This window comes from Eretmochelys imbricata, chromosome 17 (genome assembly GCF_965152235.1).
Source record: "Eretmochelys imbricata isolate rEreImb1 chromosome 17, rEreImb1.hap1, whole genome shotgun sequence".
In the NCBI taxonomy this organism is placed as follows: Eukaryota; Metazoa; Chordata; order Testudines; family Cheloniidae; genus Eretmochelys; species Eretmochelys imbricata.
This window is the reverse complement of record NC_135588.1, coordinates 25,862,064-25,933,919: the sequence shown is the minus strand read 5'-3', so window position 1 is coordinate 25,933,919 and position 71,856 is coordinate 25,862,064. Positions and strand designations below refer to the sequence as shown.

Sequence of the window (71,856 nt, the reverse complement as noted above, 5' to 3'; positions counted from 1 at the left end):
AGGGGTGGGAGGCTAAGGGTTCTCATCAAATAGCCCAAAGAATGGCCCTGGTCACCACCGAGGGGAGGGGGGTGAGGGAGTGAGAGAACCTGGATTTGTGCAGGAAATGGCCTAACTTGATTATCATGCACATTGTGTAAAGAGTTGTCACTTTGGATGGGCTATCACCAGCAGGAGAGTGAATTTGTGTGGGGGGGTGGAGGGTGAGAAAACCTGGATTTGTGCTGGAAATGGCCTAACCTGATGATTACTTTAGATAAGCTATTACCAGCAGGACAGTGGGGTGGGAGGAGGTATTGTTTCATATTCTCTGTGTATATATAAAGTCTGCTGCAGTTTCCACGGTATGCATCTGATGAAGTGAGCTGTAGCTCACGAAAGCTCATGCTCAAATAAATTGGTTAGTCTCTAAGGTGCCACAAGTACTCCTTTTCTTTTTGCGAATACAGACTAACACGGCTGTTACTCTGAAACTCTCGGAGCACTAGTCCAGTCTCACCTCTCTGTGAGGGCCTCCCATAATCCCCCCCTCGGCCCCCGCGCCACCCACAGAGCTCCTGGTGGTGGGAGGAGAGCAGAGGAAAAGGAAAAAGGAAGCAAGAAGAGAAAGGTAGGAGGGACAGAGGAAAAGGGAAAACAAAAAGGAGAAACCCCAATGTCCCCAGTAATTCTAGGTCGGAAATAAAATGCTGCCCCCACAATCTAGTGTTTTCCTTTCCTAAAAATCAGCCAGCACCTGATGGATCAGACTGAACAGGTTCCAAACCTCTCCAAGGCTCTTACCTTCTATACAGGGACGTCTCTTTTCGAGCAAAACCACTAAAAGAAAAGGAGAAAACTCCAAAGAGGGTCCTCCTTGCGCTCACGTACGTGAAAGTGAATTCTCTCTCAGTCCTCCAGGAGAGACCTCGAGAAGGAGACGTGCTGAAGCAAAGCCACAGGGATCTCCGAGGTTGCCCCTGTCCTGCACCCCTGTCCTGCCTGGCTGATGTCAAGATCTCTCTGTGAGATCATCGCCTCCCCATCACCTTTGTCCAATAGGCTGAGGTCCTGCCAAAGGCCCTTGTGATGTCACTTCCACGCCCACCCCTCCCCTGTAGTGCTGATGTCATGTCCCTGTCCAGCCACATTGGGTGTTTCAGCCGCTTCCCCTGGGTCACCCCACGCAATGAGCGTTCATTGTGGGCTCAAGCCGAACACAGTTAAACATCAGAGGCTTCTCCCCATGCTATGCTCAGTTTTTCATCAATTAGCAGACTTTATGGACAGAAGAGACAATTAGAGCATGTCATCTGACCCCCTGCATATCACATGCTTTCTGTAGAGCATAGGAGCTAGTTTTTGACTACACACGTTCCAGAGAGCCATCTAGTCTTCATTAGAAGACATTAAGAGGTGGGCAATTCCCACCAGTTCCCTTTCTAGTTTGTTCCTTTGATGATTCATCCTCACGGTTGAATATGTGTACCCTCTTTCGAATACGAATTGGTCTCTTTTGAGTTTCCAGCCACTGGGTCTTGTTATGCTTTTCTCTGCTAAATTAATGATCCCTTTCGTACCCGATATTTTCTCTCCATGAAGTCACTTCAACACTTCAATGACGTCACCTCCCGATCTTTTTTATCATCTAAACAGGCTGAGCTCTTTCAATAACTCACTAGCAGGCATTTTTCTCCAGCCCTCAAAATGTTTCATTGCTTTTTGCTGCCCCATCTCCAAGATTTCAACATCTTTTTTCAAAGGTGGATGCCAAAACTGGATGCAGTATTCCATGATCAGTCTTCCTCATGGTGTGTCACCTCCCTATGCTCCTCACTGCTCTTTTCATACATCTAATGATGGCTTTAGCCCTGTTCACCACAGCATCACCCTGGGTGCTCATTTTGAATGGCTTGCCTAGCATGGCCCCTAAATCCTCTTCACAGTCAGCGCTTTCCTGGATACACTTCCCCATTCTGTAGGTGTGGCCTGCATGCTTTGTTGCTAGCTATAGGACCTTTCGTTTGGTTCTTTTCCAACTCTTTTTCTTTGAATGGGTCAAGCTTATCAAGGGATCCGATTGCTCTGGGTCACTGCCCTGTCCTCATCATCAATTACCACTCTGTTACCATTTTATCACCCACCAATGTTAGCAGCAGTGATTTTTTATTTGGGTTGCAGTTCATTGATATTTATTTTCAAGAATTAGTCCCCGACAGCCTCTTCATATCCCTAGTTCTCAGAACCTGCTCCACACAGCACAGCGAGAAAAGGCCACCCAGCCCAGCTGTGCCAGAGGGGCTAAGCACAGAACAAACTTCGGAGCTTGTGTCATCCATAGCTTCTGAACAACGTGTCGGGGGGGTCATCAGCTTACAAATACACTCTAGACCGGTAGCGTAGACAGGCCCCAAATGTATCTAAGTGTCCCGCCTTGAAAAACAGGAGAGAAAAAAACAGAACCTTGAGTAGCTTTATTTTACAGTCATGGAAACTGAGGCTCACAGAAGCAAAGAGATTCGCTCATGGTCAAAAAGCCAGGAATAGAAAATGGCAGATCTGCTGATAGTCAGGCCTGGGCCCTAGCCGTGTTTGTCCTGGCCTCTCTGCTTCAGCTCCAGTAACAACCCGAGTCAAGGTTTTCTTCTTCTCCGTGTCCTTTAACTTCATGTCACTGCAGAAGAAAGATTGTTTCTGACCAGCTCGCTCTAATGCATGGAGATGTCTTTCCAGAAGACATGCTCTGGCTTAGTCATATGTCGTAGGTTTTCTGGAGGAAGCACTCGGTGCCGTTCTAGGGCCTGTGTTACGCAGAAGATGGACAGAATGGTCCTTTCTGACCTTAATTTTTTTCTTTTGCTAGGAGGATAACGCTGGACATTTTTTCTCATTCACTTTCCTTTGGAATAATTTCAATCCAGTCCAAAGGATTTCCTCTTCCATTGTGTCTTCAGCACCTTTCCTAGCAAACAGTTACTGTTTGAGAACAGGTTTCCAGTTTCAGGCTGTCCCAGGGTGAGATGGCCATGAAAGGGGTAGTAGCTCAACTGAGCCTATCTCCCGGGGAAGGGAGTAAGCGCAGGGGTCACATGAGAAGGAGCAGCATGCAACTAGGATCCAGGCCTGTTGGGCAATATAAGAACAGCCTGTGCTCAGCCAGGAGAGAGACCCGCAATGGGAGCAGGCCTGGGCGGGGCTTGGATAGTCCTTTCAAGGCAGTTTCGGTACACAGTAGGGGATGGAACAGCCAAGCTGCTAGGGTTGGGAGCTGGGCCTCCTGGCAGTATCCAGGAACGAAAGCACAGCACCTGCCAGGAAGGGAGTCCCCACAGAGGGACACCGTAATCTCCCAGGGAGGGAAAAGGCTCTCACTGCCGTTTCTTAACCTCATGGGGTGTTCTCCTGCTCCGCCAACCCCACCCCTATTTCAGCATCTCCAGGTGCCTGAGGGAGCAGGCACCGGAGGCCATCCTGAAGCTGGGACAGAGATGGAGGTTGATGACCTTCCTGTCCGTGGTGACCGTGGTGCAGGACAGCCCTCAGGACATGCGAATGCAGCTCCAGATCTGGGAGCAGCTTCCCTTTGCTGGCACGAGACCTTGCAGGTTGTGGGGGGTGAGACAGGCACTAACTTTTGGTAACCCTCAGTGGGATCAGAGGGTAATGGTTTGTAGAAAGTGGTGTTGGAGAGCTTTACAAAAACTAGGCAAGCCATTTACAACACACACTTTGCTTCTCTACAAAAGAAAAAGGACACTGGCTCTGTAGACTCCCTCCTCAGGCCCTAAGCTACCAGCACTCCCAGCTATCTTCGAGACACCACTGACTTCCTGAGGAAACTACAATCCATCGGTGATCTTCCTGAAAACACCATCCTGGCCACTATGGATGTAGAAGCCCTCTACACCAACATTCCAAACAAAGATGGACTACAAGCTGTCAGGAACAGTATCCCCGATAATGTCATGGCAAACCTGGTGGCTGAACTTTGTGACTTTGTCCTCACCCATAAGCCTGGACCAGTCCACACAAGAGATCCACTTCCTGGACACTACAGTTCTAATAAGCGATGGTCACATAAACACCACCCTATACTGGAAACCTACTGACCGCTATTCCTACCTACATGCCTCCAGCTTTCACCCAGACCACACCACATGATCCATTGTCTACAGCCAAGCTCTACGATACAACTGCATTTGCTCCAACCCCTCAGATAGAGACAAACACTTACAAGATCTCTATCAAGCATTCTTACAACTACAATACCCACCTGCTGAAGTGAAGAAACAGATTGACAGAGCCAGAAAAGTACCCAGAAGTCACCTACTACAGGACAGGTCCAACAAAGAAAATATCAGAATGCCACTTGCCATCACCTTCAGCCCCCAACTAAAACCTCTCCAACGCATCATCAAGGATCTACAGCCTGTCTTGAAGGATGACCCATCACTCTCACAAATCTTGGGAGACAGGCCAGTCCTTGCCTATAGACAGCCCCCCAACCTGAAGCAAATACTCACCAGCAACCACACACCACACAACAGAACCACTAACCCAGGAACCTGTCCTTGCAACAAAGCCCGTTGCCAACTGTGTCCACATATCTATTCAGGGGACACCATCAAAGGGCCTAATCACATCAGCCACACTATCAGAGGCTCGTTCACCTGCACATCTACCAATGTGATCTATGCCATCATGTGCCAGCAATGCCCCTCTGCCATGTACATTGGTCAAACTGGACAGTCTCTACGTAAAAGAATAAATGGACACAAATCAGATGTCAAGAATTATAACATTCATAAACCAGTTGGAGAACACGTCAATCTCTCTGGTCACTCGATCTCTGACCTAAAAGTCGCAATATTACAACAAAAAGACTTCAGAAACAGACCCCAAGGAGAGACTGCTGAATTGGAATTAATTTGCAATGGGCTTTAAAAAAGACAATGTACAATCTTGAGTAATTTTGTATCATCTCCTGTGAGAGCTACATCTCAGTCACTGTAGTGTTATGTTTAAGAGCCTTCTGGAAAGTAACTAGCCAACTCTTATGATTTCATCATGAGTCTCATGATAATGATTGTTTTCCTTAAAGCCCCAGCTCCTGGAGTCAAGTGGATATGTGAAGATTTCAGCCTTCATTCTTAAACAAAAATGAAGTTTCTCGCCCCCATGGATATGGAGATAGCTTCAAAATGTTACCCCAGTGCACCCTAAAGGCTCAAAAAGCAGACAGCAAATAAAAAGAACTCCAAAGCTGTTATTTTTATATAATCTCATGATTTCAAAGCCAATCTCATGATTTTTGGTGGGCCTGATTCATGATTTTTGAACATTTGGGGTCAGCAATACTGTAAAAGTTACTTGAAAGGGTCAGTTTCACTCCTTTTTAAGGTCAATTTCTATTTTATTATTTGCAGTGGGGTAACACCCCTAGAGCCCGAGGCAGTACAGTATAAACTCAGAGGGCCTTGCCCTCGAAGAATGTTTCCAAAGGTTAAATGATTTGTTCCATGCTTGGTGAACTACAAAAAGGTGATAGAAAGTAATCTAGATTTTTCTACAGTTGTTTTAGTTGTTGTAATCAAGAGTTAATAACAAAGTCAGAATATACATTAAAATTTTAAACCTAACCAATGTCCCTTAAGTGAATTGACACAAGATGTGAGAACATTACTATGAGAGCCGAGCGAGTGTAATATTTATTTAATTCTCTTTTTTTATATTGGAATTAGACACAGTGCTCCTGTCAGCTAATTTCTAAGTAGCCCCTGGAATCATGGTTAAAATTGCGCCCCCACCCTCCACCAAAATCTGAAATGGCGCCCCTGTGTTCCTGGGAAAAAAAAGCGGGCGGGCAGGGGGGTGTAATTCACCAGGCAGAAAATAACTTTATTTTAAACTGTGATTCATAGGAAATAAGCAGGATTTGAATACCTTGCGAGGGATCATTTAATAATCAGAACAGAAACCAGCAACAAAATTTGTACAAACTTTTTCAAGGCACTGAAATGGCTAAATTTCTCCAGGACTAAAACATTAAAGGAATGAATTCTCTAAACAACAAATGACACCATCACTTTCAATGCAATCTACAAATCTCACTGTCAAACAGCTTAGTCATGTAAGACCAGTTCCTCAAAGGTTTTTAGGTGCCTCACTCCCATGGATTTAAATGGGAATTAGGTGCATAAATATGTCTGATTATCTGGGCCTTTTTCCTTCTCACTTCTATTCATTTTTTCCCCTTCAATTCCCAGGTTCCCCACTCCAGTCCCCATTGTCTTCTACCCGCTATTGCCTCAGAGTTCAAAAACGGTGAGCCAGGCCACCAGAAATCATGGGATTGCCCTAAAATTCAGGAGTATTTTAAAATATATATATTTTTAAAAAATCCTGGCTTGGGTCAAATGTTTGATTTTTTTACCTATTTCCTCCCCTGCCAAATGTTCCAGAGATCATTTCAGTTTGAAAATATGATGAAGAAATACTCATATTAAAGAAATTAATATAATAAATACTAATGCATAATATAATCAATAAAATACATATATTTGGCCCATCATGTATTAATATGTATAACGATCACAGTAATTAATGATCATTAATTCAATACTCCACCAATATCCCCAGCCCTCCCCTCTCCCTTTTGAGACCAGCTTTCTGAGATCTCCCTTCACCTGTCTCCCACTTCTCCCAGCCCCCTTTCCTCCGTAGCCCTGCTTCCTGGAAGCTGTCTCTAACTTTAGATTTTGGATAACCTAAGAAATGATTAATAAGAGTAATAACTTGGGATTTTAATTACAGATTAATTTGATAGCAAGTTGCCTATCACGGCTATTGATGTAACTGCATCTCTGAGCTCTGTAAAGCCTCCATTGTATGAAACAATAAAACAAATATTGTTTTAGAAAATTGATTTGGAAAAATGTCTAAAGAATTCTTTTTAAAAAAGAAAGAACAACACATACAAAGAAATATATGTACAACAGAAATAAACTTTATTTACGAATGTGGAACGAATGTGGGAGGGGGAAAGCGCATTCATTTGCCTTTTAAAAACACATACACTGATCTTGTCTGTCACAGATCAGTGTATATGTGACTGTGATGTCTGTACTCTCCCGCAGGGTGGAGTGGCAGTGATAGGGCACCAGCCCCTGACACCATGTGCAGTGTGTGGGGGGACTGCCGCATCATGCTGGAATGCAGTTCTGAATGGGTTGCAGAGGGAGGCGAGCTCAAATGTGTTGCACTTGAAGGTCAGCCAGGCTCTTCAGCATGTCTGTTTGCTCCTTCAGAAGTGCTGTCATCTCCTGCTGCGTGTCACGCTCATTCTGCTGAGCTTTTCTCCTGTCCTCAATGTCCCTGTCCATTTTGTGCGAGACCATGACCTCCATGCCCTCTGCTCAATGTTCGCTGCTCCAGAGGCTTGCGTGATCTCTGCAAACATGTCATCCCGCATTCTCTTCCTTCACCTCCTTATCTGGTTCAGCTTCTCCACTGGTGTGGAGGGAGAGATGAAGGTTGCATTTTCAGCTGCAAAAGAAACAATGTACAGAGGCACTATTGTGAGTGCATAGTGAAGCTATAAGGCTATATTGAAATCACTCCCCTGAATCCATGCAAGTTTAAAGAAGTACCATCTCACTTTGGCCAGGTATTCATGAACAGCGCTGGCTTCCCAGCCATGGTGAGTAGAGCCCAGGCGGGGGAGGGGAGAGGGAGTAGGGGATGAGCTGGCACAAGACGGAAGCGGGGGGGCATACAGGCAGCAGTGTTTGCGGTTTGGGCAACTGAACTAAGTACAGGCATCGTTTCCCACAGGCAGCGGTGACTTTAGCTGATATCTCACTCCTGAGGGTAGCAGAGGTGGAAAGGGAACAGCTGCTGCACAGTCCTGGTCCGTATGGTGCTAGCCTGGGTGCTGCAATAATGCCTTCTGAATTAATAGATGAATGGCGTAGGAAATTGTCCTACTGTGGCAGAAGAAATAAGGCAGCCCTTCCCAGAAACCTTCGGCAACAGACTGCAGATTACCGCCAGGAAAGTTTCCTTGAGATCTCTATGGAGGATTCACAGGACATCCCAGTGTGCATAACCAACTGGTTTGCAGGGTCCCCTTTGCCTAGCTGTGCCTGGCAATGAGAAGCAGACAGCCACTCTACCTCAACTGGGTATTTCACTATCTCTTGTAACACAACTAAAGAATAGTGAATGAGAAGATATGTTCCCACAATATCAATGCAAACTGCTTACTTACCAGACGTTCATTCCCTGATATTACGGTTGCCCATGCTGGACTGCTCCAGGGTTACAAACAGCTCCTGGCTCGGCGTGACAATGGGTCGCTTGTTCGCCTGTGCCCCTTTCTCCTCCTCCTCTTTCTTGTCCAATACCTCATCCTCAGGGTTGCCTGCAGTGGCCACTGACTCCATCTCCTCCGATGTATCCAGGGAGCCCTTGGCGGGGAAGTTGGGTCATCGCAGAGGACAGTATGCAGACCTTTGTAAAAGTGGCGTGTCTGCGGCGCTGCACGAGAGCAACTGGTTGCCTCCCTTGCCTTCCGGGATGTCTGCCGCAGCTCCTTGGCTGGGTGTCTCTCTCGTAGTCCTTCTCCCCCGTTCCCCGAGCGATCTGCTCATTGATGTCCACATTTCTATGGCTGGATAGGAACTGTGTCTATACAGCCTCTTCCCCCCACAGACCCAGGAGATCCACCGTCTCCTACACTTAGCCCAGACAGGAGCACATTTGGACTGTGTAGCCAGCACGCTCAGCTGGGCAGTTTCTACGTGAGCTCTCCAGGCCAAGCAAACAGGAAATGGAATTTCAAAAATTTCTGGTTCTTTAACGGGGAGGGGCTTGTTCCAGTGCACCTGGAAACTGGGCAGCACAGTTCAAAATGGTGACCAGAGTGATCACAGTGGGGCATTGTGGGACACCTCCTGGAGGCCACTTAAGTCAACATAAGCAATGCAGTGTCTACAGTGTTGTCCTAACTACATCAGTTTAAGCACTACGTCTCTCACAGAGGTAGAGTTATTAAGTCAATGTAGCAGGTGAGTTACATCAGAGAGAGAAACTCTGGAGTGTAAACGCTGACATTATTAGGTCAACGTAAGCTTGTGACACACTATACCTTGGGGGAGAGCCCTGTAAGCCCCATATTCCTCATTTACATATAATTATGATATTTCATATAAAGCATGCCATGTGAGGTATTGTGGGAAAGGTTATGATCTGCTGAAACCCACTCTTCCATCTAAATATGTGTACCATTAATGTATATAAAATTATAAGAATAGTGTTGTGTTAGGGGGCTTATTCCTTCACCCACTTACTTCCCTGGTCCTTCTCTCATGAACAGAGCGCAACAATACCCAAAGTCCAAAGGTGCAAACAATTCAATGTTTATTGGGGTGAACTTCTAGCAAGCATGATTCCAGTTTCCTTCCTTAGTGTCCCCCTTCCCAGCTCTGATACCACAGAGCCTTACACGTGTGTCCCTGTTCCCATTTCCCCCTTTAGCAAAACATGATTCCAATTTCCCCACCCCCATTCCCTGTTCCCATTTCCCCCTTTAGCAAAACATGACTCCAATTTCCCCACCCCCATTCCCTGTTCCCATTTTCCCCACACATACACACCCACTCACTTCCTGATTGACTGCAGACTATATAGTAAAACCTGAGTTCTGCTTAGCTATACCTTAACCAATCATTTTCCTGAAATTTAACTAACCAATCCTCACATTGTAACATGATTATGTAAACAATTATATCCCACCACCTTAATTAGTTTACACCCAGCAAAATTAATTATACAGCAGGCAGAAACAATCACAGAACCAGACAGAGATTATACAGACAAACAATAGCAAAGTGGGAACTATAATGACAAAACAATACAGAAGTGAGGATTTCACATCCCAGCTATTGATAAGTGAGTTCTTGCCAGACAGGATGCTATCAAACTAAGTTTCCTTTTACATTTTCTAGGCACTTCCCTTTCTCTGGAGGTGATAGGCACTATCAGGACAGGATTGTATTCCTAACAGCGCAATAGCACCTTATTTCAATGTGACTAGTTTGGAATGTGAGGATGTGACCATTCACTTCCCAGCTTATGGCTGCCTCTGTTGCTTAGCCAAAGGCCTTAGCCTAAGCACAGGGCCTCAGACGGTCACAGTAAGAGAAGACCCTTACACCGGCAGACAGTGATTTTGATTCTTTCTTTTATACCTCTATCACTAGCCAAGTGATAAGAATACACCTAAATTCTTAGAGTCTAGGCCTTTACAGACAGGCCTGAATATCTATATCCTAACACTCCACCCCTTTTTTTTTCCTTTTTCTGTTGGGATCCTCCTGCCCAGGTATCCCTGGAAAAGCATAGGACATATGGCGACACATTTCCTGATAGGGCCAGGCATCAAGGTGGAAGGTGTCGATATTCCATTTGTCCCACTGCCCCTTGTGTAGTATCGTGCCCTACACCTTCTCTTATACGGGCATACCACACCTATTCCAATTAGTGTTCCAGACTTCCCATTAGAGTGGGCCCGAGAAGGTTGGGTCTGGGTTGTCTAGTTCACTGCAGGGTTTGGAGGGCTTATTACATTACTTATAGGTTATCTCCATATGCAACGTAACACAAGTACAGTTAACAATACAAAATCCACAGCAACACCGAGTCCTGACCACCGCAGTATGGTCCAACATCCGAGACACCCCCAAAACACTGCCTCTCCTCCTTCGATGGGGTCACGATCTTATGTGTCCAGTTGCTGGCAGTTGCAACAAGCTGCCCCTGCAGGTTTTCCTGCTTTTGTCCACATCGTAAGTCCATTGAATGTTCACAGAGAAATGGGATATTGTCGAAACCAGCTCGACCACTTGGTATGGAATCAGGCAGTAGGCCCTAGTTTGATTATTCACAGCAATAAGATTCACAGATCCATTTGTGCACCAAAGTCCAGATAGCAGCATGTGGATGTGTGTAATTTTGTTATGGGCTGGTGTAACTGTGCCCCCAGTAATATGTATGTAAGCAGTGTCAGGATGAGCTCCACCCTGACATCTGGTGGTGAGGCGTGGCAAGTTGTGGAAAAGAACTTCAGGGGCTGATCTCATTTGCATAGGCACACCCAGCCCGCCTAGAATGAGGCCATAGCTGCCCAAATGGTCACTTTGGCTGCTGTGGGATCCCCAGTGTCTCTGTTATTGGGGCAGGAAGAATAAATTGTTATTACCCTGATTATGGGAACTGTGCTTGGAACTGTACGTGGCCTTTTGTTATGCTGGAGGGACTCACCATCAACTAAGTAGTACTCGCTAGGCAAGGGTCATGGGTTTTAAAACTCTGTGAATTGAGAGAGGCTGGGGCCAAGTATTAATACTTGGTGGCATGGGCTTCTTGGTGAGGGTCTTATGTGCTAATTGTGCTTCCTCTTCTCTCCACTGTGGAATATCTAGAGCTAATTTTGATTCTATTAGGAATCTAGTTACAGGCTGCTGAGTTCACTTTGGGCTAATGGTGCACCAGCATAGAGGCTCCCCTGCTACAAGCTGAATTCACCAAAGAGCTGAAATCACTGAGCATTGTGTTAAGTAGTGGGGGAGCCTGAAGATATATTGTGGAGCAATTTGGGGGAGGGCTAGAGTGCCTTGTGGACAGGCTGGTGGAGCAGTTCGTAGGACAGCAGTAGCTGCTGGTGGGATGCGGAGCAGTTTGTGGACTGGCTGGTGGAGCAGTTCGTGGGACGGTGGGAGCTGCTGGTGGGCCGTGGAGCAGAGCTGAGCGAAGGAGTTCGTGGGGCGGCTGGGGGAGCGAAGCGAAGGCCTATGGAGCTGTGGGGCGGTCAGCTTCAGATCATGTCAGGTGCCTCTTACCCCCGTCCCATCTCCACCCAGGTTGGGAGGTAAAGCTCCGCAGATAAACTTTTGAACTCTGGGGCTACCCTGACCAGGGACAGAGACTTCTGGTGCATTGGACTTTTGGGACTTTGGGTGATTTGGGGTTGCTGGACTCAAGAACCAAAGGGAAAGGGGCATGCCCCAATTTGCTTGGGGTGGGTTTTTTTGCTCATGGGTTGTGTTATGAATCCTGTTGGTGGTGTTTCCCCAACATAATGCCACATTGTTTCTCTCTGTTATTAAAAGGCTTTTTGCTACACTCAGACTATGTGCTTGCGAGAGGGGAAGTATTGCCTCTTGGAGGCACCCAGCGGGGGTGGTATATATTTGTCCCAGGTCACTGGGTGGGGGCTTGAGCCGGTTTGCATTGTGTTATTGGAATGGATCCCTTAGATATTGAACCCGGCCCTTGTTGCTGCCAACTCTGACGGGCAGAAGGGTTACACTAATTTACAACCTTTCAGCAGCTCTTGCTGAAGCAGCACCAAACTTGAAAGATTACAGGCAGCTTCCCATAATGCTGCCCTTATTTCAAACCTCTCACAAGCAGACTGAAGTGCCTCCTTTCCCTGGAAGGCATTCAGTCCCCATGGGCAGGGACCTTCTTCCACTACCCATATACCAAGGAGGGTGGGCTCCTCATCCACCCCCCATCCCTCTGGGTCCCCTAACACTTCCTCCGTTTCCTTTTTAATCTCATCCCAGGTTGACCTCTGCACCTGGGATGGGCCCTGGTTCTTCCTTATCCATTTATTCAAAAAATCCTTTACCCTGGCTTGCCAGAACCCCCAACTACCATCACGAGAGTTTGCGATACCCCCTCAAAGCAGCTGCGCGGACTGTTGGGGAGGGGGACTTACAGGCTGCCACTCACCTATCCAATGCGATGCATCCGAGTCAGTCACCGGCACCAAGACGTTAGGGGGCTTATTCCTTCACCCATTTACTTCCCTGGTCCTTCTCGCATGAACAGAGCGCAACAATACCCAAAGTCCAAAGGTGCAAACAATTCGATGTTTATTGGGGTGAACTTCCAGCAAGCATGATTCCAGTTTCCTTCCTTAGTGTCCCCCTTCCCAGCTCTGACACCACAGAGCCTTACACGTGTGTCCCTGTTCCCATTCCTGCCCTTAGCCAAACATGATTCCAATTTTCTTACCCCCATTCCCTGTTCCCACTTCCCCCTTTAGCAAAACATGATTCCAATTTCCCCACCCCCATTCCCTGTTCCCATTTTCCCCCCACACCCACACCCACACCCACTCACTTCCTGATTGACTGCAGACTATACAGTAAAACTTGAGTTCTACTTAGCTATACTTTAACCAATCATTTTCCTGAAATTTAACTAACCAATCCTAACATATTGTAACATGATTATGTAAACAATTATATCCCACCACCTTAATTAGTTTACACCCAGCAAAATTAATTATACAGCAGGCAGAAACAATCACAGACAGAGATTATACAGACAAACAATAGCAAAGTGGGAACTATAATGACAAAACAATACAGAAGTGAGGATTTCACATCCCAGCTATTGATAAGTGAGTTCTTGCCAGACAGGATGCTATCAAACTAAGTTTCCTTTTACATTTTCTAGGCACTTCCCTTTCTCTGGAGGTGATAGGCACTATCAGGACGGGATTGTATTCCTAACAGCGCAATAGCACCTTATTTCAATGTGACTAGTTTGGAATGTGAGGATGTGACCATTCACTTCCCAGCTTATGGCTGCCTCTGTTGCTTAGCCAAAGGCCTTAGCCTAAGCACAGGGCCTCAGACGGTCACAGTAAGAGAAGGCCCTTACACCGGCAGACAGTGATTTTGATTCTTTCTTTTATACCTCTATAACTAGCCAAGTGATAAGAATACACCTAAATTCTTAGAGTCTAGGCCTTTACAGACAGGCCTGAATATCTGCTGAAACCCACTGTTCCATCTAAATATGTGTACCATTAATGTGTATAAAATTATAAGAATTGTGTTGTATGGTTTTCACTAAAATATGCTGTGGTTTTGGGAAGAGCCCAGATATTAGCTCTCTAGAGATAATGACAAGGGAGGTAACTAACCCCAGGGTGGGTGCTGAACAGACATCACCAGCACAGGAGTTACAATTCAATGACTCACTCACAGGTGACATACCTCACCCTGTGACTCAGCAATGTCCACCAGACATGCCTGGACTTGTGTTCTCCAAGCACATGGACTAAGGATATAAAACAGAACACAGTGGCCCCATGCTTGGCCTTTTATCCTCCACCAACCTGTGCTGCAAGCAATAAGGACATTCAGAAGATTGTTAGAGTCTTCAGAGGAGATTGGCCCAGATTTCAAGAGTGAAACCTATGTACTATGAACTGCAATATTCAGTGGGGTGAGAAAAACGGCTTAATCTAGATGTTGCCCAGTCTAATTGGATTGAGAGTTTAGACTGCATACTTATATTTTATTTTATTTTATTTTGGTAGCCACTCTGACGTTTTGCCTATCACTTATAATCACTTAAAATCTATCTTTTCTAATCAATACACTTATTTTACTTTTCATCTTTACCAGTGAGTTTAAATGAAGTGCGTGGCAAATCTGCTCAGGTTTACAAAGGCTGGTTTATATCCACTTTCCATTGATGAAGTGGTGAACCAATTATGAACTTGCACAGCTCGTCTTGAGAAGTGCAAGATGGTATATTACTGAGGTATAAGGCTGGGAGCAGGGGGGATTCGGCTTGTGCCTTTCTCTGTGTGATTCATGAGTGGCTTTGGGAGCATTCATGCAATCTAGTTGCCCGGGGGGGCTCCACGTGTGGTTGTGCTGAGTGATAACAGTGCCTGCAGAGGTTTGCTGCTTTTCACTAGCAAAGCATTGTGAGAGACAGCCCAGGATGGAGAGATAAGAGGGCACAGTGGTCCCATGGCCCCAGGGTGCTCCCCGGGGATCCCGTCAGAAAGCTGCCTTATGATGACCTAACTCTGTAATGTGGAACAGACCTTAGTGTGCTTTACTCTCCCCCTCTCTCCCCACCCTCGCATCCAGTTTCAGTGACACAGTCTGACCCATGATTTCCAGAGTCCTCCCAGATCGTAGCAAATAGTGATAAAGGGGCTGCACAATGCCTGGGACAATGGGATTGGCTTCTCCATCTTGATCACCCCCTGCTCTCTATGGTTTGACAGTCCAGACCCCATGGAACTTCCAAAGTCAAAGAAATTGCACAGAAGAAAGTCTGCATAGAGACTGGTGCATCTGAGACTAGACAGGCTGATTTCAGGGTCCTCAGTGGGGTGTTCCCTCCATGTCTTAGTAACACAGTCTGAGCTGGGATCTGGCCCCCACCCAGAGACAGGGGTGGATTTTCTCTCCAGGGAAAGAGGCTGGCGGGAAAGTGAAGAGCGGGGCCTCATTATCAGCATCAAAAAATGTCACCTGGCCCCTTTCATAGTCCAGACAACCCCGGATCCTGCTGGGGACATGACTCAGGGTCAGGGGAGTCTCGGGGGAGGTGAGAGCTTGATACCAATCCACCCACCACATCACAGCCCAGATCCCCCCCTCAGGATTACGTCTGATCCCTCCCTTCCTCCTCACAGACTCTCTGGCCACCCCCACAGCCCAGCACATCCCATCTTCCAGCTCCACCTCCCAGCAATGTCTCCCTGAGGTGAATCCTCATGTAGCTGGAGTGGGGATTCCTTCACCTGTCTCATTAAACTGTCAGAAACTGCTCAGCAGGGGCACAGTCTTTGGGGAGTTCCCAGCTCCCCCTTCCTTAGAGTCAAGCCAGAAGCTTTATCGTGCAGTACATATTTCAAGTTTCCTTCTAAGGCATAAATATTTTCCCCAACTCTTTGATGTTCCTCAAATCTTAAAGACATTTGAACAATTTTAATGAGCATTTAATGTGCCCCCTCTACTGCAGTCACAGAGGTTGAATGTGACAGTGAATGAGCAAAGCAGGACTTCAGTAAACTCATTGTTTGTGGTATTAAAAAATAACAGCTCTCTCTAAAGAAACACAAAGAACTGTGACAATCTATGCGAGGTCTCAGGGCCTGGTAGTGGCCTGGCTACTACTTCTGTTCTCCTGCCAGTGTCCCCACTTCCAGCAAGGTCCCGGCCCTCTTTGGAGCTCCTGCACAGCGCACGGGCTTGGCAAAATAGAGAACGGCAAAGTCCTCAGGCCACTGGTTTACCCCAGCTGCAGAAGGGGGATCAGGGGCCAGACTGAGGGGGCCTGTGAGAGTCTGGGGCACGGCCACCTGGGACCAGGAAAGGGGAGTCAACCATGAAGGGAAGGAAGCACTGGCAGGAGATGCTTTTGGGGATGCAGGCAGTTGCACAGGTTGCTCTGTAACTGGCTATAATAAGAGGCTACTTCTTCAAGCTGCACCAGCTCGCTGAGATCCATTGAAGCCAGGGAACACACTCAGTGCCCCAGCTGAGAAACTGGCTCAGCGTCACTGCTGTTTCATCACACTGGCCATATTGTTGCAGCTGAGTAATGTGACCTACCCGTGTTGTTGTAAATTAGCTTCCCAGGCCCTGATGCTCCCTGGCAGCCATATGCAGTGTGCTAGCTATTTCATTAAGGAACAGATGGAAAACAAATTCTCAGCTCTGACAGCAAGGTGGGGGGAAGGGGGAGCTCAAACTTTTGCAAAGTTTGGACCCCATCTCAAAGTGACTGTCTCTAGCAGCAGCTCCCCTCCCCTTAACACACTGTGGCCACCACAGCAAATGCTGGTGAGGAAAAGAAATGTGAACAACACATGCCTTATATTTTAGTTGCCTTTGAATGTAAGTTACCTACTGGAAAGAAGAAGGAAGATCAGCACCATATGATGGGCAGAGCTCCCAAGTTACTAGATTGGTGTGTAACCTTTCTGCCAGGCTGAGTTGATAGCAGCAAGGGCCGGGTTCAGTACATAGGGGTTCCCTCTCAACAACGCAATGCAAAACTGGCTCGAGCCCCCACCCAGTGACCTGGGAAAATCTTACACACACCCCTGGGTGCCTCAAAGAGGCAATACTTCCCCTCTCACAAGCACAGAGTCTCGGTGTAGCAGAAAATCTTTAATAACATGAGGTAAACGACATCAGCATTAAATAGGGAAACCACCACAACTGGGGTCCATAAACCAAACCATGAGCAAAGACTCACCCCAGCAAATTGGGCCATGTCCTTTCCCTTTGGTTCTTGAGTCCAGCAATCCAAAAATCACCCAAAGTCCCACAAGTCAAAAGTCTCTGTCCCTGGTCAGTGCAGCCCCAGAGTTCAAAAGTTTATCTGCAAAGTTTTCCCCCCAGTTTGGGTAGAAATGCAGGTGGGGTGGTTAAGAGGCACCTTACATGGTCAGAGGCCAACTGCCCCACCTCTCTGTCAGGTTCTGCTATAGCCTTCACTGCGAGCCATCCTGCAAACTGCGCTGCTCTGCCATCCATTCTGCAATGTATCTTCAGCCCCCCCAACACAGCACTCGTAATTCCAGCTCTTTATTGACTTCAGCTTGTAATAGGAGAGCCTCAATGCTAGAGCACCATTGGCCCAAAGTGAATCCAGCTCAGCAGTCTGTAATTAGATTCCTAATAGAATCAAAAATACCTCTGATAGCCTACAGTGACAAGAAGGTGTAATTAGTAGTTCAGACCCCTAAAAACAGACCCACACCACCTAGCACAAATATCCAGCCCCAACCTCTTTCAAGCTACTGGCTTTTGGAATCCATGTCCCTTGTCTAGCGAGTGCTACTTAGTTGATGGTGAGTCCCTCCATCATAAAATAGTTCCACTGTCCTTGATTCATATAATCAGGGTAACAACACTTTATTCTTTCTGCCCCAATAATAGAGAAACTGGGGATCCCAGAGCAGCCAAAGTGACCATTTGGGCTGTTGTGGGCTCATGCTAGGCGAGATGGGTGTGCCTATGCAAACAGAAAAGGAGTACTTGTGGCACCTTAGAGACTAACCAATTTATTTGAGCATAAGCTTTCGTGAGCTATAGCTCACTTCATCGGATGCAACTCACGAAAAGCTTATGCTCAAATAAATTGTTTAGTCTCTAAGGTGCCACAAGTACTCCTTTTCTTTTTGCGAATACAGACTAACACGCCGGTTACTCTGAAACCTATGCAAACAAGATCAGCGCCTGAAGTTCTTTTCCACAACTTGCCACAATTCACCACCAGATGTCAGGGTAGAGCTTCGCCTGACTCTGCTTACAGATGGAATGTTCATCAGTTGTGCTGATTTTGGCTGCTTGTTCTGTTGCTCCAAAGAAGATAGCAGCCTGTCACAGACGCAAGGGAAAGAGAGACATTTGTCCAGTAGCTGATGGCAAAGTGCAGCAAACTAAGAGCTAGCAACCAATGAGTTCAAATATCACCTCTCCTTTTTGTTGTTTGCATTTCCATGCACATCACAACCCATATCCCTAATGACACACCACATCCCCTACCCTGGAAAGCAGGCAAGTATTAGACACTTTCTCCCTCAATTTACTGAGAGGCTGCACAAGGTCACTTCAGGTGGAACTGGGAAGAAAACGCAGCTCTCCACTATAGAAAGCCCAGATGCTAGCCACTCACTTCTACTGCTCTTCAGGATCAATGCCTGTAATAGATATGATTTGGTAATCTATCGCTATCCCACACTCAAGCCAGGAAGAGAACCTCCTGGCAAAGTGTGTGTGTCAAGGCCCATTCCAGTGCTTGGTCCTCAGCAAGAATAGCAATTCCTCCTGAAGGTCAAGTGGTGGAGGTGTGTGCTGGGGACAGGAGTGGCCATAGCACCAGCCCTGTTGCCGTGGAAGTGGGGATTGTGTGGTTCTCTTTGATACATATTTTAATTTCCTTTTTTAATAGTTTATTTAATTCACACAATAATTAAAACCATTATAATCTGTTGAATCTGGTATATTGTGCCATAAAATTCAAGTGTTCCATATTGCCAAGATCTATCACGCCTTTTGAGTGCTGATGTCAGCCACTGGCAGGTTTGGGGGTTGAGAGGTGAAGTGATCAAATCAGCTCTCTGCAGAGCATAGATGAACAATTCCTGATGTATATATTTATATAAAGCACATGACCCAGAGTGCAGGTGGGATAGCAGCATAAGACCCAGGCTATCAACGGAGTCTCTCTCTCACACACACACACACACACACACACACACACACTCACTGATGTAGGGGTAACACAATCAGCTTGGGGGAAAGGGAGAATCCCTTCACTGCCTTCAAAAATCACAGCTGGGTAATTAAAGGGAAATACACAAGGAGAATGGTTTATATGTTTCATTTAAGCGAATGTCAGGCTTAAAAGGAACTGAGAGGGATCTTTCCTAAACAGAACCCACTGTAAAAACATAAAAAATTTGAAGACGCGTTGTTCTGAAAGGCACTACAGCAAAAATAATGTCCATGAACTATGGGGTGGAATGAATGAGTTGCAATCTCACTTTTGGTAACATTTTATAGATCTCCCTCTCCCTCTCACATTCCCTTTCATTCTTCTTTTTAGAATCAGCAGATCATAAAACTATAGGGATGGAAGGGACCTCAAGAAGTCATCAAGTCAAGTCCAGCCACCAGCACTGTAGCAGGACCAAATAAACCTAGACAGTCACGGACAGCTGTTTGTCCGATTTGTTTTTAAAAGCTCCAATAATAGGGATTCCACGGTTTTCCTTGGAAGCCTATTCCACAGCTTAAATACCCTTATAGTTCAATAGTTTTTCCTAATATCTAACTGTGATGGGGTCCCCAGGGTACAACCTGGAACTGGGGTACCACTGTGCCCTCTTAACTCTCCAGCCTGGGCTATCTCTCAGAATCCTTTGTTAGTGACAAGCAGCAAACTCCTCCAGACACTGTTATCACTCAGCACAACAGTACGTGGAGCCAAGCTAGAATGCATGAATGCTCCCAAAGCCACTCACAAATCACACAGAGAAAGGCACCAGACAATTCCCCCCAGCACCCAGCCTTGCACCCCAGAGCTGTACCATCATGCCCTGGTCAGAACCTGACCAGTATACATTTATTACCCAGTCCGCCCCTCTCTCAATGTGGAGATGACATACACAAGCCTTTGTAAGCTGAGCTGAGATTTCCCAAGCACTTCAACTGAAACACAGTGTTTTAGGTAAAATATAAAACAAGTTTATTGTCTACAGAAAGATAGATTTTTAAGTGATTATAAGTGGTGGGCATAAAAGGTCAGAGATAGTTACCAAAGAAAATAAAAGATAAGCATGCAATCTAAATCTTAAACCTTACTACTCTCAGCAGTATTAAGATCAAGCAATTTTCTCACCCCACTGGATGTTACAATTCATAATACACAGGCCTCTCTCTCAAGCCTGAGACTAGTCTCCTCAGCTGAGTCTTTCTGTCTTCCCAGCATTCTTGTTGCTTCCAGCGTAGGTGAGGGAGAAGAAAGGAAAAAGCACGATACTACTGTCTCCTATTTTATATCCTTAGTCCATGTGCCTAGAAGACACTTGCCCAGACATTTTCTGGTGGGTTTTGCTGAATCCCCCTGGTGTGGTCTTTTGCGACTGAGTCATAGAGTTGAGCAGTCCCCATTGTGTGGTGCTTGTGAAACTGTCATTGAATTGTATATCCCTTGATTACAACTCCCCTGGTGATTAATGGTCGTTGAACTCCCTCCTGGGTGGAGATCATCACCCTTGTAATAGAGACTCTCAAATTTGCAATGTATTTCAGTAACAAACATAAAGCAAAATTTCATAACTTCATGCACGCTAATGATATACATATTTCGACAGAACAATGGGCTTCAGCAGATCATAATCTTTCATATGATATCTTACATGGCATGCTTTGTATTAAATATCCCAACCATATATGGATGATGAATATGGGGGTACAGGATGCTAATTTGAGGTACGTGTCACATTAACCTAAATCTCCCTTGCTGCAGATTAAGCCCATTACTACTTTTCTTTTATTTCATCCAGTTTGGCACATCATTTTCTCTAGCACACATTTTCCATCACTGCTTCTCTGTCTCCCTCTAACACTCCTCTGTTCCCTATCACAGATCATTCCAACTTGGTTTCCCAGTTCTCTCGCTTGAGTTTATCACTTCCCCTTGTGCTGCCCCCTGAGCATTTTCCTTCTCAGGATTGTTTTGCTTTCACTCTCTCCATTTCAGTTTCCCTCCACTTGCCCAGGCTTCACTGTTTACTCTCGTTTTAATTGATTTTTTTCTTTCATTATTTTTCTCCCTTCTGGTCAAATATGTGCCATATGTGCCTTTCCACTCCACACAGCCAGCTCATCTTCATCCAGATGATGTCACTCCCCTATTATATGCTCCTTTTCCCTGGGGTCCTGGAGGTCACACTCTCCAGTCACTGGGTCTCCTTCTCCTAGGATCCCTGCTGGTGCAGAGCCTCCTGCTTCTCCTCATGTTTCCCTGCCACCCCCACATCTCCCTGTCCCCCAGCCCAGCTAGTAATTTGCCCCCAGCCTCCAAATCAATTCTGCCCTCAATCCTATATCAATTCTGATCCCTGAAGCCCCACATCTGCCCCTTCCCCTCAGAGCCCCTCTGCTCCTCCTGCAGCTCCAGGGTTTTCCCTCTCTTCTTATTCATGGAGGAAAGGGGCGGGAGATTTGAGGGCTCATATGGATGTTGTGGGTTTGGTAAAGAGGGGTCATCCAGGGTCATAGAGATGAGCCTAGCCAGATGGGAGTCCTCCAGGGTCATAGAAACTAGGACGACTGTTGAAAGAGAAGCCAATTTTTTCATTCCCAGTTAGCTATACCCCCTCCCCCCACAGGTCTCAGTGACACAGTCTGACACAGTATCCCCAGAGTCCTCCCAGATCATGGAGGACAGTGACAAACAGGCTGCACAATCCCTGGAACAATGAGATTGACTTCTCCATCTCAGTTAATCCCAGCTGCCTATGGTTTGACAGACCAGACCCCCAGAACCTCCAGGGCAGTAGAGACTACACAGTAGAAAGTCTGGAAGCAGACAAGAGTCCTCCAGGGTCATAGAGTCTGGTGTCTGAGGCTAGAGAGACTGATCTGAGGGTCCCCAGTGAGGTATTTCCCATGTATCTCAGTGACACAGCCTGAGCTGGGATCCTGCCCCCCACCCAGAGCCACAGGCGGATTTTCTCCCCAGCAAAAGAAGTCAGTGGGAAAGTGAAGATTGGGGCCTCATTGCCAGCACTGAAAAATGTCACCTGCCCTTGTTCATAGTCCAGAGAAACCCAGATCATCTGGGGTACCTTGCACAGGGATAGGTGGGTAACAGGGGAGGTTAAAGCCTGGTACTGACCCACCCACCGCTGCACAGCCCAGATCCCTTCCTCAGGGTTCTGGATGAGATGTCCCTTCCTCCTCACAGACTCTCTGGCAACCCCCACAGCCCAGCATCCCTTATCCCACACCTCCACCTCCCAGGCATGTCTCCCCGAGGTGTATCCCTCACAGCTCAGCACACAGGGATCAGTGTCAAATCTCTCCTGGGTTACTGGGCAGATCCTCACACGTGAATCCACATCTCACATTTTTCTGATCTTCAGACAGCATAAGGATGAGATGAGCCATGTCTGGATCCAGAGTCACATTTTCTGGGGAGAGAAAGAATCAGAGCATTAGAGGCAGAGCTCAGCCCTGGGGGAGACTAGGACCATTTCTCACACTCCCAGCAGCCTTGTTCTGGCTGGGACAGTCCTGGGTCCCAGGGAGCTGCCTCTGTCCTGGGCGCCTGAGACTGAGCAGAGGGGTCACTGCAGTTTCTCATTCTGTTTAATGGGAGCCACTCATTACTTTCATGTGTTTTATAGAGGCTTCAGGTCCCTGATTCCCCTGCCGGGGCTGCTCCATTCCCAACTGCAGAGACACAGAAAGGAAGGTTTCAGAAGCTTTTAGTGAGGAGGGAGCAGAGGAGGCAGGTACCAGCTCTAAACCCCAGAGGGAAGCTCCCTCCCCTAAATGCAGCCTCCACTCCCAGGCTGAGGAATAGAAAGGAAGGTTCAGCACTGGGGAATGCTTTAAGACCAGAGAGTAGGAGGTGGCATTGGGAGGGGTAACCCCATCTTCAGCTCCGAGAGAAGGGAGGCGGTGCCACCATCTGAGGCAGAGCATCTCCCCAATCCATGAAGCAGGGAGCAGCTCGAATGGCAGAGCACCATCCTGCCCAAAGGAAACGTAGGATGTTGGAGAAGAGTGATGGGCGAGACCCGCCTCTGCCAGGGTGAAGGAGAGGGATGTGTCAGCCCTCAGGGGAGAGAGCTCTGTCCTCATTCCTCTCAATTTAACATTGAAAGGGCCTGTCAATGTCTATGAAAACCCTGGGGTCAGAATTAAGGGTGTTTGGATGTTGGTCAGTGACTGTTTCTATTCACTGGTGTGCGCATGAATTGAGCACTAAGGTTGTTGTCAGGATTGTTTGTGTGACTTCAGCTTGGGATCTCCTTAGTAGTGAATGTTCTCTTTTTTAGGGCTGTGAGTGTCATGGTCTGTGTTGGTTTGGCTGGTAACTTTAGCTTCAAATTCATGAAATGTTTTCATGTGAATTTTCTCCTTCTTTAAAAGATAATGTCCACCTGCAATCTCACCATGTCTGTGTGCCCCTATCTCCAGTTCAGATGGCAGAGTGTCTGAAGAGGAAAAGGATAAAAGAGAGGTGAGATTTCATGCTGTCATATTTATAACAGCATTCTCATTTGTAACTAATATAACTGTCTTTTAATTATGGTTGAGCCCTGAAGTACCCATGGAGTCGGCACTTATGCTCACAAGCACCCTACGAGATACAATCTGTAAGAAATATTTACTTTTCCCTCCTCATCTCCTCCCACCCTCTACATCCCAGCTGGTTTGTCTCATTCACCTATTGCATTTTGTCAGACCCTAGACCCAGATCCTGCAAAGACCTTAGTGTCAATGTAACTGTACACACTTTGGTCTCTTTGACATTAATAGGATGTTAAGAATTTGCAGGGTCAGAGCTCTGAATTGTGAGCTCTTTGGGTCTATTTATTCAGTGTCAATGAAGTGCTCAGCACAACAGGGCCTTTGTCCTCCATAGACAGGAATACAAATAATAGTAAGTTTTTTTATGTATGTGGAAATTCAAGCTGGGAAGGGTCGGCTCAATGGGTCAGATTCCCCCTGAACTGGTAAAGGGATAGAGGGGGGCAGTTTGTGACTCCCCTATTCAGTGGCTGCTTGGCACAGGCTAGGGAAGTCCTGAGATCCGGCCAGAGTAAACACCCCTGTTTCTGTGACCCCCAGGGACTTTGCAAGTTTTGTGGTTAGGAGAGAGAAACTCTCAGGGACCCAAAATTAGGCCATTTTGCTAAATTTGGGCCTTAAGGTTGTCACCTTCGGTAAATCATGAATTAATGTGAGATGTCCTGATGCTTGGGCCCTGCTACACCTGCTCAATAGCTCTACTCTCCACCTTTCATTCAATAGATATGTACAGTATTTTAAATCAAGAACACATCTCCTCCCACAGACTCAGAGGTTCATCCCAATTTCCTCTCCTAGATCCTTTCTCAGTGCCTTTGAATTTCCTCAGAGTCTCCGTTAGAACAATAGTTTTCTGGGAGAAATCACTGAGTCTCTTTTCTTGTTCAGGGAAAGTCTCCACAGGCTGCTGGAACTTCCTCTTTTCATAGAAACCATTTCACTTTGTGTTATTTCCTTTAGTGACTCATTATAATTCCTTGTTAGTGAACGTTGCTGCTCTAATGGGCTTGGAGTTAGAATTCCTCTACTTCTCCCAGCCTCAAAGTAGGTGCAACACAGGCCATGGCAGTGTAACATTTTGCTTAAAGGTCCCATTAATATTCTTCAACTCTGGCCTGGAGAGACAAGCTCTGGGGATAAAAGGGGAAGTGAGTCTCCATGGACAATTCACTCCTTGGCCTCCACACTATGATGGACAGGAAGTTCCCATGCCAACTTCCCCCTCCCAAGCTCATTGCACATAGTTCTCCAAACAGTCCTCAGGTGGGAAAGACTCTTCATCACTGCTGATCTGGGTTGGATTGCAGTGTCCCAGTAGTGAAAGGCTCACATTTCACCCACATAATCCTGAGGCAGCCAGTCCCCCAGGGATGTGACATCTCTAAGAAATACTTTAGGTTAATCTTTCCCACTGAATGGATAATTCCAGAGTCTTCTGTAAAAAAGGTCAGTGTGACACCACCAGGCCAGCTCAGGTCAAAGCCATAGGCCAATTCACTTCTGTGTGAATATCAAAGAAATGTTAAGTGTACTAATTCTGGAGTATTAATCTAGTTGAAAGGAAATGTGAATGATATTGTCTTCACTCATCTGTAACCTGTTATCTGCTATCTCATACATAATGCATATTGTTCGGTAATAGCACGTAACAATCCATTAGTTTTCATGAAGTTTACACATCAGGTAAATTCTCATCTTGATGCTAACACACACTTTTGATCTAGGGTCAATTAAGTACAGGGACATACATAACATAATATCTCTGTAATTTAATTGCCCATCAGACAGGATTGGGGCCTTGGAACGGGAAATGAAGAAGCATGCTGACTTCAAGCATGGGTCATTGCATTCGACAATGGAAATCTTCAGGCTCAGACTGCATTTAGTCAACAAAGGAAAAATGCACACTGTGATGAAAACACTTGGATGATTGCTTTCTGTGGAAAGAAGCTGTAAATACTGATTCCAGGGAATGATCCTGTATCTCTGAACTGTTTTAGATTCGAAGAGGGTGGAATACTGAGTGAGTGGAAGGAGGTCCCCAAAGTGATTTTGGGTATCCCTGAGAGACTTTTGGAAAACTAGCAGACTACTACATCTCTGCTATCATCTTGGAGTTATACACTTTGACTCACCTGTTAATGTATTTTACCTGCTTAAACCTCTCAATAAGTCTCAGTTCTTTTTCTTAGCTAATAAATCTTTAGTTAGTTTACTAGTGAATTTACTTCAGCGTTGTCTTTGGTGAGATCCAGAGTACAAATTTGACCAGGGTAAGTGACTGACCCTTTGTGGTTGGGAGTAACCTAATGTGATGTGATATTTGGTATAGTGACCAATATCACAAAGCCCAGTTTGTCTGGGTGGCAAGAAGGGCTGGAGATCCTAAGGGGACTGTCTTTGACTCCATGGTAAGACTGATACAGTGATCCAGGAGTGCATGTTCGTTACTGGTTCGGTGAAATCTAATTATAGAATATACCACCAGTTTAGGGTGTCTGCCCTGTTTTCTGGCATCTGACCTGAATTTAGCATTCACAGTTGTAAGCCATTCCAGACAGCAAGTGAGAACATCAGGATTAAATTCATTAGAGAGATTTGTATCCAAAGTGTGAACCTGCCCCACACATTTTGCCATGTAGCCCTGGAGAGAAGTGGTGTTAACATGGCTTCCAAGTCCTTTCCCAGCATGTGAAGTGGGTGTGGGAGTGAGAAAGAGCCATGTACCTGCTCAAGATACTTCTGACATCCTAGAGGGGAAAGAGAGAGAAAAATAATCTGAGACCCACTTGAAACACACTGAGGATTGCAGGGAAGGGATTTTGCAAATCTTGAAAAAAGAAGCTCTGGTCTGGCCCCAGAACCATGGATTATCTCAGCTAATGGGGCTTTTCCATCTCTCATATCTATATATCTCTAATTCATCATAGAAAAATTGTAATGCACATTTCAGGAATTCACTGACAGCTGGACTCCAGTGCTCACAATTTGGGCACGGTCCTGTCACTGTGGTGGGATCTGGGGTATTTCTTACTCTTTCTCACCTGCAGGAATTTGCTTACTGGCTTCTGATACTTCCCCTCCATCTCACTGATCAGCTCACTGAGATGGGAAATCTCCTCTGAGAGTTTGGTGATATTTTCATTCTGTATCTTCACAATCTCCTTGTCCAGCTTTTCCAGCTCGGCCAGCAGAAGTCGATCTTGTTCCTCCAGGAACTGCCGCAGTTTCTGAAATTCAGATACAATCTTCTGCCTCTCTGTTTCTGTCTGTTTCTGTAAGAAAATAGGGAAAGGGCTTGTTTGGGACGTGAATGGAGCCTGGGGTCCTTTCATGGAGTGCTGAGTGTGCAGGAGGGAGAATTTCTTTGCACATTCTAAGACATCTAACACTTGCCTGTGACCTGTGGTTAGTAGAAAGAGGATTTTCTCACACCTTCCCATTTGGCCCCTATATCTCTTAAAGGGATATTCTCATGCCTGACATGGTTAGGATATCATGTTACCAGCGGCCTTTAAAAATGCAGATCCAAGGCAGCCTGAGGCAAGACTCAGCACTAGATCTGGGTGACATTTTTTGCACTAAACTTTTTTGGAGGGAAAAGGCAGATTCATTGACTCTGAAATATTTAATGAATTCCTCTCAATGTCACCCACATTTTTTGGATGGATAAATAAAGAAATAAATTCTGAAAAAAATCAAGAAAATGTTTTGATTATTCAATTTGAAATTAGTTTTTGCTTCAAAAAGTCCTTCTTCGTGGTCAAAATTGAAACAAAACACTGCCCAAGAAAAAATGGAACACTGATTTGCTGCACTTTGTTTAATTATTTTAGGTTTGACCATTTTTTTCCCAATTTCCAGTCAATGAAAAGTTTTGTTGTTTACTCAGCTCTACACAGAACTACGTTGACACAGATGTATGGAAAGAAAAAATGAATCAATTGAACAAAAAGTGCAGACAGGCACAGAACTGTGCATTGGATACATTCAGATCATTTTGGCAAGATTTTTGTCAAAGCCACAAAAGGTGGACAAGAATTCATTACCAGAAATGAAAGCTTAGAATCTGAAGATGGAGAAGAGGATTTTTCAGGCCTTCTGTTTGGAGGTGAGTGCACACATACGCACAGAGCATCCGTGGTAACGGAGTAGTAGATAAAAGCCAACATTTCCTAAGGCCACAAGGGAATCTGCCTACAAACCAACCTCGCACCCCATGTCAATGCAGGTTAATAACAACAGGAGCCTACCAGATACTCCTGGCTTTTCTTCTCTCTACTCAATTTAAATCCCTGGAAATTTTCTCTCTCTTCCCTCAGAATCTTCAAATAGAGCTGGATTTTATCCTGAATCAACAGAAATGATTTGGGTGGTTTGATTTTTATTTTTAGGGGTGAAGGTGCATCTCAGTTTAACCCCTCATGGAAATTCAGAATCCCAAGGAGAAACTTAATGTAACCCTTCTGCTCGTCAGAGTTGGCAGCAACAAGGGCCGGGTTCAATATCTAGGGGATCCATTCCAATAACACAATGCAAACCGGCTCGAGCCCCCACCCAGTGACCTGGGACAAATATATACCACCCCCGCTGGGCGCCTCCAAGAGGCAATACTTCCCCTCTCGCAAGCACATAGTCTGAGTGTAGCAAAAGCCTTTTAATAACAGAGAGAAACAATGTGGCATTATGTTGGGGAAACACCACCAACAGGATTCATAACACAACCCATAAGCAAAAAAACCCCACCCCAAGCAAATTGGGGCATGCCTTTTTCCCCTTGGTTCTTGAGTCCAGCAACCCCAAATCACCCAAAGTCCCAAAAGTCCAATGCCCCAAAAAGTCTCTGTCCCTGGTCAGGGCAGCCCCAGAGTTCGAAAGTTTATCTGCGGAGCTTTACCTCCCAAATTGGGTGGAAATGGGACAGGGGTAAGAGGCACCTTACATGATCTGAAGCTGACCGCCCCATAGCGGCGCTCCGCTCTGCCAGCCGCCCCACGAACTCCTTCACTCAGCTCCGCTCCACTCCGCCAGCCGCCCCACGAACTCCTTTGCTCAGCCGCGCTCCGCTCTACCAGTCCCACGAACTCCTTTGCTCAGCTGCGCTCCGCTCCGCCAGTCGCCCCACGAACTCCTTCGCTCAGCTGCGCTTCGCTCCGCCCCGCCAGCCAGCCAGCTGCCCCACGAACTCCTTCGCTCAACTCCACGGCCCACAAGCAGCTCCTGCCATCCACAAACTGCTCCACGTCGAACTGCTTCACCAGCCGTCCCGCAAACTGGTCCACAATATATCTTCAGGCTCCCCCACTACTTAACACAACACTCAGTGATTTCAGCTCTTAGATAAATTAAGCTTGTAGTAGGGGAGCCCCAGTGCTGGTGCACTATCAGCCCAAAGTGAACTCAGCAACCTATAACTAGACTTTTAATGAAATCAAAATTAGCTCTGATATTCTACAGTGGAGAGAAGAGAAGAGAAAGTGTCATTAGCATGTAAGGCACTCACCAAGGGGCCCATGCCACCAAGTATTAATACTTGTCCCCAACCTCTCTCCCTTCACACAGTTTTGGAACCCATGACCCTTGCCTAGCGAGTGCTACTTAGTTGATGGTGAATCCCTCCATCATAACAAAAGGCCACGTACAGTTCCAAGCACAGTTCCCATAATCAGGGTAATAACAATTTATTCTTCCTGCCCCAATAACAGAGACACTGGGGATCCCACAGCAGCCAAAGTGACCATTTGGGCAGCTATGGTCTCATTCTAGGCGGGCTGGGTGTGCCTATGCAAATGAGATCAGCCCCTGAAGTTCTTTTCCACAACTTGCCACACCTCACCACCAGATGTCAGGGTGGAGCTCATCCTGACACTGCTTACATTAATCTCCTTACTGGCTTCAGACTTTTCTCAAAGAGTCTTCCCCTTCTAACAGACTTCATCACTGCTAGGAGCTGCTAGGGCCACAACAGCATAGTCTCATGGTTCAGGCACTGGTGTGGGCCTTGAGAGACCTTGGTCCTATTGCCCACCCAGTCACTCTCCTGCTGGGTGACCTTAGGCAATTAACTTTCCCACTCTGGCCCTCCATTTCCTATCCCACTCTGCATTTTTCTTCTCAGATTAGCCTATACATTAGATTATCCCTGCTCAGAGCAGGGATTGTCCCTCACACTGTTTTGTGCAGGTTCCAGCAAAATCAAGGTCAAATCTCATCTGGGGTCTGTAGTGACTACTGGCATGCAAATGACAACAATGATGATAAATGCTAAGATACAGATCAGCAATGACAACATCAGCTTTTTAACTTGATATTCTCCAGTCTGAAGGCAACAGTCTCACATAGACAGGCCTGCAGGTGATTTAAACCTCACTGATCATTTAACAGCTTCTGTTCCATAGAGAGTTCCCTTAGTTCACCAGTGGGAGCTGGGTTTGAAAAGGATTCTGCTTCTCAGGTAAAACTTTCCCACATTAGACATTTTTCAAGTCTTAATTGTTTGCCACCCAGCTGTCTCATTTATTGTTTATAACATCTCCCATACAATGAAGGCCTTACAGAGTTGAACAATGCAGTCACACCTCTGACAGGCAACTTCCACCTGGCATAAAAATCCAAAGCTGTTACTCATTGAACTTGACAGCAATTCCCTACCTTGTACTCCTGGTTATCCTCCCTTATGGGAACCACAGTGTGAGCTCGGTGAGTCCGGGACAGATGGCAAACCACACAGATGGGGGTTTGATCTTCTTCACAGAACAGTGTCAGAGCCTTCTGGTGTTCCACACACACTCCTGATCCCTTCGCTGCCTGGAAACCCAGCCATTTGGCTATTTTTAGGACATTGGCCAGCTGTCTGTTTGGCCTGAGGTTTCTCTGTTGCACAGCTTGTCTGCACTTAGGGCAGGTGATGCCTGTGTCTGATTCTCCCCAGCACTGGCTGATGCAGGCTCGGCAGAAATTGTGCCCACACTCCAGAGTGACAGGTTCTGTGAAATACTCCAGACAGATGGGACAAGTAGCTTCATCCTGGAGACTTTCCACAGAGCTCCCTGCAGCCCTGGCTCCCTCTGGACAGTGTAACAGGGTAAGGTTCACTTTCCCGAGCTCAGAAACAAGCCCCCCCTGTAGCAGCACCTGGGTGTTTCCCTTCCTGGAACTGACTCCTGCTGTTTGCTGAGCTGGAACGAGCCCCCTGGTAACATTACAGCCCTGGGGCTCTTGTGAAAACAATACCACTAGGCTAGGCTGTGGTCCTGCAACCAGCCCCCTCTTCCTGGCAGCCAGGTCCAGGCAGTGAGACAGGAGGCGAGCCACCCCTTCCCCAGCCAGGCTCTGTACACAAAGGCAGCAAACCAGAGTAGCCACCCTCAAACGTGAGAAGCATCTCTGTCCTGCCCCCTCTGCTCCACATTTGGGCCTGGCTGCCAGGGAGAGAAGCTGAGTGAGCCAGAAAAATGCCAGGGGGAGGTGCAGCAGGAGAAGGAAAGGTCTCTCACACCCAGTCGGTAACTTTGGCAGGGAGAGCGTGGCAGCACTGGGCTGGGCAAAGGGTGGGAGGATTGCTGGGGAAGGCACTGGGAAAAGGTTCCCTCTGCTCAGCCTGAGTTAGGGTCATTGCCCGCTGTGAGAGGTTGTCACTCCCCGGGGTGTAGTCTGGGAGTGGTTGGAACTGCTGTGCCTCCTAACAATTCAGCTGAGTTGTCCTTTCGCACACTGCTCTACTGGTGATACACAGCCAGCCCCTCCAGGCCCTGTTATCACCCAACATGACAGCGGGTGACGCCACACACCTAACTGAGTTACCTCAGTGCTTTACCTAAGCCACGCAAGGACAAACAGGAGACAACCTCCATTTTCCCAGCTCCCCAGCCTTGCACCCCTGTTGGAGTATGAGCCCAGAATTGTATCATTTTGCACTGCACAGGATCTGTACAATGCAAGCTCATTAATTAATTCTCTCCCCCCTCGATGTGGGGAAGATGTGCAACAGCCTTTGTTTACCAAGCAGAGATTTTCCCAAACACCTCACTTAAAGACACACTAGTAAAGGTTTAACATCCCTGTGGTGGGGAAAACTCTACAGCAGCCCAACACCATAGCATTTAATTTCAGAAAGGGGAACTACACAAAAATGAGGAGGTTAGTGAAACAGAAATTAAAAGGTACAGCGCCAAAAGTGAAATCCCTGCAACCTGCATGGAAACATTTTAAAGACACCATAATGGAGGCTCAACTTAAATGTATACCGCAAATTAAAAAACATAGTAAGAGAACCAGAAAAGTGTCACTGTGGTTACACAACAAAGTAAAAGAAGCAGTGAAAGGCAAAAAGGCATCCTTTAAAAAATGGAAGTTAAATCCTAATGAGAAGACTAGAAAGGAGCATAAACTCTGACAAATGAAGTGTAAAAATATAATTAGAAAGGCCAAAAAAGAATTTGAAGAACAGCCATCCAAAGAGTCAAAAACTAAGAGCAAAAAAATTTTTAAGGACATCCGAAGCAGGAATCCTGCTAAACAACCAGTGGGGCCATTGGACAATCGAGATGCTAAAGGAGCACTCAAGGATGATGAGGCCATTGTGGAGAAACTAAATGAATTCTTTGCATCAGTCTTCATGGCTGAGAATGTGAGGGGGATTCCCAAACCAGAGCCATACTTTTTAGGGGTCTAAATTAGCTGTTACCACTCAAGAAAGAATTCTTGGAGTCATTGTGGATAGTTCTCTGAAAACATCCACTCAATGTGCAGTAGCAGTCAAAAAAGCAAACAGAATGTTGGGAATCATTAAGAAAGGGATAGATAAAAAGACACAAAATATCATATTGCCTCTATATAAATCCATGGTATGCCCACATCTTGAATACTGTGCGCAGACGTGGTCGCCCCATCTCAAAAAAGGTATATTGGAATTGGAAAAGGTTCAGAAAATGGCAATAAACATGATTGGGGTATGGAACAGCTTCCATATGAGGAGAGATTAATAAGACTGGGACTTTTCAGCTTGGGAAAGAGACGACTAAGGGGGGATACGATAGAGGTCTATAAAATCAGGATTGGTGTGGAGAAAGTAAATAAGGAAGTGTTTACTTATTCTCATAACACAAGAACTAGGAGTCACCAAAAGAAATTAATAAGCAGCAGGTTTAAAACAAACAAAAGAAAGTATTTCTTCATACAACGCACAGTCAATCTGTGGAACTCTTTGCCAGAGGCTGTTGTGAAGGCCAAGACTATAACAGGGTTCAGAAAAGCACTAGATAAATTAATGGAGGATAGGTCCATCAATGGCTATTAGCCAGCATGGGCAGGGATGGTGTCCCTAGCCTGTTTGCCAGAAGCTGGGAATGGGCGACAGAACTTGATGATTACCTGTTCCGTTCATTCCCTCTGGGGCACCTGGCATTGGTCACTGTCAGAATACAGGATACTTGGCTAGATGGACCTTTGGTCTGACCTAGTATGGCCATTCTTATGTTCTTATAAAACAAGTTTATTAACTACAGAAAGATAGATTTTAAGTGATTATATGTGATAGCAAACAGATCAAAACAGATTACCTAGCAAATAAACAAAATTGGAAACTAAGCCTAAATTACTAGATAGATATGAATTAGCAATATCTCCCCGTGACTGATGATACAAGCAGGCTTGCACATTCTTAAGGCACAAGGAATATGTGCCTTGCAGCTTGGCTTCCCCTCCCCTGTTCCCAATCCTTTGTCTTCCAGAGCTTCTTTCAGGTGTTGAATTGTGGGGGAGTGAAGACAAATCATGATGTCACTCCCCACCTTATATAGTCTCTCCATATGGCAGAAACCTTTTGTTTCAAGCTAAGTTCCCAGCCCAGTTCATGGAAAAACACAGGTACCAAAATGGAATTTAGTGTCATGTGGTCTGGAAAAGGAAGGGAGTGGGCACCTGACCAAAAGAGCCAATGGGAAGGCCAGAACTTTTTAAAATTGGAAAAAACTTCCCCTTTGTCTGTCTGTTGTTCTTCTCCGGGGGAGCAGAGACAGGGCTGGAACTATGCTGTAAAACCTTTGGGCCAGGTATGAAAAAATCATCAGATCATACCTAGAAACTACTCATTTGAAATCCCAGATATGTAATAGATCAGGAAATGTCTAGAAAGATGCACTTAGGTTTATCTCTTTTATTTCTTTATGGCTTGTGGACTCCTCTGTGCTAACCCCAGGTGCTTTTGTTTTGCTTGTAGCCTTTAAGCTGGACTTCAAGAGAGCTATCTTGGTGCTTAATCCTTGTAATTGATTGTTTGTTTTTTTTAAATCTAGCAAAAAGCCTAAGTTCCAAATGTATTTTCTTTCTTTTTGTTTTTAATAAAATTTACCTTTTTTTAAGAACAGGATTGGATTTTTGTGTCCTAAAAGGTTTGTGCATATGTTGTTTAATTAGCTGGTGGCAACAGCTAGTTTCCTTTGTTTTCTTTCTCAAAAAGAAAAGGAGTACTTGTGGCACCTTAGAGACTAACCAATTTATTTGAGCATGAGCTTTCGTGAGCTACAGCTCACTTCATCGGATGCATGCCGTGGAAACTGCAGCAGACTTTGTATATACACAGAGAATATGAAAAAATACCTCCTCCCACCCCATTGTCCAGCTGGTAATAGCTTATTAAGCTATTACCAGCTGGACAATGGATAAGCTATTACCAATGGATAAGCTGGACAATGGATAAGCTATTACCAGCTGGACAATGGGGTGGGAGGAGGTATTTTTTCATATTCTCTGTGTATATACAAAGTCTGCTGCAGTTTCCACGGCATGCATCCGATGAAGTGAGCTGTAGCTCACGAAAGCTCATGCTCAAATAAATTGGTTAGTCTCTAAGGTGCCACAAGTACTCCTTTTCTTTTTGCGAATACAGACTAACACGGCTGTTACTCTGAAACTTTTCTTTCTCAGTTCTTCCCCAGGGGGCGGGGGTTTAAGGGGTTGAGGGTACCCTACAGGAAGGAATTCCCAAGTGCGCCTTCCTGGGTTCTCAAAGGGGTTTTTTGCACTTGGGTGGTGGCAGCATCAACCCATCCAAGGTCAGAGAAAAGCTGTGAACTTGAGAGTTTAATACAAGCTTGGAGTGGCCAGTATTAATTTTTATAATCCTTGTCGGCCTCCACCTTCTGCACTCGAAGTGCTAGAGTGGGAATTCTGAACCCTCCTAGGAAAAGAGTCTCTGAAGCAAATGCTAGAAAAGAGTAGGATCAAAAGAGCCACTTTGGGGAATTCCCCTGACACTGTCCTCGAGGGCAGCGCATCCCTCCAGCAGTGACTCAGCAGAGACACAAACTGGCTTCTGCTCTCTGGTCCTCACTTTGTTCCCGGGACAGGCAATCTTCCCAGAGTGGGGCAGCAAATGGATCTAGGTAGGGTTGGGACCTGGGAATCTCTTTTTCTACTTATTGTTCCTGCTGCCCCTCTCAGTCTCCTTCCCTTTTCTCCCAGTGCTTTATCTGTAATGAAAGAGGTGCTGGGGCTCAAGCAATTTTTTTTACTTTCATAACTGACATGGTAAGCCCAGAGGTGCTGGGGCTCAGCTCTGGCAAGCCCTGGCACACATTAAGCGCTGCTTTCTCCCCTCTTGTACAAACTCACCAGTGGGTCCCTTAAAGGGGGCTTTTGTGCAGTCACTTTCCTGCTAGTCCCCAGCACTTTCCCCCAGGTCTGTCCCATCATCTGGAGTCTCAGCTCAGGAGTTGGAGTCAGCAGAGCCCAGGGCTGCCCCAGGGGTCTCATTCTAGCCACCAGAGAAAGTCCCCAGCTGGGCTGGGCATGGAGGGAGCTTTAATGAAGGTCTCTCCCCAGAACAGACCGCACTGGGGGAGCAGCAGCTGCTCAGGTTCCCAGATCACAGTGCAGGGCTGCATCTGCCCCAGGGAAACCAACTCCAGAGCGCTAATACCATGAGCAGAGAGAGACAAGGTGGGTGAGGTAAGAGCTTTTATTGGACCAACTTCTACTGGTGAAAGAGATACGTGTATGAGCTACACAGAGATCTTCTTCAGGCCAGAGAGAGGCAGACACCAGCCTCTTCTCCCTAAGTAATACCGAGATCCTGCTGGTGGCAGCGGCTAATGACTGTGCCCCACTGGGCTCCCTGGGCAGCCGCAGGGACAGCCAGGCGGATACTGATCCCATTTGCCCATCTGGACCCACCCCCTGCTATTCTGGGGGTGACTCTGAGCCCTGAATCCTGCACAGAAATCCAAGAGGGACCCTGGTCCGTCCTGTCACCCCAAACAGTCACAGTCAGAAGCCAGAGCCCAGAAATCATGATTTTGGCCTAAGAAAATAATGCAATAGTGTGTCTGTTGGGGGGTGAGTTCTGTGGGGATATTCACCTTGTAGCTTTGGAGCCCATAGGGGTTAGTCCTTTACCGCCCCCCCACCCCCAACACTTTGACCGTTTCCAGTAAAAACAAAATCTCCCCTGGCTGCTGGGTGGGGAAGACCCCTCCCCCTCTTACTGCCCCTGGACTGTACTATGGGCTGGGAGAGCTGCCATTGGATCTCTCACCATCCCTCTACTTTATCACTAGCCTCTCTCCCCCTCCCCCAGCCAGTCTCCTCTGTCACTCTCTCTCCAGCCCTAGTCTCACCCCCCCCACTTTCTCCCCCTCTTCCCTTCTCACTGTCCCCCATTCACATTTTCCTTCTCTCCCAGCCCTGTTCCCACCCGCCCCATGATTCTCCCCCTGCATCTTGATTCCCAGGAATTGTCTTATCCTCCCTCCAGTGCACCCACAGCCCCCCAATCCCATCCCATGTCCCGCATCCCTGTTCCCTCCCTCCTGCCCCCTCACACATCCCATTTCATGCCTCAATCCCCTCTGGCCCACACTCCCCCTGCCCCTTTTCAGCCCCCTTCCAGCTCCCACTCCCCAGGTGTCGTTGACCCAGCTGTCCCCACAGCGCAGTCTGGAAAAGGCTGCCAAGTCTCACAAAATAAAAAATCTGCACTGCCTTTTCCCAGCAAGCCCAAAGCAAGCCAATCCCATTTCGGAGGCACCGCCCAGTCCCACTCACCAAGCCCCAAACAAGCCACACACTTCAATGGCAAAACAAGCAACAGGCTGCTTAAAGAAAAGCAACAGGCTAGTGAGAGAAATGAATGGGCAAGTACAAAGAAGCCATTATAGGCTTCCTAATAGAAGCCTCCCCACCCCACCCAAAGCCCCCAAACAAGCAAAAGTCTACTTAAAGAAATGAATAAGCAGTTACATAACAAAGAAGCCAAAGGGAGCCCTTTGGCTCCCAGCAAATGAGATCAGCATCGGCCTGACTGTCCCTGGGGGCTGCAGTGATCGCTGGGGTCACTCAGTCCAGCAGCAGGAAGTGAATCGCTCTCGCTGCAGTGACTCTGCGGCGCTGTGGGGAGCCCAGGCTCCTTGCAAGATCCCCGAGCCCCGGCGGCTGCTGCTGGGGACCCCGGGGCCCTGGCTGCAGCCGGGAGAGGGGAATTTCCAGCAGTGACATTCCCGCTGCTCCCCAGGAGCCTCCCCCGGTGCAGAGACCCCAGCCTGGCCAGGACCCCCCATCCCGGGCTCCAGCCCCTGCTCCCGGGGAGGGCACCGCTTGGAGGGAAGGTAAGAGAGACCTGCCCATCCCCCCAGGGAGAGGTGCCCCCCGGTGCCATCCTGGCTGCAGGGGGAGGGTTTGGCCTCAGGCTGCTCCCCGCGGAGCTGGCTGCGATTCCCTGCCCTGGGCCCAGGAAAGTTGCCGCCAGCTCCCTTTGGCTCCGATGCTGATCCCATTTGCCCATCTGGTCTCACACTGGAACCGGAGAACTAATTCAAACCGGGATTTCGTACTGGAACTGGAGCTGAACCTGAACCATAATTTTGTTTACTGATTGAACCTGCACTGAAGTGAAAAAAACAAAACAAAACAAAAAAAACTGTGTGTGAGTGTGTGTGTGTCCAGTTAAAATTAAGATTTCGCATTTTTTAAGCTCATCATTTTAAAAAAATTACAGTCATCTTATTTTCATTTTGAGAGATGAAAACAAAATACACAATGGGCTGGTGATTTTCCCACAATGGGAGCAATCAACTGTTTCACTGTCTGAACCTGAACCGTAACAGATCTGTGGGCGGGCGGGGGGAAAGACGAGAAGGGGTGGCAAGCATGGAGTTCGGCAAAATTTCGTTTCATCAAAATGTGGGTGCAGATAGGCTTGAGTCAGAAGTCAGAAATAATTATATCTTAGCATCAATGTCAGACACATTTGAAATTGAAAGATGAATTGGAACTTCTTCTGAAGCTTGTGAAATCTCCAAAACGGAAGCAATATCTGGACCAAGGAAAGCCCCAAAAGGATTGGGCTAATTCTTGATTCGTTTGCAGATGAGCCACTTATCAATAAGAAAGAAAACATACCAATCTATTGAAAACATGAGAAAAATGTCATGCCCAAGCTGTATCAACTAGCAAAAATTGTACCAGCAGTTCCAGCAACACAAGTGAGTCTTAAAAGAAAATTTCCAGACCTCAAAGGTATCTTTTTACTGCAGAGGTCCAATATCACAAACCAAATGTTTCAAGATGTTATTTTAGGTTTTTCAAACAAATTGTTCATCAAAAAAATGATGTTTATTTAACAACACAAAAACACTAGGAAAATTCATGTAAAGTTTAAGTTAAAAAATAAATAAATAGTCAAAAATTAAAACAGTTTTCAGTTGCAGCTCTGTTTTTTCAAGTTATCTCCACAGAGATTTAAATAGGATTTGAACATGTAACTGAACTTTTACTTTTGTTTCTTTGGGTGGCTTGAACCATCCATGAAACTGAACATATTTAATGCAACTTAACCCGAACTGAACCAAACCAAAATAAATACCAGTTGGACTCCCTGCCTGCTGTTGCTAGCAGTGACTTTGGTTTGACCCAGAATCCTGCACATCAGTCAGAGCAGGGCCCTGTTCTGTCCTGTCAACCCCAAACATTTAACATTCAGGAGTTGGACTCTCAAATAATGAGACTGTCTGAAAAAAATCAAAGAGTAAATTGGGAGCAGGGTGTGTGTGTGTGTGTGTGGAGGGGGGCGGGATATTTGCCTAGTGAATTCTGAGCCCTTGGGGGAAGTCCACTGCCCACCCTTCCCCCCATGCTTGTTTGACCATTTCTAGGGGAAAAGATTCCCCCCTGAAACTCTCCTACCCCATGGGCTGGGGGCGCTGCTATTTTCTCTCTCACCATCCCCCTCCCTTCTACCCTCCGGCTCTCCCTTCTCCAGCCAGTCTCAGCTTGCTCTCATATTCTCCCTCCAGCCTCCCCACAGCCCCTCTCCACACATCCCACCCTTTCCTTCTCTTTATCCCGCCACTCAGAGTTTCCCTCTATTCCAGCTCTGTTCCCCTGAGCCCCAGAATTCTCCCCCGCCCCCTGATTCCTGAGTATTCCCTCAGCATCCCTTCAGCAGCCCACATCTCCATGGCCCCATCCTGCCCCGTGCATCCCTGTTCACCACCCTCCTGCCCCCTCACACATCGCTGTTAACCCCTCAGTGCCCTCTGGCTCTCAGAGCCCCCTGCCCCTCTTCACCCCCCTTCCGGCCAGCCCCACTCCCCTTCCCCTAGGACCCACCCCCTTCCCCTGCCGAAGCCCCCCTCTCCATGTCTGCCAGCCCCCCCCCAACCCAGAGCACAGGGAGAGCAGGTGGCATGTGCTCCCCCACCCCACAGCACAGGGTGGGCAGGCGGTGCGTGCCCCCCCAGTCCCCCAGCACAGGGCGGGTGGCATGAAACCACCACCACCCCCCGCCCTGACCACCCCACGCACAGGACAGGCCACCTCAGCACCTCCGTTCCCCTCCCTCCCCCAAGTAGCAGGCGGCATGGCCTCGGTGCCTGAGGCCCCCCAGCACTGGGCAGCCTCAGCTACGCCAAATCCTGGCCACCCTAGCCCCAATCTTTAAAAGCAAGGTGTGATAGAGCCTTCAATGGCCAGATGAACTAGTGGCTAGTTAGTTGCACAAAGGGGACTTAGGGGGATCTGGGCCACACCCCCCCTCCATCAGGTCCCAGCCCAGGGCCCTGTGTGGTTCAACCCCTAAACAGGGGAGATGAGTCTCTCTCCCTGTCGGAGGGGGCAGGGGGGGCCTTCAAAACCAGTTTCCTTGGGCTGCTTCCTTCTAAAGTCTCTTTAGTTTGGGGCACAGCCCCACTAGTCCAGTCGCCCCACAGTTGGGGCTTATCTGCAGGCTCCCCTTGGCTTACTTGCCTCCAGTGGCTGCGTTGGCTGGCAAGTCGCTACTCCGTCCCTTCAGGCAGGCAAACAGGGAGCTCCTGCCCCTCACCAGTCATCCCCTGGCGGAGCCGGCTCCCTTCTTTTCTCCTCCCTCCAGGCCTGGCATTGGCTGCAGGTATAGCGGGGCAGGGCTAGCTGAACCCAAAGGGTTTCTTTAATCCCTGCTGTGCCAGTCGGCACTTTCTCTTCTCCTTCATAGAAGGAAATATAGATTTAAAGAGAATACCTACCCCATTCCTGGCTACACACTTCTAAAATCATTCACTGGCAATAGGACACTGCCCCATCCCAGGTAAGTGCCTTTGACAGAAGAGTTCTACACACAACACTGAGTGTGTTCATCTCACTCACAATGTAAAGGAAATCCTGAATTCTGACCTGAGCAAAAATGGCTTGTGCCTGGAACATGGTCAGGGCCCAGGTTGGTGGGGAATAACACTATGCTAAAACTTTCTTGTACATTATGAGGGCTGTAGGCATAAGGGCTCTGCTTAGATAGAAGTTGCCAGAGTCTCACCTAATCACAAGCTTCAAGGAGCTTGGGGTTCTAACAAACACATCAACTGTCATGAAGCTCATGAAAAAATCCTGAAGGTTGGCAACACTGCAAGGCCCTTTTACACTGAACCAGAACAGTCTTAGCGTGCATGAGAATCAGTCCTTGGAAACACTCCAACTTAACCAAGTTTTTAGCCTGTGAATTTAACAATTTCCTTCCTAAAACACACAGACCCTGCTTCTGCAAGCTCACCATCACAGGTGGACATTGGTGTCTTTGTGAAGCCCCAGTGACCCTCCACACCAGCACAGGGGGGGCTGGTTGCAGCACCAGAGCCCTAGTGGTTCATTTTTCAGAAAAGCCTCTGGGGCTATAATGTTACCAGCTGGCACCTTCCAGCTCACCAAACCGCATGAGTCAGTGCCAGGTAGGGAAACACCCAGTTGTTTTTGCAGGAGGGGCATATTTCTGAGCTCAGGAAAGTGAAACTTACACTTACACTGTCCAGAGGGAGCCATGGCCGCAGAGAACCCCATGGAAAGTCTCCAGGAGGAAGCTAGTTGTCCCATCTGTCTGGAATATTTTCAAGACCCAGTGATTATAGACTGTGGGCACAATTTCTGCCGAGGCTGCATCAGCCGGTGCTGGGAGGGATCTGACTCGGAAGTATCCTGCCCTCAGTGCAGAGAAACTGTTCAGCAGAGAAACCTCAGGCCAAACAGGCAGCTGGCAAATGTTGTAGAAATAGCCAAACAGCTGAGTTTCCAGGCAGAAACAGGGACAGGAGGGGATAGTGTGTGTGATGAGCACCAGGAGCCTCTCAAACTGTTCTGTGAAGAGGACCAAACCCCCATCTGTGTGGTGTGTGACAGATCCCAGGCTCACAGAGCTCACGCTGTGGTTCCCATAGAGGAGGCTGCCCAGGAATACAAGGTAGGGAACTTCTCTCCAGCCTAATGGGAAATAATTTTGAATGTTAGTTGCAGGTTCATTTAATCACAAGTTGCCAGTCACACATATTCTCTCTCTCCTACAGCTATTGATGTATCTGCATCATTCAGCTCTGTGAAGAAAAAAAATGTATGAAAAATTATACAGCAACTCCTTAATAAAGGCCTCAGGCCCAGCAGGGAGATGAGGTTTCCCACTGGGATTCTGAATTCCTGTGTTCCTCCGTAAGGGATTAAATTCAGATGCCAGCCTGCATTAGAGGAGGTCACTGTGCTAAACCCTGTGTGGACCCCAAGCAGCTTGAGTCCACACACAAAAGGGCTCCAGACAGCGTAGGTCCATGCCGAACACCATGGGCATTAGCCTGGGTTGCCGCAAAACTAACCTGGGAAGAGCTGTCCTGTGCCAGTCTGAACTGTTTTATTGTGTATGTGGGCAAGGACCAGCCAGAGTGGTTCCATTAGTCCTACAGTGCAGCCTTTTGAAATCTTCCAGAATCCACTGCTTCTGGACACTTTTCCAGGGACGCTGGGGTAACTACACAGCGGGCATTGCCACTGAAAGGGTTTAGAACAGCACTAAGTCAAACTCCAGCCATTCTTAACACTAATCAGCATCTCTAGTAGGGTTTGCTTTAGTGCTTAAGCAAGTTCTGCCCAACTAGTATGCTCCCCAGGGGTTCAGGGCTGAAGTTCAATGGTCCTGGTAGTTCCTGTTGTTTGTATCACAAAGTAAGCTAAACCTTCTCAAAAATAGATTTATTTGTTCCCCACCATGGCCCATTAACACCTAATATCCCAGGACCAACACAAATACAACACTGCATATAACACCTGGGATTTGTATCATTTTGTGAGTTAAACCTTCTCAAAAACAGGTTAATTGATTCACCATCATGTGACTCCAGTTTCTTGCTCGTTTAATTCTATGGAGAAAGGGGACAAATAATTCAAAACAGTCTCAATATAAAACACTCCCTGTCTCTGTTAATGAGGTTTCATTTCCTTGGTGTTCCTGATGTCATAAACCTGGTAGGGTTGACAGTCACCTACAGAGTCTTCGGTTTGACATGGAAACCCCCCACCCCACCCCAAGCACTCTCAAAATGAAACCTCCCAACATCATTTCTGTTTCTTCGGGAAAAGATTCAGGCCCATTTGGAGATTCTGAAGGAAGAGAGAGAAAAGCTTCTGAGATTTAAAGTGACTGGAGAGGGGAAAAGCCTGGAGTATCTGGTAGGTGACCATTGTTATTAACTTGCAGGGACTTGCAGTGGGCCATCTGTTAGGAATCTGGTCTTGGGACCCCCCACCCATGGCTTTTCCCAGCAGCCTGGGTTCCCTGGGCCTCTCTTACCCTGGCCGGGCTCCAGCTTCCAGCCTGGCCGGGGGGCTGGACCTCGGCGAGAAGAGGAGGGGGAGAGGGCTGGGTCTGTGGTGAAAAGTGGATGGGCCAGGCCCCTTGGCTTCCCTTTTCAGGTGCACCTGGTAGGACATCTGTTTGTAGGCAGCTTCCTCCATGGACTTGGGGAATGTGGGCTTTGTGTTTCTTCATGAGCATGGATGTCTGTGTTAGAGTCCTGTGTCTTCGCACACCTACACAAACCGGCCCTGAGAAATCCTCTCTCAGGAGCACGACCACATCATATTCTGTAGAATCTAAGATTCCATTCCAATTAATGAGTTAATTTCTAGCCCTTGTGTCTTTCACAAAACTCCTCCCAAGGTGAGCAGACTATGTCTCGTGCAGTGCTGTCTGCCTGAGTCTGCAGACATTTCTTGCATTGTTAATTATTTCTCTCCCCTCGCATCTCTGTTAATGTAGTGCTCAGTCCTGCTGGCTGCTGCTCTGGGTCTGGCTTAACACAGTGTGCTGACTATGTCAGACATAGAAACATCCCATGATAAAATATTAGGGACAAATGGGAAAGTGGTAGAAAATCCTCTCCCTACTAACGACAGGGTATAATCATGTGTTAGACATCACAGAATTTTCAAAGAAATTCTCTCTCCTGCACAGTCAGCACTCCATGAACGGACCCTAGACTCTCTCTCTAACCCTTACCTGTCCTTTCTTTTAAAAAAAATAGATACAGACAGAAAACAAGAGGCAGAAGGTTGTATCTGAATTTCAGCAACTGCGGCAGTTTCTAGAAGAAGAAGAGCAACTCCTGCTGGGCCAGCTGGAAAATCTGGAAAAGGCGATTGTGAAGATACAGAATGACAATGTCACTAAAATGTCTGAGGAGATTTTCCATCTCAGCAACTTGATCAGTGAGCTGGAGGGGAAGTGTCAGAAGCCAGCAAGTGAATTCCTGCAGGTGAGACTGAGTTATAAACATCCCTGATCCAAACACAGGGACAGGACAGCTCCTGAATCATGGGCACTGGAGACCAGCAGTCAGAGTTCACAGTGTAATTCAGTGTGTGCATTCCTGAAATGTGAATTATTGTTTCTCTTTGAAGAATTACAGACTCATTTATATTAGAGATGACATTAACTCAGCAAATCCATGGCCCTAGGGCCAAGGCAGGGTCTCTCTTTCCCATATCTGCAAAATCCCTTCTCTGGGATCCCCAGTGGGCAGCATTTGGGACTAAAATTGTTTTTCTGTCTCTTTCCTCTCTAGGATGTCAGAAGCACCTTGAGCAGGTATGTGGCTCTATTTCACTTCCCCTCATTCTTTACGATGCTGTGAAAGGGCTTGGAGAGTGTATTGACTCTACATTTCATAAAAATATAAGAATGGCCATACTAGGTCAGACCAGTATCCTGTCTTCCAACAGCAGCCAATGCCAGGTGCCCCAGAGGGAACGAACAGAACAGGTTATCGTCAAGTGATCCACCCCCTGTCACCATTCCCAGCATCTGCCAAACACAGGCTAGGAACACCATGCTGGTTTATAGCCACTGATGGACGTATGCTCCATGAACTTATCTAGTTCTTTTTTGAACCCTGTTTGTGTCTTGGCCTTCACAACATCCTCTGGCAAAGAGTTTCACAGGTTTACTGTGCGTTGTGTGAAGAAATACTTCCTTTTGTTTGTTTTAAAACTGCTGTCTATTAATTTCATTTGGTGACCCCCTAGTTCTTTCGTTATGAGAAGGAGTAAATAACACTTCCTTATTTGCTCTCTCCACACCAGTCATGATTTTATAGACCTCTATCATAGCCCCCCTCTTAGCCGTCTGTTTTCTAAGATGAAATGTCCCAGTCTTATTAATCTCTCCTCATATGGAAGCTGTTCCATAACCAGAATCATTTTTGTAGTGCTTTTCTGAACCTTTTTTGAGATGGGGTGACCAGGTCTGCATGCAATATTCAAGATTTTGCATGGATTTATATAGACGCAATGTGATATTTTCTGTTGTATTATCTATCTCTTTCTTAATGATTCCCAACATAGTTAGCTTTTTTGACTATCGCTGCACATCGAGTGGATATTTTCAGAGAACTATCCACAATGACTCCAAGATCTCTTTCTTGAGTGGTAGCAGCTAATTTAGACCCCCTCATTTTATAACTATAGATGGGATTATGTTTTCCAATATGTATTACTCTGCATTTATCAGTATTGAATTTCATCTGCCAAATTTTTTAGCCAGTCACCCAGTTTTGTGAGATCCCTTTGTAACTCTTCACAGTCTGCTTTGTACTTAACTATCTTGAGTAGTTTTGCATTATCTGCAAATTTTGCCACCTCACTGTTTACCCCTTTTTCCAGATCATTTATGTATACGTTGAATAGGACTGGTCCCAGTACAGACCCCTGGGGAACACCACTATTTATCTCTCTCCATTCTGAAAACTGATAATTTGTTCCTACCTTTTGTTTCCTGTCTTTTAATCAGTTACTAATCCATGAGAGGACCTTCCGTCTTATCCCATGACAGCTTACTTTGCTTAAGAGCCTGTAGTGAGGGATCTTATCAAAGGCTTTCTGAAAATCTAAGTACACTATATCCACTGGATCCCCCTTATCCACATGTTTGTTGACCCCCTCAAAGAATTTTAGTATGACGCATGATTTCCCTTTACAAAAACCATCTTGACTCTTCCCCAACAAATCATGTTCATCTATGTATCTGATAATTCTGTTCTTTACTATAGTTCCCCAGGGCACTGCAGCAAAATATATGGGGCAAGGTCACATTCTGAATGTAATTCCCATTTATGCATTTAATCCTCACCCTTTTACACAGGACTCTTGAATTATCTATTCAGTGGGAAAGACTGGCCTACAGTATTTCCTAGAGATATTACATCCCTGGGGAATTGGCTGCCTCAGAACCCTGAGGATCAATATGGGCCTTTCAGCTCAAGGCACTGGTTACAATCATGCCCTGGACAGCAGGAATCAAGAGCCTTTACCACCTCAGGACTGTTTGGAGACCTGTGTGGAAGGAACTGGTGGGGGCGGGGGCCCCTGAGGTTTCAATTTAGTTTCTGAAAGAACAATCCGATAGCACTGTGCGCATGAAATAGGGGAACATACTAGTATTAGTGCATGGAGGCGAAGGAGTGAATTGGTCATGAAAACATGATTCCCCTTTGATGTACAGATCTGCTCTGTCCAGGCTAGAGATGAAGAATATTAATGGGGCCTTTAGGGAAAGGTTGCACTGCCATGGCCAGTGCTGTGCCTGCTCTGAGACTGGGAGAAGTGGAGGAATTCTAACTCCAGGCCCATAAGAGCAGCAACTTCCACTAGCAAGGAATTATAATGAGTCACTAAAAGAAACATAATATCATGAAATTCTTCCTCTCCAGGTGCGAGAAGGGGAAGTTCCTCCAGCCAGTGGAGATTTCTTCTGAGCTGGAAAAGAGACTCAGTGATTTCTCCCAGCGAAATATTGCTCTAACGGAGATTCTGTGGAAGTTCAAAGGTACTGAGAAGGGATCTAGGAAAGGAAACCAGGGTGTGTCTCTGGGACTATGGGTGGAGATGGGCTCTGGGCAACTGGTACAATTAGATTATGTACCTATTTAATAAAAAGTAGAAAGCAGACAAACTGCGCAGATGAAGTAAGGGCCCAGGTGCCAGGATCTTTCACATTATTTCACTCTGTGAACTTTGGTACAATCATTAAGGTAAAAATGTACAAAATTTGGGGTACCTCAGTTTCACTCTTCCAACTACAGAACTACAGGGCATGTGCTCCAGAGCTGTTTAGCAGCCCCACATGCAGCTGGAGTCCATAGGATCTGCAGGTGCCCATTACCAAGGAACTCCGGGCCCCAGGTGCCTAAGGCCTTGTCTATCTACACTACAGAGTTTTGTCGATTCCAGTTACGCCAACAAACAGCCACTGCTATAATTAAACCACTGTTGCATGTCCACACTGTGCTCCTTGTGTCGGCAAAGCACATCCACAATAGTAGCTTTGCATTGACACAGACAGCAGGGCACTCTGGGTAGCTATCCCACTGTGCCCCTGGCCAGAAGGTGCTTTGTGAAGGGTTTGCAATGCCTCATGCAGGCAGGTAGAGAGTCACATGATGAAGGTTTCTCAATCTCATTGTTCCATGGGCATCCTACTGTATGGCCAGCTATTTTTCAACTGCCCTGGCAACCTGCACCCCAGCCATCACTGTCAGAAAGCATGGATACTACCCTGCTGTTCAGTATTGTGCTGTGCTGTGTATTGTGCTTGTATTGAACACAAGGCTATAGGAGGAGCCCAGTGGGGGGCTATTTGGCTGGAGGATGCCTTGAAGGAGCATTTTAACACTGAGCCACAGTAACATTTGTTGCTGTAGTGTGCTGAACCTGGCATTGTTTCTTTGCACTGTGCTATGAACCTTGTAATGATTTCTGTGTGTGCCTGAAAAGTTACACATCTTAGATCACTTTTTAGAGTAACGCTTGATAATATGATCAAACTGACACTGCTGAATAGTAATTAGGGTTACCATACGTCTGTATTTTCCTGGACAAGTCCAGCTTTTTGGTTCTTAAATCACCATCTGGGAGGAATTTTTAAATATCTAAAAACGTCTGGGATTTTGCCACATCGGTTGGGACACCCTTTGTCCCGATATTGGGGACCGCTCACCTCACCACACACACCAAAGTCCCGGGGCTGGTGGCGCTTCCTGGGGCAGCTCCCGGCACCTGCCCGCTGGCAGGAGCCTGCAGTGTGGGCGGCCCCTAGGCACAGAGGCGGAGGTGGTCTCCGCGTGCTGCCTCCTGCCCAACCAGAGCTGCGGGGGCAGGGCTTGCAGGTGCCGGCAGCGGGCAGCGAGCCCTCCGCCCCCACCCTGACCCGACCTGACCCGAACCTAGGAGCCAGAGGGACCTTCCGGATGCTTCCTGGGAGCCGCCCCAGGTAAGCACCACTGGGACTCCCCACCTCGCCCCCCGGAAGGTACCTCTGGCTCTCAGGGTCGGGTCGAGTCAGGGGTGGGGGGGCGGAGGGCTCTCTGCGTGCTGCCGGCACCTGTAAGCCCCACTCCATGGCTACGGCAGCTCCCATTGGTGCTTTTCTTTGGTGCTGGCCAATGGGAGCCACGGAGCTCACGCTTGTGGCGGGTGCAGCACGTGGAGACCCCTTGGCTGCCCCTGATCCTAGGAGCCAGAGCGACCTGCGGCAGGAGGGGTGAGTAGGCGAGTGGGGCATGGTGGTGAAGAGGCGAGCGGCAAGGGAGCCAGTGGCTGGCTGGTGGGCGGGTGAGGAGGCAAGTGGCAGGCGGGGAGGGTGAAGAGGCGAGCGGCGAGCCAGCGGTGGGCAGTGAAGAGGCGAGCGGCGAGGGAGCCAGCAGCGGGGGGGGTCCAATGGGGCAGAGAGGGGGCAGAGTCGAGGACTTTGGGGAAGGGGTTGGAATGGGGACGGGGAAGAGGTGGAGTTGGGGTGGGGGCAGGTGGGGGCAGAGCAAATACCCCCTTCCCCCCCCCCCCATAGTGTCCTCTTTTTTGAATATTCAAATATGGTAACCCTAACAGTAATAGAAGAAGCCCACAGAAGTGTGTGTTTGTGTGGGGGAAGCATGTGTGACAGGGTGTGGGTGGGTGTGTGTGTGTGTGAGAGAGAGAGAGAGAGAGCATGTGTTGGCGGAGCGTGTGAGAGACTGTGTGTGTGGGGAGTGTGTATGTGAGAAAGAGAGACAAATTGTGTATGGGGGACTTCCTGGGGCTTTGAAAGGGGAGGGACACATGTCTACATAGCTGGATGAATGGCAGCAGATTTCCAAACAGTGAGCAGAGCGGTCATGGTGGGCATTGTGAGATACCTTCCGGAGCCAGTTACAGCAACGTAACAAACACAGTGTCTACACTGACACTTTGTTGATCTAACTTTGCTGCAAAAATCTCTATGCCTCCCATTGAGGTGGTTATATTTTGTCAGTAAAGCAGGAGAGTTTTGTCACCAAGAGGTGCATTGTAGTGTGTACACCTCCACCGTTGTGTCAACGAAAGCTGCCTTTTGCCGACAAAACTATGTAGACAAGGCCTAAAGGTTGGCACCAAAATGTAACCCCTCAATGTAAGGCCACTTTTGAAATGTGGACCCAGCTCACCATTGTGCTCTGGCCCCGTGTGGCAGCTTGTGTGGGCCAAAGGGGCTGTAGGGAAGGTGCAAACCCAGGAGAATCCTCCCAGCACAGGAGCCTCTTGTGCCTCCAGCTCCTCCACAGCAGCTGCAGGCTCAAGGAGTGTCCCGGGAAAGCAGGGAACAGAGGGGAGCTGTCGAGGGCTGGGCAGAGGAGGAAGGGGTGGAGCAGGCTCAAGGAGTGTCCCAGGAAAGCAGGGAATAGAGGGGAGCTGTCGAGGGCTGGGCAGAGGAGGAAGGGGTGGAGCAGGCTCAAGGAGTGTCCCGGGAAAGCAGGGAATAGAGGGGAGTTGTCGAGGGCTGGGCAGAGGAGGAAGGGGTGGAGCAGGAATAATGGGGTGTGGCCAGGGTAAAGCTGTGCCTTTGACACTGCCTCCGGGAGAAGTCATCTAGGGGCCACTGGACCAGAGGTGCAACTCAGGCTGGACCTCCGGACTTCCGCAGCCTGTGCCAATGTCTGCACTGACCCCAGCAGCTACTGAATAGGAGAACCACAAACTGTTTCCCCCGTCCCTTTACCAGTGCAGGGGTGAATGAGGCCCATTGAGCCAATTCTCTCCCTGACTCAGTTTCCGCATTTATGAAATAATTTTAATATTATTTGTATTTCAGTCTATGCAGAATGAAAGCCCCATTGTGCTGAGCTCTGTACATATACTGAGTAAATAGACCCAAAGAGCTCACAATTCAGGCTCCTCATCCTGAAAAGTCTCAGCATCCCACTGATGTGAAAGAGGCCAATGTTTGTAAAGTTACATTAATGCTAAAATCTTTGCAGGATCTGGCCTGGCTTATGACAAAATGCAAAAGGAGAATGAGAAATCAGCTGGGTTTGGAGGATGAGGGAACAGAAAATCTGTCTTCCACATAGTGTCTCTTTGAGTGGTTCTGAGGCTTCATGGATATTGGTTCTGTTGATTTGAGACACTTGAATGAAAGAGAAAATAGGATGATTCATATTAGCCTTTGTTAAAAATCTGGGTGTGTCTCTGTCTCTCTTCAACTGTTTTTCTCTCTTAATTAAAATACAATTATGTCAATTAAGAGTGAGGATGTCACAAATATGAGAGCATGAAATATCATCTATCTTATCCTTTCCCCCTCCAGACATTCTGCCATCTGAACTGGAGACAATAAGAGGGAAATCCTTAGGATCACACAGACCAGGTGAGACTTCAGGTGGAGATTATCATTAAATAAAGAGGAAAATCCCATGAAAACATTTTCATGAACTTCTAGATAAATGTCCAAACCAAACCAACACTGACCATGACACACACCCCTAAAAATAAAAATAAAAACAAAAACATGAAATACTAAAAGAAAAGGAGTACTTGTGGCATCTTAGAGACTAACCAATTTATTTGAGCATAAGCTTTCTGAGCTACAGCTCACTTCATTGGATGAAGTGAGCTGTAGCTCACGAAAGCTTATGCTCAAATAAATTGGTTAGTCTCTAAGGTGCCACAAGTACTCCTTTTCTTTTTGCGTATACAAACTAACACGGCTGCTACTCTGAAACATGAAATACTAAGAGCTCCCAAGCCGAAATCACACAAACAATCCTGATACCATCCTTAGTGTTGAGTCCCTGCACCCACTGACGAACAGAAACTCTCTCCCTGACCAACAAACACTCTGAGGCTAGGCCTACATAGCAATGTAAGCGTAAGGGATTTGAGTCAGCTGACCTCTTGTCAGGGAATCCTGGGCTTGAGCATCAACATTGCATTTTAACTCTAGGTTAAGAATTTTCTGCACTGGGGGGAAACTCGACTGCCAATCCTGTTTCCTAACTGTGGCCGTGCTATTGATGGGACGCGGGTGCCCGTAAGGAGCACATGAGTACATATGCCGCATAATTAGCTCATTTGGTGGCTGTCTCCATTTGAAAGGGCATTATACTGAATTACTGTCTAATCGGATAACTGGGTTCTCCAGCTCTAGGCTCGGTCACATTGGCAAAAAACATGCCCCTGTGCCTGTCCTAAGGATAATGAGGACATCAGTCTCCAGGGTGTCAAACTATTACAGTGAAACTTTGTTATTCTTAATTTTTCAAATAGGATGATCAATGAAGGTGAGGAGTTTTTGCTTGCTTGCTTGATTTTTTCAGTTTGTTTTGAAGTTTGACATAAAATGAAGGTGTCAGAGGGAAGACACACACACATTCCAGTCTGGCTGCTGCTTGCTGCAAAGTGGCAAAATCCATCCCCAAGGCTTGGGATGCAGTGTGCTCCAGCAACCCTGGGGAATCCTTTATCCCTGCCATCACCACACCCCCAGACCTCTGGGATGCTGCAGAGAAGTTTTGGTGCTGGCTCCCACTGACCACCCTAATAGTGCATGCTGCCCAGGTGACCCTGCACCTGCAGCCCAAGAGAGGGCAGGAGGGCCTGGAGTAAGGGCCAGTGAGCAGAGCAGGGACCATAGCAGCTGCCCTGCAGGGAGAAGAAGTGACAGAGCTCTCGGCTCAGTATGGCTGAGGGAAGGATGACCCACCTCCTAACTTTGCTCCCTGCTCCAGGCAAGCTCCGTGCACCACCATGGAGGAGAAACTTCCACCACCACTGTGGGAGGAGCAGGAAGGGGGACCTCTCGGCCAGGTAGTAATGCTATGTCTGGCATGCTGTGCTGGCTGCCTGTAGCACTGCTCCTCCGCCTCCAGGAACTATAGGATACACCCAGAAGACTTCCACACCCAAGTCAAGCCACGGATGCATGCACATAGGAAACCAATAGGGCTTGGACCCTGGGTTCCAGTTTAACATGGGCTCTGACCCTCCAGACCTGCAGGGTCCTGGGACTCTGGATCAGAGCCCTAGATTAGCATATTTGCAGTGTGGATGCAATGAGGGTTTGGCTTGAGCCCAGGCTCAGACCCAGGCTTAAACTGCTGTGTAGATACACTCTCCCTCACCAACACAGATATGTCATTAATGCTGACCCTGGCATTTCCATACATGTCCGTAAGCCCTTTAAATATTAAATTCAGATGGGTTGCCACCTTTTTTTCCTTTCCCCTATGTGAGGGGCTCGCTCCGATTGCTCTTCACCAGCATCCCATCTTTCTCTTCAGCTGGGCTGGGCTGAGATCTCCCATTTGAGTTGCTCTCTTTCTCCTCTGTTCGAGATATGGTCCCTCTGTGATGTTGCCACATCCTCCCTGCTCTCTGGGCTGGAGAAGGGGCCACTCTCTGGCCTGAGTGGATCATCCCCAATACCCATCCCCTTCTCTTCTCCCAGGCCAGGGAGAGAAGGACAGGCTCAGTATAGAGCTTCCCCCAGGTTTATATCTATTACCTTCCTCCTCTAACTCCCCTCCCTGCAACTTCAGGTTCTCACCTTCCTCTCTAACCCTCAGAGGAGAAGCTCCAGCAGGAAAAGCAGGGAGATGCTATTTGCATGTACTGGGACATGGTGGATCTACGCCTTCCCAAAGCTAAAGGCCCGTCCCCTCAACTAAGGGGGAGAAACCATGAAGCCCAGGGAGCAATGGAGTATTTGGGACAATGAAAGAGAAACCAGGACAAGGAGAGAGGTCAGAAATTAAAAATGAGGGAGCCAGAAGGGGACACCAAGCAGAGAACCCCAGAGAGCATCCATCGCTCCTCAAAGGTGTCTAAGGAGTCAGTGAACACTGCCCAGGGGAACGGTGCCTGGAGACATGATTTTAAAAGGGAATGGATATACATGCCACAGTCTCAGAGCACTTCTCCCTCCCTCCAGATTTGTCCTCCTGCAGTGATGTGTGGCCATCTTGGCCATCACCAGGAGGAGATTAATAAGGAGGTCTTGCCACTTTCCGAAGTCACAAATGGGGTGTGTATACATCAGGAGGTGCAGGGAATATTGCAGCCAGAACTTTAGTAAGAGGTTCAAAAAGAGCTGGAAAAGGGGCTGCAAGCTGACACACCACCTAATATCCCCAGTGAGCTGTGGAACAAAAGTGGAGTGCAGGCTGGCCCACCACAGTTCCTCATTTTCTCTCCTGTAGGTCCCACCATTTGGAGTCAGGATGGAACACAAAGGCAAGGAAGTGGATGGTGTGGAGCACGAGCATGTACAGATGTTCTCGGGGACTGGTACAGAGGTGAACCAGCTGGATGTCCTTCAGCCAATACAGGTGGCATGTCAAAGGTGGCTGGGGAGGCTTGTGGTGCAAGAGGCGATGATGAGTTACAGAGGGCCAGCTGTGAGGGATGGATGGGAAACGCCTTCTCACGGCACCTGGTTGAGGAAAGCAAGAGAAGCAAGAGGCTAGATTGTCCTCACCTTCTGGAACACAAAAGAGGGGACATGTAGGGTGGGCAGCCCCGTGCACTGGCTGAGCACTGTGGGCTCCATCCAGTCACTCTAGTTCTGAGTCTGGTTGTACCATCCAGGGCTATCCTCTGATGCACTAAGGGGGCTTCAACCACCTGCACACTAAGGTGTGGAAGAGTAGGGAGATGCAGCTGGGAAGGAGGGAAAAAGCAGCCACCACAGAAAGTCTCAGCAGCCAGGGGGACGAACTGCCAGGGCATCTCTGCTTATTCTCAGGCATTCAGGAGAGAGAAGCAACTCTCCAGGCTGGTGTTGTAAATCAGAGACGCTGTGCTCTAATCTCTGTGACCCTTTTCCCCTCCAGACTCTTTCCCACCTGAGCGAGAGCAGGGAAGGGAGGATCTCTGGGATCACACATCCAGGGTGAGCTTTGGGGGAGTTTTTCCTTCCATTAACAGAAAATGTCCATGAAAGCAACTTTCCCACACTGCAATAACCAGAGACACTTGCACTGCCCAGCCCTAAAGCCACCTTAATTGTGATCTGAGAATTTGTATTGACATTGACAAGCCTTTCCAATATTACCTTCAAGGTGGTCAGGAGAGAGAGCCTCCTGGTTGTCACACCCTTCCCCATTTCACCTGGGGGACAGACTGTTCCCCATGGCTCTTCTCCTTTGGGCAGGGCTGGGCTCTGCCATTGCAGCTGCTTTGTGGGTTGGGGAGATGGTGTCTCTCTAGTGCTGCCACCTGCAGACCTCCCTTCTCTCTGGGCTGGGAAGGGGCTGCCCCACCCATTGCCACCTCCTGCTTCCTGCTCACTGGCCTTGAGCTATTGGCTCTTCCCCTGTGCTGCGTCTTCATCTCTGCTCCCAGGCCTGGCAGTGGAGGATGCATTTATGGGAGGAGACTCCCTCTGGGGTTCAAAGTTGGTACCTGCCTCCTCAGGACTCTCCTAATTACAAGCTTTTGCTACCTTCCTTGCCAAGTCTCTGTTGCTGGGAATGAACCAGCCCCAGCTGGGGAGCAGGGAGCTGCAGGCTCTATATTCAAATGAGAAAGTACAGAAGAGGATCCCATTACACAGGTTGAGGAACTGCCAAGCAGGGATGTTAGGGAGTGTGAGAAATGGTCCCAGATTCCCCCAGGGCTGAACTCTGATTCTCTCTCTCCCGTAGTGAATGTGATTCTGGATCCAGACACGGCTCATCCCCGACTCATCCTGTCTGAGGATCAGAAAAGTGTGAAATGGGGAGACACCAGGCAACATCTGCCGAACAATCCAGAGAGATTTGACTCCTGGGCCTGTGTGCTGGGCTCTGAGGGATTCACTTCATTGATATATTGCTGGGATGTGGAGGTGGGGGACAGAGGATTCTGGGCTGTGGGAGGAAGGGAGAAGTCAGCTTTAACCCTGAAGTGGGGATCTGGGCTGTGCAGTGGTTGGGTCTGTTCCAGGCTCTCACCTCCCCTGCAACCATACTACCCCTGAGCCAGGTCCCCAGGAGGATCCAGGTTTGTCTGGATGGTGAATGGGGCCAAGTGACATTTTTCGATGCTGATAACAAGGCCCCAATCTTCACTTTCCCACTAGCCTCTGTCCCTGGGGAGAGAATCTACCCCTGGCTCTGGGTGGGGGCAGGATCCGAGCTCAGACTGTGTCCCTGAGACACAGGGGGTGGAATATTGCACTGAGGACCCTGAAATCAGCCTCTCTAGCCTTGGAAACTCCAGTCTTTATGACCCTGGAGGGTCCTTGGGGTCTCATGTCTGGACTGTGAAACCACAGAAAGAAGCAAGTAATCAAGATGGAGAAGCCAATGTCATTGCCCAAGGAGCTATTTAGACTGTTTGTCGCTATCTTCTATGGTCCAGGAGGACTCTGGGGATCTTCAGTCAGACAGTGTCACTAATACATGGGGGGAATTAAAAAATGGGCTTCCCTAGCCACAGTCATGCTAGTCTCTATGACCCTGGAGGACTCCCGTGTACCCAACCCTCTGGTTCCTTATTCCATCTCCTCCCCCTCCATCTCTGCAGCACCAGGGATTTTGGGAGGCGGGGGGGGGAGAGAGAAAGGGAGACCCATTGAAGCTGCAGGAGAAGCAGAGGGTCACTGCAGGGCAGGGAGGGATGTAGGGTTTTGGTGGGAGAAGTAATTGCTGGGCTGGGGGACAGGCAGATGTGGTGGCAGCAGGGATAGAGAATTAATTAATTGGGATTTGGGGTTTAGAGAGAAGCTGGAACCTCTACACCAGCAGGGAGCGTTTTGTACAAAACTCTTTAATCAGATCTCATTGGGGCCCCCCAGTGACAGCTCCTGCAACAGGGGCCAAAGTCACATTCCTCTGTAGATATGGGATGTCTCTATTTGTCACACAGATATAGGGGATAGGCAGGGGAAAATTAAAAACCAAGAGACAGACCAGAAACCATTATAGAATCTTCTTTAAAAATCTCTTTTTGTGGAGGGGGGGGGCGAGCGGTGTGTCAATCTCATGATTTTCTGAGAATTAAGAACATAAGAATGAATCATAGAATCATAGAATCATAGAATATCAGGGTTGGAAGGGACCCCTGAAGGTCATCTAGTCCAACCCCCTGCTCGAAGCAGGACCAATTCCCAGTTAAATCATCCCAGCCAGGGCTTTGTCAAGCCTGACCTTAAAAACCTCTAAGGAAGGAGATTCTACCACCTCCCTAGGTAACGCATTCCAGTGTTTCACCACCCTCCTAGTGAAAAAGTTTTTCCTAATATCCAATCTAAACCTCCCCCACTGCAACTTGAGACCATTACTCCTCGTTCTGTCATCTGCTACCATTGAGAACAGTCTAGAGCCATCCTCTTTGGAACCCCCTTTCAGGTAGTTGAAAGCAGCTATCAAATCCCCCCTCATTCTTCTCTTCTGCAGACTAAACAATCCCAGCTCCCTCAGCCTCTCCTCATAAGTCATGTGTTCTAGACCCCTAATCATTTTTGTTGCCCTTCGCTGGACTCTCTCCAATTTATCCACATCCTTCTTGTAGTGTGGGGCCCAAAACTGGACACAGTACTCCAGATGAGGCCTCACCAATGTCGAATAGAGGGGAACGATCACGTCCCTCGATCTGCTCGCTATGCCCCTACTTATACAACCCAAAATGCCATTGGCCTTCTTAGCAACAAGGGCACACTGCTGACTCATATCCAGCTTCTCGTCCACTGTCACCCCTAGGTCCTTATTGAACCTCATCAGATTTCTTGGCCAGACTGGGTCAGACCAAAGGTCCATCTAGCCCAGTATCCTGTCTTACGGCAGTGGCCAATGCCAGGTGCTTCAGAGGGAATGAACACTGGAAGAAGCAGGGACAGAGTGGGTTTAACCAGAGGGAGCAGAGGAAGCAAGAATAAAGGGAGAGTCCTAGAAAAAGGGTGAAAAACAGAAATGGATAGAGTGAAAGGAAAACATTCTTGAGAGGGGAAACACCCAGGGGGAGCAAATGGGGAAGGGGTAAAATTGGGGGACAGAATGGAGACTATGAGAGAAAAATAATCAGTTAACAGTGACTAGAGGAGAATGGAGAAGTCAGAAATAAACCAGGGTGGGTAACAAAAGCTAAAAAAGATTATGAGCAAAAATGGATAGAATGAAAGTAAAGAGAGAAGGAAAGAGAGAGTGTGAGAGAGGGAAAGATGACTTATAAAATGTTACTGAAAGTGAAGCTGTAACTCTTTAATTTCATACATTAGTTCATGGACATTTGTGCCATTTTAGTTCCTCAAAAGAACTATGCTTCAATTTTTTGGACATTTTCCCATATGTTCTGGTTACTGAAGATCTTCTCAGCTGCTTTAAAGCCTGACATTTACTTAATGTAAATGAAGCCTACAAAAAGTTCTATTGGCTTGTTTCCCTTTAATTTCCCAGCTGTGATTTTTGAAGGCCTTCATGAAGGGGCAGGACTAACTCAGAAATTTTAAAAGGCAGCTCCTAACTACCAGAGGAGCTAGCAAATCAGGGAGCTTTGCGAGGGAGTTTAGAGATGGAAAACGAGAGCCAGATATACCTAACAAACATTCATAGAATCGTAGAAGATTAGGGTTGGAAGAGACCTCAGGAGGTCATCTAATCCAATCCCCTGCTTAAAGCAGGACCAACCCCAACTAAATCATCCCAGACAAGGCTTTGTCAAGCCAGGCCTTAAAAACCTCTAAGGATGGAGATTCCACCACGTCCCTAGGTATCCCATTCCAGTGCTTCACCACCCTCCTAGTGAATAGTTTTTCCTAATATCCAACCTAGACCTCCCCCACTGCAACTTGAGACATTGCTCCTTGTTCTGTCATCTGCCACCACTCAGAACAGCCTAGCTCCATCCTCTTTGGAACCCCCCTTCAGGTAGTTGAAGGCTGCTATTAAATCCTCCTCCTCACTCTTCTTTTCTGCAGACTAAATAACCTCAGGTCCCCCAGCCTCTCCTCATAAGTCATGTGCCCCAGCCCCCTAATCATTTTTGTTGCCCTCCAATTTCTTCACATCCTTTCTGTAGTGGGGGGCCCAAAACTGGACGCAATACTCCAGAAGTGGCCTCACTAATGCCAAACAGAGGGGAGTGATCACTTCCCTTGATCTGCTGGCAATGCTCCTACGAATGCAGCCCAATATACCGTTAGCCTTCTTGGCAACAAGGGCACACTGTTGACTCATATCCAGCTTCTCGTTCACTGTAATTCCCAGGTCCTTTTCTGCAGAACTGCCTCTTAGCCAGTCGGTCCCCAGTCTGTAGCGGTGCATGGGATTCTTCGTCCTAAGTGCAGGACTCTGCACTTGTCTATGTTGAACCTCATCAGATTTCTTTTGGCCCAATCCTCCAATTTGTCTAGGTCACTCTGGACCTTATCCCTACTCTCCAGCATATCTACCTCTCCCCCAATATTAGTGTCATCCACAAACTTGCTGAGCATGCAATTCATCCCACCATCCATATAATTAATTCTCTAAATGTAGGCCAATAAGCACCCCCCCGCAAAACAAACAAACTAACAAACAACAACAACAAAATCCTGCTGAAGTAAAAATTATTGCTCTGAATGCAGCATCTATGATTACCTGTCTTGTGGGGTGGTGGCATGTGTGGGCATTTGGTGAAAGCAGTTCAAGGTCCTCAGAGACTGAGGGCATGTCTGCACTACAAACGTAAGTCAAACTATTCACATCCACACTACTCTCCTTCTGTCAGTCATGCGCATCCTTACCAGGAATGCTTCCATCAACTTAAGAGAGGCAGTGGGGTGGGGGCGGGGGGGGAGAAGGACTGAGAGACTGGGCTCCCCACTCCTCCCTGGCAGAATTTTTTTTAAGTACATCAGAAGCAGGAAGACTTCCAAACAATCGGTGAGGCCACAAGGTAACCGAGGTGCCAAAGGAGCACTTTCAGAAGACAAGGCCATTGCAGAGAAGCAAAATATATTCTTTGCATGGGTTTTCATTGCTGTAGCCCATAAGGTCAGTTTGCTAGCTTGCCATATTGCGTAATATGTTTTCTTTTGGTTTGATTCATATTATTTTGTTATCATATCCTATTATTAATTAATCATAGTATTTTCTGGGGTTTTGTTTATGTGGAATTCCAGTTTATGCTATTCATAAGGGTTATTCATGGTTATTCATAATAGTTGGCTGTAATGCAAGTAACCTTCAGGCCTGTATCCTGTACGATTAGCTAGAGTAAGTTAGTATAAGTGTTTGTAAACTTTGGCATAGATAAATGGCATACCAGTTGCCCCCCTTAGCTTTGGGGAACTGAACAAAAAACTTGAATCTGCTAACCTTAAGTCTGGAGCAGACCGGTAACTGCAAGGCACACTGCAGAAGATGGAAGTCATGAGTTAGGCCAGGGGTAATGGTTTCGGGAATGAGATAATCGATACTAATACATATGAGTATATGGCATAACATGTTAACCTGTAGAGTAAGTGTACCTGAAGATTTATGGGGTTGAGGAAATAAGATTTAGGCATGGTAGGTTGGGCCTAGATTCTGACAGTGGGCAGTACCGAGACCCTATAAGATGGCAAACAACCATACAAAGGGGTCACATTTTCCTATCTTCTATCAAGCTATCACCTCAGTTTCACAATATATCCTAGCCACTCAACACTTGAACCTAATCCCTACCAATTTGGGAAGCCTGGACCATTAGTTCCTCGGACATGCCAGAGACAAGACTGATCCTCTGTCTCCTACTACCAGGTCTTCAGGGAAGGGTGTGAATATGCTAGCTTTAGTAGTCTTTTAGAATAGAAATGTTACCACCAGGGCTCATAGAATTGTATTACTTCTTTGTGACTCTGTGTTTTGTAGCATTTATGCTTCTTTCTTTTATTTTAATAAAGATCTTAACAAGTTGGTATTGTCCTCAGTATAAGTGTCCTTGCCACACACCCGGAAGGTCCTCCCACAATATTGAACTCTCTGTGTTCTCTATCCCTGTAGCCTGAACTGGGACAAGAACCTAAAGTATCTTCTGATCAGATCAGTGCTGAGCGGTAAACACATTAGCCCATAAAATTCAGGTCAACACTGCAAAGGTGTGGGAGATTCCCACACATCAGCCATTCTTTTTACGTGACAAATCTGAGGACCTGTCCCAGATTGAGGGGTCAATAGAGGTGGTTTTGGGGAAAACATACAAAAATACAAAAAATATTCAAAACAATGGGATCTAAATTAGCTGTTACCACTCAAGAAAGAGATCTTGGAGTCCTTGTGGCTAGTTCTCTGAAAATTTCTGCTCAAAGAGTAGTGCAAGTCACAAAATTTAACAGAATATTAGGCACCATTAGGAAAGGGATAGATAATTCCACTATATAAATCAGTGGTATGCCCACACCTTGAATACTGCATGCAGTTCTGGTCACCGTCATCTCAAAAAAAAAAAAAAAAAAAAAAAACCCGACAAGAAAAAGAAAAGAATTGGAATGAATACAGAGAAGGGGAAACCAAAATAATTAGGGGTATGGAACAGCTTCCATAAGACTGGGACTGTTCATTTTAGAAAAGAGACAACTGAGGGGAGATATGATAGAGGTCTATAAAACTATGACTTGTATGGAGAAAATTACTAAGGAAGGGTTATTTACCCCTTAATCTAACAAACAAACCAGGCGTTACCCAGTGAAATTAATAGGCAGCAGGTTTAAAACTAACATAAGGAAATACTTCTTTCACACACTGCACAGTCAATCTTTGGAAGTCATTGCCAGGGGAGATTGTTAAGGCCAAAAGCATAATTGGTTCAAATAATAAGAATTAGACAAGTTCATGGAGGACAGGTCCGTCATTGGCTATAAACCAAGTTGGTCAGGGACTCAACCCCATGCTCTTGGTGTCCTTAAATCTCTGACCGCCAGAAGCTGGGATCAGACAACAGGATGGCTCCTACCCAAGCTGCTGCTCCTCAGTGCTTCTTCAGTGGAGACTTTCCCCCACTCTGGATTCTCCGTCCCAGTCCATCTCCAGGCCATCTGCCTGGGGGTTGGCCTTTCCTAAGACCTGCCTGGCTCCCTGCTTTCAGTGCTGGTGCCTAGGGCCACAACTCCCAAAGGTAGGAAATGCTGGAGGGAAGAAGGTGGTGGAACCTCAATCTGCCTCGTCATCTGGCTGCCTCGTGGTGCAGTCTGTGAGTACATGGGCACTTGCTCAGCTCCCCTCTTTGCCCCCACCCCCTACGTTCAAGTCAGGATGCCCAATCTGTGAGTCATGTTGCACACTATGTCATGTCACAGTAAATCCTAGCAGGTCTGACAAATTCACCACACCCAAAGCACTGTTGTCAAATGTTTATCCAAACATTGTCTTCTAAGGTGCTTTATAAAAACTGGTGACATGCTGGTCATTGCTTGCTGAATGTACATGTTCTGTATGAAGAGTTTTGTGTGTGCTGGAAATGTGTTGTTGTGGAGGTAGTTGATAAACAAGCCTGCCCCAGACAAAGGAAGGTGGATTTACCTGCCTGCCTGGATCAAGCGAACAGGTGGATGAGAAAATAACATCACCTGACTACAAGCAAAGGCTAATAAAAGTACATTCACATCTAAAGGTAAACAAAGTGATCAAGCCAATCAGAAAAGCAAAGTGACCAGAGGACAAAGAAGGGTCTTGGCGCCCGTAGCCTAAAGACGCAGCAGCAGGGCAGAGGAACTTTACCTTGGTTAGTTTTCAAAGAATAGATTTCAAATGTTTTCTGTACTTTAAAATAGAAAAAAGGTGACAGCTTCATTGTTCAACACTTAAGGGACAAAGAGGCCCATGCTCTTGTGAAAGGTGGATCCCCCAGCCACATGGGTTGAGGACTCTAAGTACAGCTTTTTGGAGAGAAATTGCCTGAAGCCTTGTTTGTGACTTGTTCAGTTCCAGGCACTATAAAGCATGCTTTATTTTGTTTTATTTGTAGCAATTTTCTTCTCTATTGTCCATGTTTAGCACAATTTAAATCTCTGTTCTTTCTTAATAAACTTATTTTTGGTGATGCTATCAAATCCTGTCAGTGTGTTACACTAAAGTGAGGTGGGTGTCCTCATATGAGCCAGCAGGCTAGTGTGTGTTCTCTCTGTCTGGAGACGGGGGACTTGGTATTTCTGTGAGCATGTAGTGATGGGGCTGGACTCTGCAGAAGAATGCTCTGCCAGGGAAAATTGAGATTCGCTCTGAGACCTTTTCCACTGGACTATCCACTGGGACTATCACTTGGGAAACAAAGGCAGAACACTTGGGACTTAACCCCAGCTGCCATGAATGAAAAAGGGGGAAGGAAAGGGCCACTCACACAATTTCCCCCCTCCCCTCGAGTGGGGGAAGTTTTGGACATGAAGTTTTAATGGTTCTATCGCCCACTGAGTGGGCACTTGGCCTTAGAAAATTACTGAAGTATAAATGGAAAAGTTGATTAAAATTGATCATTTCAATTGTGGCGTTGGACTTGGTGATTTAATTGCCTTGATTTTATTCAGTCCATCCTGTTTCTCTCCCCCCGCACACCAACTCCCCACTCCTGTTAGGAATCTCGACTTGCTCTTGATTGCAGGAGGTATGTGTGGGGAGGGAGGGTTTTTTCCTCCTGTCAACCCCAGCTGGGTGCCTGTCACAGGTGGGTGGTGCCCGGTGGGTGGGGTCCGTCACAGATCAGGTCTCTGAAGCCCTGGGGGGTGGAGGGGCTGATGGCGTTTAAGGGGTTTTTATCATCATGGCACTGCCTCTGGCAGGGGGTTGGGCTGCTGAGCAGGGAACGAGAAACCACAAATCGTGCCCATGCTCTGAGTGTCCATAAACATCTGACTGCCAGAAGCTGGGTGTGAATGGGATGGATCACTCGACACTGACCCTGTTCTGTTCATTCCCTCGGAAGCACCTACCGCTGGCCAGTATCGGAGGACAGGACACTGGGCTAGATGGACCATTGGTCTAACCCAGTGTTGCCAGTCTTATGTACTTACAGCTGAATGGCATTTTTAAAAGAGCCCTTTGCGGTTGATGGGAAGCTGGAAAATGTGCCCAGAGGAGGCTTAAAAAACAAGTCAGTTGATGGCCTGTTGTTTGATCCCAGCCAGATATTTTCACATATTCCAGCAAGGATGCCCTGGTGTCGGCAGCAGTCTGTCTTTGTGATTGCCTCAGGAGCCCATCTGTTAGCCGGCCTGTTTGGGGTCTGTCCACACCGCAGCTGGCACCATGCCGTTGCAGAGAAACGAAATGAATTCTTTGCAGCAGTCTTCGTGGCTGAGCGTGTGAGGGAGATTCCCAAACCTGAGCCGTCCTTTTTAGGTGACAAATCTGAGGAACTGTCCCAGATGGAGGTGTCATTAGAGGAGGTTTTGGAACAAATTGAGAAACTAAACAGTAACAAGTCACCAGGACCAGGAACTCAAATGTGAAATGGCAGGACTACTCACTGTAGTCTGTAACCTACCATTTAAATCCGCTTCTGTACCCGATGACTGGAGGATAGCTAATGTGACGCCAATTTACCGGAACTGGGTAAACAGGCATCTCAGTGGGGTGTGAACCCTGAAATCTGCCACCCTGTGGGTGCCCCCCCCAGCAGGAGGCTCTGGGTGCATCATTGCCATCCCCTCAGAGCTCGTCTGGGGTGATGCTGGTGGGGGAGCCACCCACAGCCATCTGCTCAGGTGGCTGTGAGCTGGGCTCTCCCTTCTCTGGGACAGATCTCACCCCGAGCCAGAGGCTGGTGGCCTGAGGGCAGGGAGATCCCGGCCTGCCCAAAGAGTAGTGCTGGACCTCCTCCCAGCCCAGCACATGACAGCTGTGAGTAGCCAGGATGGGACCATGGGGGAGGATTTGCCTGTGGGCCTGGATCCCACCCTGTTCCTAGGTGGGAAGCGCTGGCCTCCAGCTCTGACGGGAAGCTCTGTGTGAGTGGCTGGGGTCACCCCATGGCCGCTGGGTTTGTGCTGCTGGCATTTCACTCCAGCCGCCCCCTGCAATACAGCCTGTCCTGACAGGCCTCTGGCCTGAGAGCTGATGTAAACTGTCCAGGGAGCCCTGGACCCAGCTCTTCTATGCAGCATTACTCCTGCTCCTCGCCACGCTGAGAGTCACCTGGAACCTGCGCCCAGGGCAGTTTGGGTGAGTTGGGCCTGCAGGGGCCCATCCAGACCCAGCTGGGCCGGGGTGGGGGGGAGCGGGGGAGAGAGTAGGAACTGGGTTAATACCCACCTGGCATAAATGCTCCATGGAGGTCAGTTGATCTTAGAACCTTTCCTGGCCTTGCTGCCCCACTGCCCCCTTTCTAGCTGGGGCCTGTGGCAGGTGCAGGAAGGGGAATCATGAGGGGCTGTGAGTGCAGCAGCTCCCTGCACTGTGCGAGAGCGTCTCTCCCTGCCTGTGACTGATGGGAAATGTCCAACTCCTACCTGACACCAGCTCCCTGGCTTCTGTCTTGCAGGTTTGTGATAAGAGGAGGAGGAGACTGCGCGTATCTGAACGATCTGAGTGCGGTCAGCAGCTTGCGATGCACCAGTGAGGGACACTGGATCTGCACCAAACCCGATGCATTTACACAGGCACAGGAGGCTGCCGTGGTAGGGGGCTCATAAGGAGAGTACTGTGGAATTAGTCCCGGAAAAGCCAGACTGATCTCTTTACAGGATCACATCTGAGCAATTCCAGAATATCGGGGAATGCTCTGCGCATGACTGGGCAGAGCACTGTGGATGCAGGTGAAAACCAGAGATGCCATTTGCACATCTTGCCCCCCCACCCGTGCCATCTCTTTTTCCACCAGCGGAATGGCTCTAATCCAGCCTTTCCAACCTACCTCAGCTGGACAGAGCTAACTGAGCCAAGGCACCAGCCTCCACTTTCACTGCCCTGACATTCCCCCACAGATCAGGCTGGCTCACCTGTGTGTTAAAATAGGTATTAGCATTATAAGACTGCGTTCAGCCTTTATTGAATGCTTGTGAGCTGCTGCAGCATTAATCTCATTTCTTCTGACCTCTGTATCCCACATTGTAAGGTAATATTGGAGCGTTTGTTTTGGGAGCCTCTGTGACTGTGTAAATCACCAGACAGGAGAGTGAATTGAGGCATTTAGGAGTGTGAAGTGCTGATCTCCAGCAGCTCAGAGCACAAGGGAGGAGGTGGGATACAAGAAGGAACTGAATGTAGCTCGTTGATGCTGGGGGGCAAGGTTTTCTAGGCATAAGCAAGAGTTCCCCAGCTGCTTAGCCTGGGTTAGCCCTAAAGGACAGAGTTTATAATGGACCAGTGATACACAGACTGCGGCTCACGAGCTGCAAGTGACTCTTTAATGTGTCTCCTGCCGCTCTTTGTAGCACATGATATTAAAACACTGATTTCATTGTTAACCAGTCAGGATGCTTTTACTATGTTATTAGCCACTAAGTTATTTGCTGCGAGCATTTATATAAAAATCTAAATATTTCCCCTGCCCTTCTGTTTAAATAGGAGAAGTACTATAGTAAATGAAACAATGAATTCACGCTACTGTGTCTCTTTGGGTAAGGTTGGTCACTAATTTGGCTCCTGAACCACTGAGCTCGGAGCATCACTGCTATAGATGCTTCTGTTACCTTTTTGAAACTTTGTAGCTTAGTTGTGTATGTATGTTCACTCGCTTTAGCCTTGTAAATAAATCTTATTTCCTTTTTAATAAATTATCATAGAATAAGACTGGCTACATGCGCTGTCTTTGGTGTGATGTCTAAGGTGCAGTTCACCTGGGGTGCCTGAACCTGTGGGACTGGGAGTAACCTGAATACTGTTGTGATTCTGAGTGCAAGAGACCATCCGTCTCACAAAGGCAGGCTCACCTGGGTTGCGAGACAGATCGGAGTACCCAAGGGGACTGCATGGCTAGGCTGTTAGGATGCCGGGGGAGGTTACCCTGCATGTTTGGTTGGTGAAATCTATGTCTAGAATTCTCAACCAGTTTGGATTTGTGTCCTGGTTCCCAGCAGTCTGCCCTGAGGTTGGCGCGCACTCTCTCAAGACACTGCAGACAGCACTACTGCATGGCCTTGGCTCCAGTTCCCTCCTTCCAGGAGAGAGGAGCTGAGCCTGCCCAGAGATGAAGTTTGGGGGAAAGACGTATGTGACCCAGGGACCCCTTGGTGCCAACTGGCAGGCAGCACAGAAGGTTTTACAGGAATCCGCTGGGTCTCATCTTTACATCAGTCATTTTAAACCTTTCCAGATGACTGTACCTCTTTCAGGAGTCTGATTTGTCACCTTACTTAAAAAGTGAAATTCCAGTTAAAAACTACTCTCTTACAAAATCAGACATAAAAAATACAGAAGCATTACAGACATTATTACTGAGAAAAGAAAAGGAGGACTTTTGGCACCTTAGAGACTAACCAATTTATTTGAGCATAAGCTTTCATAGGCTACAGCTCACTTCATCGGATGCATAAAGGTGGAAAATGCACTGAGGATGTTTTTATACACATAGATCATGAAAAAATGGGTGTTTATCACTTCAAAAGGTTTTCTCTCCCCCAACCCCACTCTCCTGCTGGCAATAGCTTATCTAAAGTGATCACTCTCCTTACATTGTGTATGATAATCAAGGTGGGCCATTTCCAGCACAAATCCAGGGTTTAACAAGAACGTCTGAGGAACAGACGTGGGGGGTGGGAGCAGAGAAAACCTTTTGAAGTGATAAACCCCCATTTTTTCATGATCTGTGTGTATAAAAACATCCTCACTGCATTTTCCACTTTTATGCATCCTATGAAGTGAGCTGTAGCCCACAAAAGCTTATGCTCAAATAATATTTGGTTAGTCTCTAAAGTGCCACAAGTCCTCCTTTTCTTTTTGCAAATACAGGCTAACACGGCTGCTACTCTGAATCCTGTCTTTATTACTGAAAAATGGCTGACGTTCTCATTGTTACCGTATAATAAAATAAATCAATGGAAATATAAATATTGTACTTCCATTTCAGTGTATAGGATATAGAGCAGTGTAAACAAGTCACTATCTGAAATTTTAGTTTCTACTGACTTCGCTTGTGCTTTTTGTGTAGCCTGTTTTAAAACTAGGTAAATATCTGGATGAGTTGATGTATCCCCTGGAAGACCTCTGCATATCACCAGGAGTACATGTACCCCTGGTTGAGAACCAGTGGTCTACAGAATAGTTCACCAAAGGGGGCATGTGAGGTCTGTATCAAGGGCCAGTAGCCCAATGGTCACCATAATGGGAGCAAGACCTCTGTACAGATACTATGTAAGGAGCTGTGTCTCCAGACTGACAATGGTGCCCTTAAGGTCTTGGAGTCAAGGCAGGTCACGGGAGGTGATGTACCTCAGATGCTCCTTTCAGACAGGAGGCAACTGAGGTTCCCTCCCTGTCTGGCCATCTGTGTATTGTGAGCCTGACATAGGATGTCTCTTTGCGCACTGAGCCAGGTGCAAAATTAGAGTGCAAAATCCACAAAAAAGGGAAATCTACAGGAAGAAACTAACAGCAGGGGGCTGTGTGTTTGTGTCCATCTGTCGTGTTTAAGCATAAAGACAAAGGATTGGTCTGATCTCTCTTGGTGTGCAGAGACATACAGGATCCTTGCCCTTGGAGACAAACTGACAGTATGCATGTCTCATGAAAGAAGGGTCCGAGCCTGCCTGGCTGTGAAGTGCTGCAAGGATTTCGGGTGAGCTGTACTTGGTTAGACAGGAGAATATCTTGTTAGTTCAGTCTCGGCTCTAGAACGTATGTTGTGACTTTGATATATGTAACCATTTGTTTCCAACACTTTCACGCGACTCTTGGCTTTGTTGAACTGAGGGGTGATTTCACTGTGAGCCTAGGACAGTGCTGTGTGTTAAGTGGAGCAGTGATCTGAGCTGGAGCTGGTAAGCTGGGGCAGAGGATGTTAACTGTTCCTTTGGAAATAGTGAATCTGTGAATCCTGCCAATGCCCAGGGGACCAGGGACTGGACGCTCCAGACAGATGCTCAGAGGGCTTGAGGGCAGAGTGGGCCTATTGCTACCCTGCAGTGATGGCAGGCCCAGCAGTGAGTGCGTGTGGCCAGTGGAGTTGGGGAGCTGACCCCTGGCAGGCACAGACAAGGCTCCCTCAGGCAAAGGGCAGGCGGTGGAGAGGTGCCTCCCAGCCCTGGGTACCCTGGGAAGCATTGCAGGGTATTAACTTACTGCAGGTTTGGGGCAGTTAGAAATTACACCCCAAGGCCCCAGCCCAGTGAGGAGGACCGAGGAGAGGAACTGTGACTGCGCGGGGCACCTGAGTCCCAGCACCGCCCAGAGCTCTGCTCTGCGTAAAGCCCCAGTCCCGCCCCGTGAGTAGGGCTTTACCAAATTCATGACCATGAAAAATGCATCACAGACTGTGAAATCTGGTCTCCCCTGTGAAATCTGGCTGGGGGAGGAGGGGATATGTCCCAGTACTGCCCCCCTTACGTCTACGCTGCCTTCAGAGCTGGGGGGCCAGAGAGCAGCAGCTGCTGGTCTGGTGCCCAGCTCTGAAGGCAGCGCTGCTGCCAGCAACAGTGCAGAAGTGAGGGTGGCATGGGGGGGGAGGGGGGAAGGGCCAACCTTATGGGTGGGTGATGCAGGCAACTACTCCGAGCGCGGTGGTCAGGAGGGAACCCCGCCACCCGCCAGTTCCAGGCCCTTTTAACCTCTGAGTGCTGGACTCTGGAACGGGGGAGGGGCAGGGCTGGGAACGTCCCGGGCAGGGGCTCCTACCGTGTGCCAGGCTCTAGCTGCAAGTTCGGGCTGGGCTGGGGAGGAACCGGACCTCGTCCCCTGCATGGGCTGCTCCCAGGGCCAGATCAGAGCCACTGCCAGGAACCTCCCCCAGCAGCAGAAAGCTCCGTGGCTGCCGGCCGGGAGCCCAGCTCTGAAGGTCGCACCACTGCCAGGAGCAGTGCCGAAGTCAGGGTCGCAATACCGTGACACCCCTCCCCCAATAGCCCTGAGACCCCCCCATGACCCTCTTCGGGGATGGGATCCACACAGTTACAACAGGGTGACATTTCAGATTGAAATAGCTAAAACTGTGAAATTTAAAAGACTTTTAAAAATCTCATGACCATGAAATTTACCAAACTGGATGGGTGAATTTGGTAGGGCCCTACCCAGGAGACTGAACAGGGGGTACTTCACATTACAGCTACACAAATGTGGATCCTCAGTTGCACTGTTTATATCAGGGCCGCTTCTTTCTGGCAGATCCATTTGAGCTCCGCGGCACACGTCTCAGACAGAACCTGGCTGCCTTTTATCCACCCGCAGCTGTTCCCAGCAGCAGAGCCTGAGAAGCTGCAGAGTGAGAGAGAGTCCGTGTCACTGTGGGTCCCTGTAACAAGGAAAGGCCCAGGGGTGAGTTTTCCCTCCCCCTCCCGCTAATGGGAAGCTGGGCTCTGGTGTTGTCCTTCATCTCTAACTTCCCTGCGGAGCGTCAGTTGAGAAGACGTCCCAGGCTGTGAGGTGAGTTAGGGAAGTGGCTCTCAACCTTTCCAGACCACTGCACCCCTTTCAGGAGTCTGATTTGTCTTGCGCACCCCAAGTTTCTCCTGACTTAAAAATGACTTGCTTAGTGTATGTCTACACTACGGAATAAGGTCGAATTTATAGAAGTCGGTTTTTTAGAAATCGGTTTTATATATTCAAGTGTGTGTGTCCCCACAGAAAATGCTCTAAGTGCATTAAGTGCAGTAACTCGGTGGAGCGCTTCCACAGTACCGAGGCTAGAGTCGACTTCCGGAGCGCTGCACTGTGGATACCTATCCCACAGTTCCCGCAGTCTCCGCTGCCCATTGGAATTCTGGGTTGAGATCCCAATGCCTGATGGGGCTAAAACATTGTCGCAGGTGGTTCTGGGTATATATCGTCAGGCCCCCCTTCCCTCCCTCCCTCCATGAAAGCAAGGGCAGACAATCGTTTCACGCCTTTTTTCCCGAGTTACCTGTGCAAGCATGGAGCCCGCTCAGGTAACCTTCACCGTATGTCTCCTGGGTGCTGGCAGACGCGGCACGGCATTGCTACACAGTAGCAGCAACCCATTGCCTTGTGGCAGCAGACGGTACAGTACGACTGGTAGCCGTCCTCGTCATGTCCGAGGTGCTCCTGGCCACTTCGGCTGGGAGCGCCTGGGCAGACATGGGCGCAGGGACTAAATTTGGAGTGACTTGACCAGGTCATTCTCTTTAGTCCTGCAGTCAGTCCTATTGAACCGTCTTATGGTGAGCAGGCAGGTGATACGGATTGCTAGCAGTCCTACTGCATCATCTTCTGCTGGGCAGGCAAGAGAAGAGGATGGCTAGCAGTCCTACTGCACCATCTTCTGCTGAGCAGCCATGAGATGTGGATGGCATGCAGTCCTTCTGCACCGTCTGCTGCCAGCCAAAGATGTAAAAGATAGATGGAGTGGATCAAAACAAGAAATAGACCAGATTTGTTTTGTACTCATTTGCCTCCTCCCCCGTCTAGGGGACTCATTCCTCTAGGTCACACTGCAATCACTCACAGAGAAGGTGCAGCGAGGTAAATCTAGCCATGTATCAATCAGAGGCCAGACTAACCTCCTTGTTCCAATAAGAACAATAACTTAGGTGCACCATTTCTTATTGGAACCCTCCGTGAAGTCCTGCCTGAAATACTCCTTGATGTAAAGCCAACCCCTTTGTTGATTTTAGCTCCCTGAAGTCAACCCTGTAAGCCGTGTCGTCAGTCGCCCCTCCCTGCGTCAGAGCAACGGCAGACAATCGTTCCGCGCCTTTTTTCTGTGCGGATGCCATACCAAGGCAAGCATGGAGGCCGCTCAGCTCACTTTGGCAATTAGGAGCACATTAAACACCACACGCATTATCCAGCAGTATATGCAGCACCAGAACCTGGCAAAGCGATACCTGGCGAGGAGGCGACGTCAGCACGGTCACGTGAGTGATCAGGACATGGACACAGATTTCTCTGAAAGCATGGGCCCTGCCAATGCATGCATCATGGTGCTAATGGGGCAGGTTCATGCTGTGGAACGCCGATTCTGGGCTCGGGAAACAAGCACAGACTGGTGGGACCGCATAGTGTTGCAGGTCTGGGACGATTCCCAGTGGCTGCGAAACTTTCACATGCGTAAGGGCACTTTCATGGAACTTTGTGACTTGCTTTCCCCTGCCCTGAGGTGCATGAATACCAAGATGAGAGCAGCCCTCACAGTTGAGAAGCGAGTGGCGATAGCCCTGTGGAAGCTTGCAACGCCAGACAGCTACCGGTCAGTTGGGAATCAATTTGGAGTGGGCAAATCTACTGTTGGGGCTGCTGTGATGCAAGTAGCCCACACAATCAAAGATCTGCTGATATCAAGGGTAGTGACCCTGGGAAAAGTGCAGGTCATAGTGGATGGCTTTGCTGCAATGGGATTCCCTAACTGTGGTGGGGCCATAGACAGAACCCATATCCCTATCTTGGCACCGGAGCACCAAGCCGCCGAGTACATAAACCGCAAGGGGTACTTTTCAATAGTGCTGCAAGCTCTGGTGGATCACAAGGGACATTTCACCAACATCAACGTGGGATGGCCGGGAAAGGTACATGACGCTCGCATCTTCAGGAACTCTGGTCTGTTTCAAAAGCTGCAGGAAGGGACTTTCTTCCCAGACCAGAAAATAACTGTTGGGGATGTTGAAATGCCTATATGTATCCTTGGGGACCCAGCCTACCCCTTAATGCCATGGCTCTTGAAGCCGTACACAGGCAGCCTGGACAGTAGTCAGGAGCTGTTCGCCTTCCTCTGTAGCATGGGGCACGGGTCACTTGCTGGAGGATTCTCTGCTCCTTGAGGTCTTTAAACTACAATTTGAGGACTTCAATAGCACAGATATAGGTGTGAGGTTTTTTTTGTAGGAGTGGTGGGTGAAATTCTGTGGCCTGCGTTGTGCAGGAGGTCAGACTAGATGATCATAATGGTCCCTTCTGACCTAAATATCTATGAATCTATGAAACTACAGGCTGAGCAAGTGCAGAATGGTGGTAGAATGTGCATTTGGACGTATAAAGGCACGCTGGCGCAGTTTACTGACTCGCTTAGACCTCAGCGAAACCAATATTCCCACTGTTATTACTGCTTGCTGTGTGCTCCATGATATCTGTGAGAGTAAGGGGGAGACATTTATGGCGGGGTG

At 47.7% G+C, this 71,856-nt stretch overlaps 2 protein-coding genes across 2 annotated transcripts; one reads left to right on the top strand and one right to left on the bottom strand.

Annotated features, from left to right (window-relative positions):
* Positions 1-15,209: 15,209 nt before the first annotated feature.
* On the bottom strand, positions 15,210-31,419 carry LOC144276700 (zinc finger protein RFP-like). Its single transcript, XM_077836962.1, is given in 11 exon segments — positions 15,210-15,548; positions 22,346-22,414; positions 22,416-22,522; positions 23,513-23,554; positions 24,465-24,568; positions 26,154-26,168; positions 26,379-26,401; positions 26,696-26,926; positions 27,905-28,000; positions 30,303-30,718; positions 31,413-31,419. Coding segments are annotated over 11 exon segments (1,449 nt in total).
* Positions 31,420-40,935: 9,516 nt separating this feature from the next.
* LOC144276476 (zinc finger protein RFP-like) lies at positions 40,936-54,968 on the top strand. The gene is given in 8 exon segments (XM_077836567.1): positions 40,936-41,352; positions 42,516-42,605; positions 43,460-43,690; positions 44,000-44,022; positions 46,142-46,257; positions 50,029-50,100; positions 54,365-54,574; positions 54,577-54,968. Coding segments are annotated over 8 exon segments (1,437 nt in total). The 3' UTR covers positions 54,855-54,968.
* The last annotated feature ends 16,888 nt before the right edge of the window (positions 54,969-71,856 follow it).